Below are 72089 nucleotides of genomic sequence, written 5' to 3' on the forward strand. Positions count from 1 at the left end.
ATTCCAGTCTTCGCACAGCAGACCCCAAGTCCTTCTTAAGCTGTTTAGAATTCATTCTAAATGTAATTCTATTAATTCTGACTCTAATTTCCATCTTTGACGTGTATTTTGGTTAGACAGCTTTGCTCCGTCTGCCTTGCGTATAGGTGCATCCGCAATTTTAAAAACGCAGGAAGAACGGTTGTAATGACATTCGTCTTTGTTGTCAGTGTTTGAAGCATGCTAGATTTAAGTAGCCACACAGAAGTTGCAGATAGGCAAATAAATATATGATTATTACATTGTTTAATTCTGTTATTGTTAATATTGTTTGCCTGCTGTATTTCTTGCACATTTTTATTGCTTGGTAAAGAATAAACTACTATAAAAACTAGTTCATTTCAGTGACATTAGCACTAAATGTTAGGACCAGATGAGCTTTTTTTGCTTTAACATTGGATCTATGTGGTCAACAACACTTTGAAGCTGTTCCTTTTTGTTCATTATTTGAAGTTGGATGGAAAATGTTAATATTAGCCCTTGTGTTCTATACCCAGTTAGTTTCTTGAGTTCATTTCAGCAAATTTGTCCAAAAAACTGAAACTGTACAGATTTGTCCTGATGCCTGCTCTTACTCGGCTTCCTCTGATGAGTTCTTTGAAGCCAGTCTCCGTAGCGTCGGGGGTGTGAGGGATGAAGCATATCTACAGTGATATGAATATTTTACTAAGGTGTTGAGGGGTCAACTCTCGTCAGCCATGACAACCACATAAATCAAAAGGAATATAAAGGCACGAACAATGCTCCCATGGTGCCTTGGATGGTAGCATTGCGTAATTCTGACCATTTTCACTGACGACCCACAAAAAAGATTGCAGATCACATCTTCAGGGATTAGATTTGAACATCTGAGAAAGAAAATGTAGATTTACGACAACCATGCTAAGAAAAATGGGTTATTCTGATTCTGATTCATCCAACCCACGTCTTCTAAATCATTATTTACTGTTTATTTTCTGCCGTAGAACAGGTGGCCTAAAGTGCTACAACTTTTGCATCGACTGTTGCACAGAATCTTGCAAAATACAGCAAAAAATGTGCAATTAATAGCAATAGTTACCCAAACATGTTTGCACGATTTTGTGAAGTTTACTGCCAGAAGTGACGTCTGATTTGGTAAAGACAATAACATGGAAATGTCATAAACTCAGGTGAAAATGATACAAAAATGGTTCGACTTTAAAGGTGCAGTCCGCAATTTTCTGATCCCTCACTCCCCCTCCCTCCCTCATGAACAACACATGCACTGCATAGTTCTAGTGTAAGAATTATAAATCAAACATAATGTAAATCAAGAAGCAGTAATTAACTTTCAAGCAGAAAAGTCACCAATTCCATCTTCCACTCCTCCAGACCATACACTGTAAAAAGACGGCTCTCTAGCTCCAGGAAAGGGGCGGGGCCTGTGAGCAACAGCTGTCAGACAGCCCATCAAACACAATCCTGGCTCTGATTGGTTCTTTTTGCTCGGTCGCGGTGCATTCTTGCAGTCTGCCAAAGGCTGCAGGGGGGCGGGGCTCAAAGAGTCCGTTTTTTTCACACAAACTACTAGTTTGATGTAAAGCTGTCCTTACATAGTGACAAAAAGGCACTTTTATAAGAGTTGCAGACTGCACCGTTAAAGGAGAATTTAATACATTTTGAAATGTAAAATCTGAGCCCATATGAATGTTTCAGGAAAATTTGGTTCTGTTTTTAGGTGTTTTTGGGGCTCGATGATAAGGCACTGAAAGAGTGCCACATCATACTTGTCCTAAATGTACCAGTACTATATAACTACCACAGTGATGTGTATATATATATATATATATATATATATATATATATATATATATATATATATATATATATATACAGTATAAGTAGAGGCTGGATTTGTATCTGTTTAAATCTTCTATTTTGGGTTTGGTCTGCTTGTACTTTTGGGTGAGTTTTGTTCCTCTGGTTAAGTTTGGTGGTCATTTCTGTGAGAATTGATATTTTTCTTTAATTCCATTAGTGAGGTTGCGGGTTCAAGACCTGGTCTGGTTCCTTTTCAGTAAAGCTTTTAAATGCTTTGTTGATCTTCTTTTGATAATTTAATAATGTTTTTTTTTGTTTGCTTGTGTTTAGTTCCTCCCTGTCTCTGTGTTCTTGTGAGGGCCATTGTCCCTTCTTGTGTATTACACACCCTGTCTTGTCAGCGTAGTTAGGGTTCCTCCTGTTTCTACCCAGGTGCTCCTAATCCTCTGATTGCCTACCTTTGCTATTTCAGCATTGATCTTAGTTTGTATGTTGCATCTTGTGGTGTGGATGGTGACGACAAAAAAGGTGGTGTAGAAAAAGTCTTCGGGACAACTGATTTGTAAATAATCTGCAGTTTATTAATACAAACAATGTCCTGAACAAGAGAGCTGCCGCCTGAACGATGCAAACTCTGAACTCGTTCGGGGAAAGCAAAGCATATATATCTTCGGGGTGTGTCTTTAACATTAGCTTATCACCATATAAGGAATCAACTCAGTCCAGGGCACCAACGTAATACACTTCATGTACTTTGTCAAAATTATGTTATGTGCTTATATCTTCATCGTGTTCTTCAGTTTTGAAACTTTGCTCAGAAAAATATAAATATTTCTATAATTAATATTGTCATTAATTAGGCAGTGAGATGCAATCAGTGATATCATTTTTAGACATGGTGCACATCCAAAATGTGCATTTCCCAGTGAGAGTCTGGTCTGCTGCACGGTTTCTCATTAGGAGTCTCTTTTCACTGCAAACAACCCCCACAGTGTATCAAAACCCTATTTTTTATTTCTTTAGCATTGCTTTATCTTATATAACGAGAGATATGATCACAAATCTGGCACATACCCGGACCACCTGAATTCATTCCACCTGTCTGAAAAGCTTTCCAATCTAAATAAAGATTAAAAACAGCAAAGGCAGAATGCAAGATCAACAGTGTTTGTTTACTCTGTGTTCCAATGCGGAAAATTAGATGGCAGAATTTAAAGCATACATATTGAAGCTTCAAAAACAAGGTAACAAAAAAAAAAAACCCAAGTCGTGTTGAAGGGGGAATGACGTGAACCAAGAGCAGCATTATATTTTCCTTTCAACTGCTCAACAGTGGCACAACGAAGCTGTCAAGGCTCGGCTTCAAAGCACCTTCGGTAAACACAGCAAGCCTTTGTGCATACTGTATGCCTCCGACTGAATCTGAAAACGGAGTCTCTTCAGGTTACATTTGTGGAACGCGCCAACAAAATTCACGTTATCGTCTATTGTAAGTTGGAGGTTGATTCACATTGTCTGTGCAAACAACAAAAGGCGAGGGAAAGTTGCAGCATTGACGTTTAAGAAATAATTAAGATGCTTGGAAGAGGACAAAAAGCTTTCAAGGCTAATTACACAAAGGTTTTTTTCACAGGAACTCTGACAAATACTACTTCACACCTCATGCACACACACTGTAGCAAATTGAAATGTACTTATACTGTATTTATACCCTTTCTTTACAGCTTGCATTTCACTCTAGTACCGTACTTAACGCCACAAATATTTGACCTCACTTGAAACTTGCGAGCATATTCTGTTTGTCTTTGTGATTCCCAGTGGTGCGTTTCCTCTCACGCTGCTACCATTTTTTAATCTGCACGTATTTCATCCAAAAGTTGTCATCCACGTCTGATGACAAGTTTGACCCCAAAAACGCTGCCAAAAGGGACATTTCTGGTGTCTCACAGATTGAACGTTACGCCAACATAATGGCAGATGTTGATATCGTGGCTTCCACAGAAACACCCCAATACGCCGACATTTTACTTCTCGCACGGCAACGTCATATCGCAGAGAACGCCATAAACAAAACTGAACAAAATGGCGCAAGTGACTGAAATCATGGTAAGAATGAAGTAAAAACACTTCTTTAAGAAACTTTTCTGCTACTTTCTTTTACGGGATTCCCATAATCCCACAATGCAACGTAGGAAACTTTTCCAAAGTTTAAGTCACATGACCATTTGTCAACAAACCGATCGTTTGTGATGGCGTCAAAGACAATCTTGCGAGCGGCAATTTCAACATTTGACATTTGTTTGAGTAAATTCTCCAGTTTTTCAGAAGACATGCCTTCAAATTTCTTGATCTATAAGGCCGACACTATGTCTTTACTTGAAATGTTAGTTATCGTCTCCAGCACCTTTAATTTGTATGGGTTTCTGTCGAAAGATTTGTGAGTGTACGTACAATTCATTCACAGATGATGTGTTTACACGTAAATATTCACACAAAAAAGAAATACGTACAACTTTAGAACTATTGAGAATCTGTTAGAGTTGTGCATTTTCTCCCTGTCAATTTGACGGGGCTATATTATTATCAAAACTAGGTCACCAGGTCAAATCCACGGTGTCAAGTTAAGATCTGTTAAGTTGTAGTAAAGTTTTAATGAATCAACTTTTAGCCTTTAGACAGTTGTGGCGGTTTTGATGAATGACACAGAGTCCAACTTTAGGGTTGCTGGTCAGATGCAGACACAGGGTTTATTATGCCAAGGTGCTCTCAGGGTTATATATGCTGCTGATAGCGGTAGTCAAAACATAGCTGAGCCTCCTCAAGCAGAGGCCTTTGGTGTGTGCTATCAATGTACAATTCTGAAATCTGAACTTTAAAAGATGGAAATTTTATATAAATGGCAAAGAAAGTATACTGCTGACTACAAAATAAAGCACTTTGTCAGTAGTAATTGACCAGAACAACCATACTGATTGGCAGTAATAACAGTAATTCCTACAAGGATGTCAATGAACACACCTGGCCAACGCTTTTTTGAGTTCAAAACCTATGGAGAGTTGGGGCTAAGTCTCTGGTTTCTTCAAATCACCTGTTATTATCACCATACTGCTACATTGTCCCCATTATGCATCTTTTGTATAGTCTGCTTGAATTGTTCTGGACCATTACAACATAAGCCTTTGTTACTCGTGGTGTAGGACGGTTTACGCAGATACCACACAGGTTGCCAGGGAACAGGACTTACTTTACAAATGCTTAATGTGTTTACAAGTGTGTTTCATGTCAGTCACCCTGTAAAGGGTTGTTTTCAGTCCCTTTAAGGGACTAAGTGTTCTTATAGCAACCTGCAGAGAGACAAAGTGGATTTGCTTCAAATAGGGACTGAGAAGAAACCACGAATGCCTGGATGAATGTTTCTGTGAAACACACACACCTACACACATTGTTCTGCTCTTAAGCTTTGGCCTGAAGATGTTCAGCCACATTTGTATAATCACGCAGTCTTTCTTTAACGAAATACATTAGGATCTTATGCATGTATTTAGCTGCCTAAAAACTCATTTAATCATTACTAACTTGTTAATGCAGCCCCAAAGATTAAACCAATTTGTCGGCACAGTGTGCTTGCAAATTTATAGACGTCCTAATTATTGTAATTTTGAAGTAACTTCTAAATCTTTTCATTTTCCTCTGAAAGGCATATTTTCCCAGCTTTAAAATAATATGAAAATTAATCTACAACGCCAAAAAACTGTACAATAGTGATTTTTTTCTTTCTTTAATTCTCAAAGAGAGTGTCATTCACGTCTAAATGTTAAACTGAAAAGTGTCAAAGCTTTTCCCAAATGTCCAGAGTTTTTCGAACCTTAAAATTGGACAAAAACTTAATGACTAATTATGCATGGAAAAAGTATAAGAAACTATAATAAAAACCATTCTTATGTGAAGACCCACCTCCTATGTTACAACTGGAAGGAAATCAACATGTGACAAGAAGCCTTTGCTTGGATAAATTGTAAGGTCTAATTAAGGTCTTCCAGCAGCAGCTGTTGCTGTAATAATGACATTTTGATAGCGCTAACATTTCAAGGTGCTTTTAAATAATGTAGAATTTTCCTTAATGTGAATCTAATGCTTTCAGCAAAGTGGCGTGTGGGGTTTTCTATCACAGTTGGTGGTTCAATGTCGCCTGGTGGAATTCTGATGGTATTCTTTTTAATTGATGTAAGGAGGTCCAAGCATTCAATAACACAATAAATCATTCATCAATTTCCTCATGTTTTGTGCTGCTCGGAATCCATTTTTTCGTACTGCCTGGATTTTCAAACCGATGTAATTAAATTGAAAGATTTACCCAACCCTAATCCTGAATCGTTACCAGTTCCCCCAGTCTTAACTCTGCCTTATTATTAGCTGTACCACTAACTGGCACATTTTCGGTAACACAAGTTAGTGCAACAGTCAAGGTCTTCGTCTTGACATTATTGTCAAATGAAGCCCCGCCCATATTCAAGGCATTTTTCAAAAATTTCTAGTCTACATGATGCATGTCAATCCAAACCTTGGGGTTTAGCTAGCTTTAGCTTAGTTCAGTTATCATTAAAGTTTGACGAACCCCTGTGAGATTGGGTTGTATTAACCTTCTTTTTTTTAAGGAGACTAATTTACACATTTAATCTGATGTACGGAATCAAACTGACAAAAAACATTTACAATCTTTCCCAAATCAAACAAATGCCAAAGTACCACATTGCAGGCTTGTTCTACCAACAACTACCTAAAATGTCTCTTCTGAGGAGAACTCATTCATAATTAGGATTGTATGTGTTATTGTAAGTGGTGAATTTGATTGAAAAAATATGTCTAATATTAGCAAATGTCCATATTCCAACAACGCCACTGAAAGAACTTTTAGTGGGAAAAATGTATCCCCATTTTCTCGCCACCGATCCTGAACTCTGAGAGAACATTCTGTATCATGTTTGTTTTCCACTGTGTTACAAATGTCTGCTGCTCATTATCGTGAGACCGCTGCGACTCAAAAGTCAACAGTGAGGATAATGATTTCATCCTGAAACTATGTCCACTGTTGGATTTCTTCCAACAGCAGTGCCAAAGTAGCTACCAGACATAGCAATTATATTGTGACCATTTGGCTAAAATATATGCTAAGTTAGCTATGACACATCAACACAAGACTTTGGAAGGGGTGGCTGGGATATAGTGCAGCAGTTCCCATATTTGGTAAAGGTGTATAAAGTAATAGTCTTTAAAGTATCAACCTTTCTCATGTCAGCAATGCAATGTGGAGGTGCAACGTGGCGTCCCTGACTGGTGTCATATATGCGACAAACTGGGAAACAAGCAACAAAGAAATATATAAAAAATGTAGCCATAGGAAGTGTTGACCTTCAACACTTTGGTGACTGCCAGCTTTGGGCAGTTTGACATATTCCATATTTCTTTCATTTCTTCACAATGACTTTAACTGAACTCCAGGGGATGTTCAGTCACTTGTACAGTTCTCCTATTCGTCTTCTGAATTCAACTCTCTTCTTCAACTTTTTATGAAGTTGCTGGGAGTGTTCTTGATTATTTATGACCAAATGGTGCAGGAATACGAAACTTTATACTGAGCTACATTCATTTTAACACTCCCATTTAGTGTTTGATCACTGGGTGTCATGAACTTTGCTGTTATTGCAGCCAACACACTCTTTTAATTAGCATAACAGTACGAGGTATGGAATTTCATCAGCACACCAGGAAGTTTGCTCAGGAGCTTAGTTAAACACATATCTCAGAATCATCAGTTGATTAATCCAACAGTGCTTGCAAACGCTTCAGAAATAGAAAATGTCCCTTCATCTAATCACTTAGCTAGATCAGTAATGTGTTGGAGAACACAATGAAGGTACACTAATAAATATAGGCGATATTATCGGCCAATATTTGCCATTGCCATAAAATGTAATATCGATCAATATGTTGTTCTTCTTTCAAGCAATGTTTTACTGAATATATCTTGTTTATGGTGTCTCAGTGCTATCTAGTGGTGAAGTGGTCAAAAAGAATATTGTTTGGGTTTCCCGCACTAACCTTTCAATATGGTTAATTTGCTGTCAAAACCGGAAGTCCCAAAACATTTTCCCTGACACGTCTGACCTACTAGAAATGGTTTAACCTCCATTCTGTGTGCTTAAATCGTTATCTGTATGTGTTTTCAGCTGATATGACATGCTTCGGTCATTTTCTACAATAATATAGTCTTTTGTTCCCTGTTTCGCGCATATTGAACTAGCGCACAGGCTAACCGCTAAGCTAATTTGCTAGCTGTAATTTTTGTTGCACAATATTGTAAGGTTATTTTATTCCACATTGTAACAGTTTCACAGTAAACATCATCAAAGATGGGTTTTTTTTCTGTCACTTTTGTATATTTTTTGTTTTTTCTGTAAATTTTGTTGATTTGTGTGAGTAATTTCTGTTGTCGGTTTTATTTTTATTCATATAGTGTGTTTTTGGAGTAAGTTTGTGTATTTTTTGTTGTGCTTTTTGTGTATGTATCTGTAATTTTAAATGTTTTTTGGAGTCTTTGAGTATGTTTTTCATGCCCCCGCACTGCCAGTTGCATATGTTCTGGTATAGTATATCCAGAATAGAACTGGTTCTATTAATGCATTGTCAAGTATCTCTTATTTCTTTTATCATACAGTGTTACACATCATTTTCAACAAAATTGGTTTTAAATGTAACCTTCATTGAAAAAGGTAAAAATTTCAACAGTAATAATAAAGTTCTTCGAGTGCAAAGAAACACTCGGAGAAAAGGATTGCCTTCTGTGCCTCATTTCTAACACCTAGGATTCTTTGCGTGAATACAGGGCAAGACTTCTGCAGCACTGTTACCATGGTAATACTTACACATTGTACAAATTGATAAAATCAATAACATTATCACCTAATGAATTAGATCTACTATCACATTGTCACTTATTGGCAATGGGAAAGAGCAGAACGTGCAGAACGTGCAGAACGTGCTCTCAGGTTAATTTGTTTTATTCACAGTTTTCTATGATTCTGTTGCAGCATTGAAAGGACATCATACTTTTTAATCATCTTCTCATGGGGAACATTATGTTAACAGAAATCATTGTAATATATGTATGTATATAATGGAGCCACAGTTAGCTGCGCTGCTAACTGCTACTTGCTAGCTGCCATTGAATCTTAGCCCTCGTACTGTATGTAAAGTGATAGAAGTAGGAAAAGATCCATAGATGCTTGGATTGATTCAAGTCCTAAAGTGGCAAGTGACGTTTCTGCACCTGTGGGTGATTGGTGATCTGATTAGCAGGCGATGGCTAATACACGCTCGCGGTTGGGTACTGATACCAAAGCATACTGTTTTTGCGAGATAGACTCATATGATGCACACAAGCCATTTTTTTGTGAAAACAATGTTAAAAGAAATCAGAGGGAAATATTTTTTATTATGGAAATACTTTAGCTACAGTTTCCCATTTAGTCATTTTTAGTGTGACTGCAACAACTCAGCTTTTCCAGATTTAACTAGTCTGTCATGAACTTTGGGGAAAACGGAAGGAAGGAATTTTGATTGAATTAGGTATAATTTCCATTATGTGCAACACTCTTCTCGTAATCAGCGTTTGTGATTAATGTTTTCATCTATGAAGCGAAGACACTTATAAAACACTTCACACAAATGGCTTACACCTCTCCCTCTCGTCTTCTGACTCAAAAAGTGTTCGGATGCTCCAAATTATATTTACCCCAACCTCCATTCCCATCCACCTCCTCTTTATTCTTTTCCAATATTTTCGTTGGGTTGAGTTTCATCCAAATCCCGACTAGATTAGAACAAAATCACCTCTCTTCACACTTGCATCAAACAACCCGAGATTCTTCAAAAGCACCTTAGAAACAGACGGGAGTTTTATGTAACAATGAAGAAAAACCTCATACAGCGCCGTACTTCAATATAAATGAGAAAAATACAGGCAGCAAACTTTTTTCACTGTTAATGGTTTTGGTTATTTCGAGAAATAAGTGCACACAGGGGCTATTTGACCAATTACTGTTTGATCAAAGTCAAAGCAAAGGTCGGTGTGCCGACATCCAGGTGCAAAGTCATGTCGATTGACCTTCTGGAAGTGAGCAAATTGGTTTAAAGCTTTTAAGCTGGTTCCCCCTGGTGCCTTTAACGCCGTGTGTCAAAATGAGTATGTTCGTTTAAACAAAAGGGGCTGTCACTATCTGAAGCAAGAATCGTGTAATTGGCGGGGAAAAGATGTTGCGGATGTTTCTACCGCACTTATAGCCATAAAAACTATTCATTTAGATTATTTAAATTTCCACTTTATGCTAAAGGAGGAGGAGCTCAGTTGTATCACATATGCTCTCAGTGCAGTTTGAACCGTGGCCTTTCTGACGATTGCTTAGCAACAGAAGACATAATTAGAAAATTTGTTGTTGGTGTCTTGACGTTGATGTAAAAACAACAACAGAAATGTGTTTGCAGAGCAATTTCAGTGAAATTAAGCCATTTTCTGATGTTTACACACTGTCTATAATCTAGTTCAACCTTAACACCAATACGACAAGTGGAGCTGGATGATTGCACTACCTAGCTTAGAGATTTTTTCCACAATGGAGGCCACAAAAATGTGTCATATCCGTGGACTACAATATCAACATTCATGTCAGCGTTTAGAATGATGACCAATCTGAGCATTAATACAAGAAAGAACAATCTAGCTGGTAGAAAATAAATGATGTTCTTTGCACCGTCGATAGTTTCTCTTTGGTTGAACAAAAGGCGTCCGTCTTTCACCAAGAGCTCAAGGACACAGGTTTTCACCAGGTGCTCTGCTTTACTCTATTCCTCGAGGTGAACCGTATTGATCTTAGCGGCTGAATTAGCATTTCATATCACCTTTCCTCATTTAAAATGGTGATTGCGGATATCTCACCCAGGACAAATGGCCGTCAAGGTAATTTCTGCTGAGGGCGATACCGATCAGCCACAGAGAGTTAACGAGCTTATCATCACAATGTAAATAGCTGCGTGTGCGAGAGTGTGGGTGTTGATTGCTCTAGGACCTCCTCCCCCCCTTGGCGTGGAAGTGTCATCGCCAGTAATGAGGATAAACTAGAGGAGAATTACAAATGACTGTATCATCCACGAATGTGTTGGTGTGGTTTCTGAAGAATGATCAACCTTGGCTGTGTGGTGCACCATAAGAGGAAGTGTTTTCTCCTCTGGGCTCATAATAACTCAGCGTGCACTCAATGGTTCCTGTCAACGAACCCATCTACAAAAAAAATATAACACTCCATAAAGGTTCATGATAGGTAAGAACGTCTCAATAAAAGTCTTTGGGAAGGGTCTACCTATTAAATACACATATTAACCTGCTAAATGTTGTTGGAAATCAGGCAATCACATGCCTGTAAATATAGGTATTAATGTCGACATGGGGAAGTGGTGCCTTAAGTGGCTCATCTTGAGTATTTTAGAAAAAACTGCGAACCGACAGGGATTTGTACCAACAACCAATGCAAGGGTTTTCCATTTAATATGCTAATATTTTTAATTACTTTTTAATCAACTTTCATGCATTTTTTGTCTTTTACCAAAGGAAATTCATGAAGCCCTATGTATAACTTCCCAAAAGATGACTTCTTTTAACATTTGTCATGCTTCTTCAAACTCAAGTCATCTCAAAATCATACTTGACCTGCATTTATATATTCCATGTTGCCATTTTTATTTTTATTTTAGGGAGGTGTTGTAGCCAGAAATGTGCTACATTGGTGTTATGTTTTAGCAGATTAATGGGACCCATTTTGGGTTTGAAAAGTCATTTTTGATCAAAATCCGCTGTTATTTGCTCTCTTTTATTCACTCTGCTGTGTTTTTTCTCAGCTCAACCCAAAGTAACTGCTTCACTGAAAACATGAAGATAATTGATTATTTTATTTTATTTTATCAATCAATAACAATGTGCCTATAGCTGATAGTAAAGTGCAAATTTTGTATTGAAAGGACACATGTATAATGCGGTGTGAATGTTGTCAATTTGCCTGATTTCACACTCGTATACAGTATATAACTGCACACACCTGGTTATTTCTCACCAAAAATCTATTTTACAAAGCACACAAAGACTTGAATTGAATAAAAATAAAAAAGTTATTTACCTGCCTCAGTGTGTTTTTTTTTCAAGTGAAACAAAGTTTAAAAAACCCCCGAAGGCAGGGAAACATCCAACTTTCCTACACTTTAACACAGAGCACCCATGCTCCCAGGGTGTAATAATCCCAGTGCTGCTCTTGAGTGTGATAATTAACCCATATTTATAAGAACATTTGCAGTTGTCTGTCACTCCATTGTAAACAAAGCTGTGGTCATTGGTGTATCAGAGAAGACCGCGCTAATGAGCAAAGCCTGAGTTTGGTGTAGAACACTAAAAGCCTGACTGCAGCAGCACTCCAGAGGGAGTGTGTAAAGCTAAGTATGTTTTTGTCTGTGATTTTTACCATCCCACTATTTATATCTACAGACACATCATTTGAGTCAGACAGCAAAGTGTCGCCCCGGGCTAGCTTCATAGCAATCTCTTGCTACTTCTTCCAGACTGTCATTTTTTTGTTGTTGATTTGTGGGATCATCAGTCCTATCCTCGTTTCCCCTGCCGCTGCAAAAGAAGGGAGTCAACATTTTACACCATCAACGGGAAGTTGCACTTTTCCACAAACGTATAGCACCTCTTCGGCCACTGCGAACAATTCCCTAAACTCCTCAATTTGGCATTAAGCACGCTCAACAGGACTCAAAGTCCTCAGTTCACTCCCACACTCACCAAATAGACGCAAAATCCATTGGCTCATTACACTGTCATGGTTACGATGTGCTTTTTCCCCTGGCTTCACTTTGAAGATAACAAGACAAACTCGGCTACCGTGGAGCTTCCAATTATTTGGAAAAAGGTGGCGTTGTAGCTTTGTCAGTAATTTGCAGTCTTGGTGACAAACAGTCATGGGTGACGGTGTTGGAGTTGGAACTTATTGAAACCGGTATTCTCTATTTAACCTGTGTGAAGCCACCACCAATACATCGACAATACCGTATTCATATTTTCATTGAGAGATATGTTAAGAGGTTCTTGAAGTTAACTTCAAGACTTTCTAGTTAGTAGTTTTCTTCTGGATCTTGTAAGACTTGCACATCTAGAACTGTCCAGAAATATGAACACAAGCAACAGATAAAGTGAAAGACGTTAGGAGCAAAGACGAGCTTGAGAAAATAATAGATATTCTAAAACCAACGTAGGGATTGAATTTTTGTGACCATAATACTAGGGTTTCAATAACCCTTAATAAAAAGGGTTGAAACACTAGTGTTTTTACCAATGACAGGCCAAGGTATTGAGACTGTGGGTTCCATTAAACATTCATTAAAAATGTTCTGACAACCTTCAAAGGTTTTACACATAAAAGCATCAAAACATTATATCAAGCACTATCGAGCCCTAATATTTTTCCACATAGTGGCTTCTAAAGAAGAAGAACTAAAATACTACATGAGTAGTACTCCAGATTTGGAATTTCAACATCAGCCAAGACCAGTATTGATCTGCTTTTCTTCAACTTCATTTATGTGACAATAAGGAAACGTCCTTGGAACTGTTCCTGATTAATTCATGTTGTAATTTGACGTAAAACATTTACTGTTAACTCACTGATTGTTCAGGGCCTTTTGTGTTAAACACCTGCAAAAACATCAGTCCATCTTATTTCGTCAGAAATAAAAAAAAAGATGTAAATGAGTATGTCAGGTTTAAGTATCTTCCAAACTAATTAAACGTAAACACTGAAATGAACATAGGTGATTTTTAGGCTGACCTAAAGGATTTCTGACAAGAAATAAGGTGGACCTCGGAACACTTACTTTAGGCCTCATTCATTTGGCATTTTCAGTTCACATCTGTTCATAAAATGTTGTTTATGAATATGGTTTTGTAACAGTCATCAGGTGTTGGCATTCTCATATCAGCTTCAGCAGATGCAAGCCCCAGATTTAAGGTCTGAAAACATTTCCATCAAAAATAGTCAGATATCAATGATCTTGGAATTCAAAAGTTGATTGGCCATGTAACAGAAAAAAATAAAAAAATAATCCTGCTTCAATAAGTTTATTGGTCAACTTATCCATCACAGGCCGATTTGACTGCAACCCTCATTTATGACTTTAGGTCAGCCTAAAAATCACCTATGTTCATTTCAGTGTTTACATTTAATTAGTTTGGAATACTCATTTACATCTTTTTTTTTATTTGTTAGCATTTGGTCTAAAAATCATTCTTCTAAATATGGGTTAGTTTTATAATGTCTATGTTTGGGACAAGGGACTGATAACCTACAACAATGTCAACATTTAAAAACATTTAAGTCAGATTCAAATATTATTATTTTTTTTTACTGAAATGTTCATTTAATTTATTTTAACTACATCTCCCAGAATTCTTTGCGTTCTTGTTGCTCAATTTAAAGCTCATTTTTCCTCGAAAAAAACCAAAATGTTTACGTTCTTACGTTACATTCTTCGTGGAAAATGTATTTTCTACACACGTTTTTAAAAAAAAAAAAAAAAATACAGATGTTTTATTCATGTATTTATTTGAACTAGTTGTGTTTAATTGTGTGTTTTGAATTTGTCCTCGCGGCTTCCGTCGAAGCGGAAGCGGAATCACCTACTCATCCTGAAACATGTCTGTAACAGACAGCAGCTACCGACCTGTGAGCTATGTCATTTTTGACATGGACGGACTGTTATTAGGTATGGTTCTGCACATAATATTTTATACTGTGTAATTATTTGTGTTGTTTTTTTTGACTCTCCGGAAGTTTCTCCAAACGAACTCCGTTGCAAAATGTCAGGATTTTCGTTTTCTTTTTAAATTAACAGTAATTTAAACGTGTCTACTGATAAAACAAAGCATGGATTAAAGAAACTAGCATACACGGATGAATTCAGCACCAACATTGGAATTCAGACCGTTTGACAATCTTTAAACATGACTAATTTTAATCACAGTAAGCCTGACGTTTACCTGTAATGTAAACAGCAAACTGCGCGAACAATTTAGGATTTAAATGTAAATATTTGCAGTGGATTTGAAAAGCTAAACCATAAGCAGAACAATAGGGTTTATATTTTTTATATATTTGATGTCGGTCTGTGTTTTAAATTGTCAAAATAAACCCGATTATTCCTAAAAACTTACCTTTTTTCAACGAAGTCCGGTGTGAAGAGAATTGTATAGACTTTACAGCAATAAAAGTCCTTGATATTCATATTTTTGTGATGAAATGATTTTTCTTAAAATGTATTTATTTATTTTTAACTTTTGATATGTTCATGTTGTGATGCTTTTTCTTTGCTTTGTTGATGAACACGTTTCAATTTGTGGTCATCGAGGATTATCCAATACTTAAAAGCAATTAACACAAATTCTGCATCTTATTCCAGACACAGAGCGACTTTACACCGTGTCTTTCCAAGAGGTGTGCGATCGCTTTGGAAAGCGATACACTTGGGATGTGAAGTCCTCCGTGATGGGGAAGAAGGCTTTGGATGCTGCGCAGATTATTCGGGATTACCTGGATCTTCCCATGACGGCTGAGGAACTGCTCAATGAAACCAGACAAATACAGGAGCGGATCTTCCCCTCTGCAAACCTAATGCCAGGTTAGCCCTTTTTATTCACTCCACGCCAACCCTCAAAGCTATTTAGCATAATCTATCTCCAGCTGTTAAGTATTAGATGTCAGAATCAACCCATCTCTTGGCCTGTATTTGTCCTAATCCCGGAGGAATGTTTCACCCTCAGGTGTGGAGAAGCTAATTCAGCATTTGCAAAAACACAACATCCCAATTGCAGTAGCAACCAGCTCAGCCGGGGCGACGTTTGAGCTGAAGACGATGCGACACAAAGAGTTCTTCGCGCGGTTCGACCACATCGTTCTGGGAGACGATCCGGAGGTGAAAGAGAGCAAACCTCAGCCGGATTCCTTCCTGGTGTGTGCGAGCAGATTTGTCCCCCCGGCATCACCACAGAAGGTACGAAATGTAGCTAAACTCTTTTACGAACCCTTTTTAAAAATGTGAAATATATGTACAGAGCTGACGATTAAACGATAGGAAGAAAACTAGCAAAAACTAGTGTTTATTTAGCAATTTGTCAGTAACTTCTTGTACGTAATGCAGTTTATGTAATTTTCCGAATTGCGTTTCATACTTTATCTATTACCATTTTGTTTAACTTTAGCTGCTAGCTAATAGCTAGTTCAAAGAATTAGCTTTTTTTCTTGTTGATAGCCATAGGACTTGTTTTGGTACCGAGCATTACGCTATTAACGAGAGAATTCCGCTGCCAATAACAACTCTCTATGTAAACATCCTTTACTTGTTCCTAAATGTTGTTCGATTTTGTGTGTTTTTTCCTCTGTAAATTGTATATAAATCCATAACAGTGTTACTGGCACCTGACCCTTACATTGCAGAAGTAATTGTTTTTTCACCCACTCAAATTGATACTATTTATATCAAAATAAATAAATGTTAATTGCTCATCTGAGTAGAATAATTGAAATATGAATATTTAGTTTGTTGATGAAAGAAATGCTGTATCTTTAGAAATGTTAGCTTTAGCTAAATGCTCTTTAATAACATAATGCTAGTTTAACATCTAACTAGCATTAGTCTACCTGCTGATAGCAGCGCTGCCACAATCTTCCTTCTTATAATTTATTGTATTATATATTATACAGTCTATGATATAACTTGTTTATATTGCCTTGCTTTTGTTTTGGAAGGAAATAGGTTTGTTTTCTTGTTCCTAAAGCATCCGTCTGAACAACACGAACAAAATAAGACCATTCAGTTTGTTAATATAGATCAAACGTCACCAACATGCTGCCCGTGGGCACCAGGTAGCCCGCATGGACCATGTGAGGGGCCCTCAGGAGTTCTAGTCACCAATGAGCTCCACGTAAAATCTAATTTACTATCCAGGATTCAAACTCACAAAGGTCAATACAGAGGGCAGATGTAGTTACTATTTAGTAGTGTTAAATACTTCTGCATGTGATAAAGTGTTAGTATTAAATTAACCATCTTTAAATGTTTATCTGATAAATATTTTTAATTTAAGTGTTGCAGATCTGGTGTATGGGTTGTGGTATGTCATATATGAGATATATTTTTAAAAAAACAAGGTGCATTTTTGTAAAATGTGACATATTTGTTACATTTTACAGTAATTTTATGCGATACAATTAGTTAAAAGTCGTTTCTTTGTAGCTAGGAAAATAGGACGATGATATTTTTCCAAATTTAACACTGGAAAAGACCCATTGCTCCCAACCTGTAAATACAATATTGGAAGTACAATTTTATTGTGTTAATAAAGTTGTACACTAGGGATACACCGAAAAGAAAATTCTTGGCCGAAACCGAAAATGAGAAAACCAAGGTCGAAACACCGTAAGAAATTATCATGCTAATTATTAGTAAAAAATAAATATGTTCTCTCATCAAAACACAAAATGCATTACGTGGTTGATGAAAGGCGGCTTCTCTGCTTTATCACAGTAGTTTAATCCTGACAGTCTTTCACTCCAAACGCATTCTCAACATCCGTCGCACTGTGGATCATTTCTTGTGCGCGCAGCTTATTCCCACACTCAGGTGATGATCTTTCCAACGCGGATCAAGTACAGTCACGATGAAGCCCACAGATTTTTGTAGCTGATTCTGAAGCTGAATTTATACTTCTTAAAGCTGGTACCCGGAGTTTCTGAGAAACGTCTCGATGCCCGCCTTAAACAGCCTCACTTCCTCCCGCTGCTGCCTCTCCCAATCTACCAGAAGCCACGCCTCTACTTCTCTGCAAGCGCATCGCGGAACATAACAAGTTTGCATCGGGTCGCATTGATAAAGGTCTATGGTCAGGTAAGAGCCGTAAGTGCTGTTGTGACACGCAGCCATGTTTCCGTGCACAGTTCCGCATTCACTTTGATTGACAGACTCAAAAACAGGAAGTCAAAGCGTATTGGCTGGGCGCACTCTGCGATCGTTTCCATTTGTATAGGGGTCGATAGGACGAAGGAGGGACTTATATACATTAATGTATATGATTGACCCCCACTGGTAGACCGTAGTAAAAGACTAGTTTGGTATTTTTTTGCATTTCAAAAGAATCATAATATACAACGATTTCTCAGAAACTCCAGATATCAGCTTTAAGCATAGTTCGCATTCTTTGGAGGCGCGCGTCAGCAGTGGAAGCAGAGTACTGCACGGAGCTACAGAAATCACGCTGAGTGAAATTTTCATTGTTTTTGCTCCGTCGTCTGCTTTGAAGTAGCTTTAAGGCTCAGATGTCATCACAACATTCTGTTTTATCTGTTTTGTTTTGGTGAAAAAAATGTTTCATGGCTCAAAAGCTCATTTTTGGTTTTTGGCCGAAAATTGCCGGTGCATTGCTATTGTATACATTATTTTTAACCAACGACAACCCATTTCTGAGGCAAAGTTCCTTTTTATTTATTTTTTAAATTATTTTTAATTGCACACAATTACATACAGATCTGTTATTGTGAACCCACTAGTTAAGGTGTATTTTTTGGTGTCTGAGTGAAGTCAGCACTACGTCAAACAGCACGCTGCGTCCTATTCGGCTGCCTCTTTGTTACCGAGTGCTTTTTCATTTGCAGCTAATGTGCTCCATTTGCAGTAATGTGGGCTGTCCGTGATGACACACACACGCACACACATACACACACACACACACTCGCTCTCCTTCTCTAGCACTTTGATCAGAAGACATGAGCTGTTAGGGTTAATGGCTTTTTTTTTTTTTAACATATATTCTCAGAGTGTGGATGCTCCTTGCAGCTTTGAGCCAGTGTAAAAACAGCTGCCAAGTATCCAAAGAACAGAGCGATGGCTGACCTAATTTCAACTAAAACACTTGCACTTATCAGAAAAATGGCAGCGCTATGCTAATTCCGGAATATCTGCAGTTGATAATTAATCAGTAGGCGGGTTGTTAACAGAACACGAAATCAGATGTCATGCTCTGGTTTGTTAGAATGTTTACCCTTTGCTCGAAAGGTGGCTTCAGTTCAGCTCAAATGTTTTTATAGTCATGGAAACATTCCTGAGAATACAAGACAGAAAGAGCTCATAACACTCCACTTTGCATTACAACAAAATTGACACTTTTAGACTGTTTGCGAGCACAAGGTTAGCCTGTTCAAGTGCTTTCACTGACATGTTAGACTTTTTGAGGGTACAGTGAGAAGTTTTTGCTAAATGGTTTTCTTTGCACTTAAGGTTAAAAGGTATTCTTACCGCCTTACTATCACTACATATGAACAAAAATGACCTCATTTCAACAAATCAATTCACATCATTAATGAAACCTTTTCCACTTTGATTACTTGAGCAGAGTGGTAACCACAGCAACACTGGTTACCTGGGGAAAGTGATTGGATGAATGAGTCTTAGATTTTCACTTTTAAAATGTCCCCAATTGTGTTTCAGGGTATTTCTCCTTTCTGGCTGCAGTTTTCCCTTTTGTTTCCATTTTACTGGCTATTAAACTTCCCAATCTCATTCCAAACTTATCCCTTAATCTGGTGAATTAAATAAACTATTATTGTTATTGTGTGTTAAAAGCTTTTGCTGAAACCACACCAGGTTACTTAGCGCAAAATTTTGCGCATGATTCAACGTTTTTCCCTTTTTCGATACTTGTAAGACATTAGGCCAAAAATATGGTGTAAACACATGATATATATCGGTGAAGTATAATCAATATCAATGATTATAGCATTATTATATTTTCTGTTTCAGGATGTGAATTCTGTTGATGGAACTACACAAAACACATTTGATTCTGTAAACAAGATTAGTACAGGTACCCTTTAAAGATCATTCAGTATAAAATATCAAAAGTAAGGTTTAGGTTACCAGATGTTTTTCTAGTTAAGCCTAAAGCTACATAAAAAAGCAATTTCACATCTCAACACTTCTTGCATGAAGAACCTTATGCTTTACAATACTTTTTATATTGTGAATGCCGATTGAATGCTACGTAACTGTAAGGTTGTTAATGGATTGTTAATAGATTGTTTATCTGTTAAGCAAATTATAGCCATTAAACTGCCATAAGCACCAATTAAAGTGCAGTTGGTTATCTATTAATGCTGGAACTACTTCTTCTGTGGTATTAAAAACTGATCTACCCTTTCGTTGACCTAACAACATTGTTGTTGTGTCTGAACTGTCACTGATCAAAGACATTGAGTCGCTAGCTGAGCTCCAACACAGATGCTCAAACGCTCAGCCTGTTAAAGGGCTGACTTCATTCTTTGACTGCCAAATCTTCAGACTTCTGAAGAGACACAAGCTGCTTATGTCTAGATCTTAACTCCTTCGAAGTGCACGTCATTCCCTCCTCATTTTGTGTCGCTTTCTGTTAATAAAGCACTGCAGACGCTGAGAATGTGTCGGGGGTTTTAGTGTGGGAATTTCAAGTTTGGCAGGCCACCAGGCCTAAAGTGATGTCATCGCTCAACATTTCTACATTTGTAAACACTGCCACAGTTGGAAAGAGAGGGGTTACTATTGGAAAACAGTTGGTTATTGTCATAGCATCAACAATTTGACAATATTGTGCATTTTTTGGAAAAGACAAAGATTTTGACTGGACCTCCCCCAGTACAATGGCCAAATGTTCAAACTAAACTAATTGCGCGTTCCCACTGGGAAAAAGTACCTCCTCTGTGGTACCTGGTGCTGCTTTTTTTTTTAGTACCTCCTCTGTTAAGGTTTCAAAAACAGCTGCCCTGGCCTGAAAATGTGATGTAGGAACAAAGCAGACACTGATTGGTTCAGAGAATCCTCACAGCATAGAGTCATCAACTTAAGCACAGAGAGGAAGTATTTGGCCACTATTGATTTTTGTTGGCGATTTGGTGAGGCAGCAAAAAAGTGCGATCCGTGGAGTCTTGGCAGTTTCACGTGTCAGGTTGGTGCTCAATGGAAACGCTACGGGTCCCGAAAGCGAGGATTGCGGAGCCGTGTAGAGCCGATACCGCCAATGGAATAAGATCTCCATATCTGTTATATATCTGATAATACAGCTCTGATCCAACAAGGGGCATCCCATGACTGCTGTTTATACACCGTTGCAACGGTAACCTAATCTTACTCCAGCCTCTATTACAAAAAACACTATGAATTGATAAACTTGGTTCCCTCCAAGTTTAGGTACCCTCCATGAAGTGTCAAATGTGGTTGAACCAAAGTAGTGCTTTGAATTTCTAGACGTGGTTTAACGGCACAAACACACACGTAAAAGAATATCAGTCGACCTAAATGAACTCGTTGGGTTTGGTTGGCATTTATGGTTCCAGTTTGTACCAAACGGTTTTGTAGAAAACTGTTTTTTATACAAATTCCAAGTTGTTTGTTGGATACATTGTTTATAGGTGTTCTGACATTTTCTAAATAAATACATTTTATGATTATGATCTATTAATGCAATCAGTATAGAACTTTATAGTAAGGCCAGCAATTAGAAGGAAGATTTTTTATCTATAATGTTTGCAGTCAATGATATACTCTTTTCCCCCAATGAAGATGTTTTTTTTCTCTTTCATGCCAACCTTGAGCAATCCCTCTATATTTATTGGATTGATAAAACTTGTATTGCCTCAAAACATATAATTCGTCATGTTTCTTTTTTGTGCTTTCAAAGGTGTAACAAATTGGACCCAATATAGCACCTAACAGCTGTGTGGCTTCTGTATAATCCCAGATTAGCGCACATGCTCGGTATTCAACTGAATACCTTCAGTTTATTTCAGGGGAAATGCCAAATGCAAACCGCTTGATGAAGACGTAAAGCCAATTGCACAAACATGAAAGCCTGTTTATGTTAAAGAATACATTTCTACCCTATACTTGTCTAAGTAACTTATATAATATTTTTTTTCCCGTTGCAATTATCACGCAGTACAATAATTGAAGTCACTTTTGTGATTTACACATGGAAGTGAGTTTCTGAGCCACTGAAGCTCTGTCAAAACACTTTTTTGAGGGAGATTAAAAACAATGAAACCACCAATAGCCATAGAATTATGACCACAGCAAGGTTAAGTTGTTTATATTTTATTTATTGAAAATCTAAAAGCAGTGTACATACAGTAGGTTACAGCAATGCCATCCATGTAGCCTATATAATGCAGTGAACAATGGTTTTGAACCTCAGACTTAAAAGATAATATAATAGTTTATGATCAAAATATTCTTATTAAACTGATAGTGAGCATAGAACGTCATGATGTTAATCTTATCCTTGAAATATAAATGGTGCAAACTAGACTGTTGTTAATTTTGTTGTATAATAATTTTTTTTTAATCTATACTTTCTCCCCAGAATAAAACTTGACGAAGTCCAAATGCAAATGAAAGCATGATGAACAAAATGGAGGGGCATTCTTCTCAAGAATAAAACTAATCAGAACAAATTTCATCCAAACTAATTTTGAAGTAGGTGGAAGTTGGTATGAATGGGGCTTGATCTGATGGTAAATCAGCTGATCTAAAGTAATTGCAACTCTAACTGTATTCTTCCCATGTAATAAAGGGGTGGGAAATCGCCGGTAAATTTCCATGGGAGATCGGAATTTTGGGAATATTAAATATAAACTTTTCATGGGAGTTATTTATTGGAAATAATCAGAAAATGGGAGTAAGAAATGTGTAGCAAGTCTTTGGAAGATGTGAACACAGACCTATTAAATATGACGCAAAATTGCACGCTTTAAAGTATCATGAGATGCAGGATTTGAGCAGACCATTTTGACATACTGTATGAAACATAAAAAAACAAAAACCAGACAAAGGTAAACTCTGAAACAGAATTTGTTTGAGTAATTGAAATAAAAACCGGAAGCCCTCGGGAAGTTATGACACGCGGCAAGTATTATCGGTAGAAGTTACTACAGTATTTGATCAACTATAATCATTTAGATTTTAGTTAAAACTACACTAAATCAAAGTCTACTTTGTAGACAAATTTAATCTGCAACACTAAACTTATTACAAACTCTGAGTAAATAGGACTAAAGCTAAACTAGGTTGTTGTCGGTAAGATTTTAACCAAGAAAAAAGAAATGGAAAATGGACTTGATTTATACAATGCTTTATTTTCGATTGAAGTAGTTTTGAAGGTCTTTACGATATCAGCCACATTCACCCATTCACACACACCGATGCTGCCAGATGCCATGCAGGGCGCTAATCTATCATTGGGGGAAATTTAGTGTCTTGTCCAAGGATACTTCCCAAAGATACTGCCCCCAACCTCTTGGCGAAGAGATGGAAATCACTTTTTTATCCACCCTTGTTGAAAACTAATTTTCCATTGTCGTGAAGCAGCTGTCAGACTAGTTTTGTCCGTCTTGGCTACATGCTCAAAAAAAAGTTTGTCCAATGTAGATTAGAAGTCGTCATTTTACCAACAGTCTAAATATTGTAATGATCAACACATGGCGCATTCTTGTAATCTGTAAAATACCTCACACTGTAGCCTTGGAACGAAACAGGAGAGCTACGGTTTTGGAGACCCTACTTGTGTTGCCATCACATGTCAAATTGGCACAAATCCTTGCGCTTGCCCATTTTTCTTGCATCCAAGAAATGAAATTTATTGTCATGAAATTAATTTCACCTTATTGTGGTTTGAATGTCATGTCTAATTAATCTCTGCATAGTGCAGTGTTTTCCTAGGTAATTGAAAAAGCATTTTAATGAGCTTTAGAATATTTCACTCCATTTGGCCTATTATCCAGTCTACTGTATTTGTTGCTGTTGTGAGTAGTCATGCACAGCGATTCAGTTGGCAGCATCCTCCTAATTCAGAAATCCTATTTAAATAAATTCATAAACAAATTCTAAAGTGCTAAACATTGGCAGCTAAAGTAAAGTCATGAGAAATTACAAGAGATAAATACCATCTCTTGTACAAATGACGACAAAAGTGAAGGAATAACTGTGTTTTCCTTGTACAGCACTAAACATGTAGAGACTCATTCCTAAGGGAGGTTTTAGTCATCCCGTGGATATGTTTCCAGATGGTTTCTCCTTTTAAAGGTGTTGTTTTTAAAGCAGCTAACCGGTCTTTCTGTGGCCTGATGCACCTGAGTTTGTTAAATCTGGAGCCATGCGTGGCAAGAGCTGGTATTTTTCTTGATGAGATATGAAACTGCAGCACAGAGGGGGAATCGAAGAGTGTTCAGCGGAATAACGAATGATGATGCGTCACTCCTCTGCTCCTAATCCTTGATGGCGGAGAAGGAGGAAAGAGAGGAGGAGGGGAAGGGGTGAGCGCCAGAGACCCAGACAGAGGCAAAGCAAATGCAGGCAGTGGGAGAAGCAGATGCAGCTGGATGGCAGTAATAACACACTTAGTCGTTGCGTCCTCACATAAACTCCCCGGGAAAAGGGTGACGCGTCGAAAGCTCCAATTTATTTCTATGAATGTCAGAACCCCGACTGAAAGGACAGTTCTAATTAGTCACAAACTTGTTTTTTACCTGAATAAAACTGCATTTACAGAGGGAATGCAAGTGAGAATGCTGTATGCTGAAATGGTCACACAAAGACAAACAAAAAAATAGTGTTTTGAATGGAAATGTAATAAAGTAAAGTAAAATCTAATAGATTTTAAAGCTTAAGGACTTTTTTAACCTCTGTGTCACTAGGGGGAGGGGGGGTGACATCATGCTTACTTACCCAGAACTGTACAACTCTGAAATATTTAAATATAATTAAATACATGCCTTGGAAAAAAAATAATCACTGATCAGCATTACAATTGTAAATCCCAATTATGGTGAAAAACCTTTACATTTTATGGATTTTTTGTATGTTTTTAACCTTGCTTGTGACTTGGGGTACACCCAAAGGTGCCTCTTAATAAAATGTTTTATTTTATATTACATTTAAAGAAAATAACCCTAACCCTGACACCATTAAGAGATTTAACTTTTTTTTTTTTTTTTTTTTTCAAATGTATGTTTTTAAAAAGACATTTAAATGTTGCATGGTTTTAGTAAAGCCTGTGTGCCATAAAGTACAATATTTCGGTGCAGATGCTGCCTCAGGTTTGTTGCGTTTTGCTAGTATTGTCATTGTTCCACTTAATTTACGTATTTTACATTTTTGTTGTAGTGTTGCATTTGTTGCCGTCTTGGCCTGTGTCTTTAAACACTGGTGCATTATGGGAAGTGGAGGTATGTGTTCTTGTGCTCAGTGCTTGTTCTTTGACTGCCATGATTAGAGCCTTTTTGTCGTCTGTTAGTCCATCCTTTTCCAGTCACTGATTGGTCTTCTTGATGCTAGCTATCTGAATGTGGTGTGCTCCATGTGGGGGCTTGTCTGTCCACACCTGACATTATCTTCAATAATCAATAAAGGGATTCCAGAACTGAGAATTACTCTGAAAGTTGTGTACAAGTGGAAAATAAATGAGTCCCTTCAGTTAATATGCTTCAGTTACCTCAAAATCCCTAATGTTCACTAGAAAGCACAAAAATAAATTCCTACCCAAAGTAAAAAGCCACAGACCAAGTTGACCTACAGTGATAGAGAAAAGCTGCTCTGCTCTCCATTCCTCAGAGAGCATGGACATTTTTTACAATGTGAAGTAACACTGCGGATAAGACGGGAGATTTTACCAAAGGTGCTTGAATAAGATTAATGAAACATGAAAGTGAGGCAGATCATGCTCACGCTGCTAGGGAGGGAGCCGGGCACGATGCACTAGATCTCACCTGGTCATTAATCATACAAGACACTACACCTGGGGAAGGTCTTTTATTCCTCATATTCAAATCCGTTACATTTGTAACATGAACTTTTCTGCACGAGTACTAAATCGACCTATTAGTACTCAGATAAAAGGTAAAATACTCACTTCAGATTTAGAATACAGTGTCAGCTTTCAACACACATCACAAGAAAAGAGAACTTTGTTCTTTTTCTCAAGGTGGAAAGAACAACAACAAAGTTCCTTTTGGCCATCATGGTGCATACCCATGAGAGCTGTAGTTGTTGGACTATAACAGAAGAGAGTTTTTCCTGCCAGTAGAGAAAAGAATGCCTTTTGTGGTTTAAAAACATTTGTTGTCCACAGGTTCAATAAGCAAAGCTTCAATTTTGTCAAAAGAAAAAGAAGAAAAAAAAAAACAGCGTTTAGCAGCCCAGTGAGAAACTAGTCACAGGCGTAACAATTAAAGCCCAAAACTTACCACGAGAAAAGGGGAGACAGACAAGATATCTCAAGATGTCCAACAGTTGTTTTGACAGATTTCTTAACAGACAAGCTAACTCAATACAGCTACCACCTGCCGTATATTAACATGTAAGGGTTAATATTCTGCCTATGAACATTTTTATTATTTCTGGCAAAAATGTTGTCTCTTTTTGTTGCCTTTAAAGATGTCAGGGACTCTCCTCGGCAGCCTTGTATAACAGTTTGTTCTGTTGCCATGATGTCAGCATGTGTCCTTGGAGGTTGCTTTCACTTTAGCAGTGGCATAAATAGAATTATTTGAATTCCACTTTAGGACTTTAGTAAATTGAAGACACGCACATAACTCAAGTCTGTCTATGGTGAATTGGAATCTATGAAACTCTCCTAAATCCTCGGCTTCTGAATTTCATCAGAAAGTTTTTGTATCTTTAAGGTCATTTATTGTGCGCTTGTCCAAAGTTCAGTGGGAAACCTGCGTATTTCCATTGATTTATGGAACCTCCTGGATGTCGGCACATGATGTGAAAAGTGGACCGACAGACTAGCTCAAAGGCTCAATGGCAAACCATGGACTCATTTTAACCGCTTATTACTGATGATGTACAGGTGAGCAGAAGAGCGCATGCACTGGCCAGCTCTGTATTACGGCCCCAACCAAGTGCATTCAGCACACACCGGCGAGTACTAGTGCGCAAATCACACACCCGTGTCCAATCAACAGCTGGATTCTACAAACAAATTGGGGCTAAAAAATATGGATGGGCGAAAATCGACACATACCCCCCTCACTAAAATGGCCATATCTCACAGAAGGTTTTCCTTGCCGCCATGATGAATTCATGTTGGGTGTGGGATACATATGTATGTGTATATACGTATATATGCATATGTGTGTATCCATAAAATGAAGAGTCCGTCCTTAAGACTGCTCTACTGTAAAGTGCCTTGAGATACCATTGGTTATGATTTGGCGCTATACAAATAAAGATTGATTGATTGATTGATTGATCTCAGTAACTATTTATCTAATCAAACTAAAAATGTGCAGTGTGCCAAATGAATAATTAAGGAACAATATTTAAAAATGTCAGAATTTTGATAAAGTGTGTGGGACTTTTGTTGAAATGACATGGAATGACCCAAATACTAAGTTTTTTCCCGCTATGACTGCAGTAGTTATTGCATTAACAATTTTTTGGACCACCTGCTTAAACTTGGATGGTTTGACACGACACACCTGATGAAGTTTGATCACAAGGTGTTTTATCAGAAGATTTTGACAAAGTCAAGTTGAACAAAAACCTTCATAAAAAACTGCTTTAGCAAACAAAAAGCAAGCTTTTATAAACCAAAATTGGTATGGATGCTCGTGTTATTTCATGCGGGCCTGCACAGCAGTGCAAATGAATTCTGCAATAGAAACACTTGATACACAAACCGCTGTTGACTTTGTGAAAACTGCATCAGTTGTATCCAAAGCACGATCCGGCAGCCCAATTGTGAGCACACCATCCGCAGATCAATATATCAAGCACTGTTCCCCAAGGTAGAAAAGCAAGTTCACCACAAATATTGACTTCAGTAAATGAAGAATGCAAAGCCTAAATCTGTAAAAAGTCAAAAAGATGCTGCTTTGGAGGTTTTCTCAGAGGACGCGCAGCACGTCTGATCCACTTTACGTAGGGCAAACAGGGACGAACACTCGGGACGAACCAAAGCAGCGTCACGTTGCAGCGGATTTACTGATGAAATTGTGCCAGGTATTAAAAGCAGTGACAGAAGAAAAATAAACAGGTGGATGATTTCACAGCATATCAAACAGGGATGTATTAAAATAAGGCTCACACTTGCATCTGTACAAAACAAAGACATCCATTGCTTCTTCTGGAAGATTGACAAACTGGGTGACATTTGAGATTAAGGTACTGTGATTATAGCTACTGGAACAATATGTTTTCTATTATTTCTCATAGGTGGTGGCTTATTGATTGGTTAAACAAAGCTAGATGGTGTTGACTGCTCTGCAGAGGCTGTGAAGAATGGTTCGCTTCCAGATGAAGTTTTTCTAGTGGAAGTTTTTCACCTGGGGGTTGCATAGCGCATGAGTCGAGGCGCAGGAGTGGAAGTGGCAATCTTTCAAACTAAAATGGGGTGAAAATAAAATGCAGATATCTTTTTAAAATCTTTGGTGTCTTTGCAGTGGTTGGGAACCACTGGGTTAGAAAAGCAATACTATCCTGTATGGACTAGAGGACAGAGCGTCCTGGATGGGTGGGATTAGAAAACAGGAAAGGGAATTTAGTTTGGTGGGCAGTACCCATAGTTTGAAAAACAGTTTTTGTTTTAATTTGAATTCGAAATATAAGAATTATGTTTTCGTTAGCATTAGAACAAGGACTGTAGAGCCTCTGATTTTGTGATTTCTGTCCATTTTTCTTCTCCACCTACGTGTTTTGGAAGAACATCACACATTTTCAAAGTGCAAAATCTTACACTAAGAAATGTAGCTTGATCTCGCAAAATTTAGGTGTACTGTTTTGACTGTTGAAGCATTAAAAAAGAAAAAGACCTAATTTATACCAGTATTTACACAAGATAAAGGAAAGCAGATACAACAGACATGGGCATGCTCTGAAATGGAAAAAGAGGATCTAGCCAGAAAAGGCACTACTTCTCTCGAGTGAAGTCAGTTCCACATGCACATTTTAAATAAATAAAAGTCCATATATTCTACATTGCCTGTGAGCTAATTGAAGCTGTTCATGATCAAAGTGAATATTTTAAGTATGTTGAGGATTGGTGGTTCAAAATTTTGTACGAGGTTATTTAAACACTAAGCTGTTGGTGTCCTGGTTTGTATTCAGAGGGTGTAAAGTCCAAAGAAATCTGATCATCGGGTCCCTTTGTGGCTACATTTCTACCTTTCCAAATGCATCTTTGTTTAGTCTCTAGGTACAATCTTTCACCGAGTTGTCTCATCCTTCTCAGGCAGGAGTTACTGAGATAAATAAATGATCAAAAGCAGAAAAGGAGAGAGTGTGCGAGAACACCACAGCCAGGTTCTTTAGTTAAACCTTCAAGCTGTAATCCGTCAATGGGCTGCTTTGCTTTTCTTTGACCCACTGTGGTTTCCTCTTTGTCAGATTTACTGCTTTTGACTGGAAACTGGAAATTCTGCATCGCCCTGCTCAGACACTCTCTTGCCAGCTCCCCAGATGATTCTTTTTGTGTTCTCTCCTATCACCTTCGCGCTCTGTAACGCTTACAACGTGAGTCACAATTGTGCTGTGATGACAGAAGAATCGCAACAGCACAGACTGCGTTTGCCAAATGTCACATTCTCACCCAAACATCATTTTGAAGTGACATATCAAGAGTAGCTGCCACTGGGTGACAGGTAACACTAATAATGCTGGGATCATGTAATTAAATACCACAGTGGAAAGAGACTTGTAAGGAATGAAGCTACAGCTATTTTAGCTTAAGCATAGAAGTGTATTGTCACATCACACAGAGGTGGTAAGATAACTTCGATTTTCCTTTTCAAAATTCCCACAAATCCATTTCGGGGTATATCCATTTTCCTTTTTTTAATCCCCCATTTTATCGACGTTCCAGTTTGTTGTAAATACTGACAAATTAAACTCTACTAGTATTTCATCCCCTACAGATGCCAGTGTCAACTCAAAAATACTGCCAGTGACATTTATGGGGTTTTACAGATTTAAAAACAAAACAATGGCGGATGTTGATATTTTGGCTTTCCATTGAAAAACCCGAATACAGCTGAAATCTGATTGACGTCATATCACAAGGAACACGATAAAGAAACCAGAACGAAAATGGTGAATCAGTGTCCCCCTAAGAAATTAAGATAAGAATGAAGTCAAAACACTCATCAAAGAAATTCCTCTTTGACGCCATCTTCTACGGAATCCAAGTTTCGGAAACCGTTCCGATGTTCAAGTCACATGACCATTTGTCAACAAACTGATAATTTCTGATAGTCAATAACAATCTGATGAGCGTCAATTGAGTAAATTTTCCAGTTCTCTGGAAAAATACGGTACATTGGATTCCTGCCAGATCTTGTGAGAGTTTGTTGCGCAAGATTTTTAGTTATGTATGACAAGTGCTTTTGTTTATCTTTTCCAAACACTTACATTCATTTAACCAATTAACCATATTCATTCATTGAACTACTGTATAATGGGAAGATATGATTTTTCTCCCAAAACATGTAGGAGAGGTTACTATCGGTGTCATTAAGCCATTATTCTTTCCAAAATCACAGAAATCACGGAAATCGGAGGCACGACATTCCATTTAAAGAAGAAAAATGTTAAAATTAAAACTAAGAGGTAGGCTAAACATACTTTTTGTGACATAGCTTGAGACATGCACATTTGTGTACAATTGTATATTAAGGCGTAACCCCACTGTTGACCAGAAACACCCTAAGCTAGCACATACGCAAAACGTATGGATTACTGATTGTGAACACTCCCCTTTTATTAAATACGTTTGGTCAATAATTCATAATTTACATGCACATTGGCTTGTCTAGGAGCAATCAAGCAATCTAAATAATTGCTTTAGAGATTTAGTAAGGACACGTTGGCTGCATTAGTATACCGTCGATGAAGGCTCAGATTAGGGTAAATGTTTGGATTTGTAGGAAATTATCAAAGTGGGAATCTTTTAAAGGCCTTTCCCTAAAATTGATTATTCAGTACATGTTTTCCTTCTTCAAATAGACAAGAAGTCATGGGAGAACGCCTGGAGGCTGACTGATAGTCAAGGTGGGAAAATGTTTTGCCGAATCAACGTAGCACAACGGCAAAAAGAACAAGTTGAAGCGTAAATAGATTCAGCATTCATTGTGAAATGGTGGCAGAGTAAATGGGACTATGGCAGACTGTGCTTTTTCTTTACCACTACTGAATATAACACATTTACTCACGTTGACTACATTCTGCACACTTCATTAGCTCGCAGTTCCATCTTGTGTGTCATTAGGGTTGCAGCGGCAGGTGCTCTATACTCTTGTAAATTATTGCTGTTGGGTTCGGCAAGGAATGCCAGGAGTATCACTTTAAGGACACCATACAATAGGGAATATTAAATAGAAAGTGTTTTGCAATTGTGTGTACTAAGATATTGTTGATGAATATGAAAATATTGATATTCTTTTTGGTTTACTGCTATGAGGTGCAGTAGGAGGGTGTTTTTACTTTGTGTGTTTTTTTTATGTATGTGCATACTACCAGAGATGGCAAGTAACTCACTACCAATACTTTTTTCTTGTACTGAAGTAGGTTTTTCATGTATCTGTACTTGACTTCAGTATTTATTGTTCTGAAGTTATTGTTTGTCCTCACATTTTGATTACTTTTTAGAAAATCTTTGGTAGCAGAAAAGGGATGACATTGCCAGGTTGGGTTTAGAGTGTCTAAAGGAGGCAACGTGAGTGACATTTTTAGTTTTTTGGGGGGAGAATTAGTGTTCAATGAGGCTTTATGCAATTGTGTAGTCTGCATATAGCCAGAAACGGCTGTAACTGCTTTGTTAAATTGAAAAGTAATTTACCAGGACAGAAAAGACAGAAGTTCTTCTCTGTCTCGTAGACCTAACAAATAGTTAGTTCATCACTCTGTTTAAAGTGCGTGAGATGCTAAATGATAGTCGTGTTTTGATAGCTTTATATGCACATGCTAAATCCCTGAGGGTAAAGGACATGCAGGCGAGCATCTGTGTGAATATGTTTACTTGTTTCGAGGATTAATACTGAAACATAGATAATCATTTCGCGATATTAGATTAGCTGTCTTTGTTGTACATACAATATGACTCCCAACTAACTCTAAACAATTTAGTTTGGACGATAACTGTGACAGTGATAATAGAATCAAATGGTGAATTCTCTATAGTTGTAAACACTGTGTTACAGTGTAATGCCTGTAAGAGCAATAAAAGGAATAGTTTACAATAAGGCTCAACACATTGGTGAGGGATTAACACTGAGGTGGGCAACTGTTATCACAGCGGTGGACACACATTTTTAAGATTCATGCCAACAATTGAGTTGTGTATTTTGTGAATTTGAAGTATTTTTTGTTCCCATTTACTCTTTTCTCTTTTTTTGTGTTTTTTCAAATTGTCTTGTGTGTGTTTTTTTTAAAACACTGTAAATTAGAGCAGCTAGACTTCCAAAGCCAAGCGTGAGTAGAGCAGAGGAGGAAAACAACAATCGCTGAATCATATTTTTCTCACTTTCAAACAGCAGTTAGTTTCTACAGAAGGCACCAACATTAAAGGAGGCTGGCTACGTTAATATGTTACAGTTGTTTTTTTTTAATCTTTCTGCTGTGGTTTGCTGCATTGTGGTTTTGTTTAGAGCAACTTACACATTAGTTTTTAGTTTTTTTTTTGACACGTACTGTAAGGGTCAGGGTTCATTTTGACAAAATGAGGTTTAATGAGAACAGGCAAAGAAACTCCAAATACTAAGAACTGTATCCAAACTAAAAACTTAAAATGAATATAAAATAATGAACGAATCATTGCAGTGGTCATTACAGGATGAAGAATCCCAATAGTTTCCTTCATCTGGAATATTTGTCACTACCTATTGGAAAATCATCATGCATTTTCTTGCAAATATTTTCTTAAGATGCTACAAAATTATTGAGGAAAATGAGCTGAAAAGTTGAACTACAATGATTAGCAGGAATATTAAAAAAAAAAGTGAGTTTTTAAAATCAGACTCTTCAACCAACAAATAAAAGCTCATGATCAACAGATCAATTAATTAGAAAATAATAATTGGAGGCTAAGTTCTCTCTTGCCTGTGGTTTTATGATTAGGCCTATAAAACTTTCACTTTTAATGAAGCTACCTCATCTCTATTGTGTTTATTGATATTTTTCACTTTTACCTTTTCCTTTTAAGAACAAAGTGATTGTGAAAAGTTGAGTCGTCTTAGTGTAGACTGTATGTTTTAGTGGATTGGAGACTCGTGACAGGGGAGAGAAATAAAGCTTTCTGCAGAGTTCAGATTATAAAGTCTGTATTGGCTTCCAGAGCTTTAGATATACGGATAAGGATGCTGCAACATCACAGGAACCATATTTTAGGACTTGCCATAACTCCTCATACTTTTAGTGTATTTCATCTCTAGCAAACCATCAATGGTTTACAGGGATCCACATACTGAAGAATATACGCTGTATTCTCTCTGTGGAGATCAAGGCACTCGTATATTCTTCTTTCCACTTTAAGGCTCATAAGGCGACATAGTGAAAACCAGAGATGAGCATCAGCAGTGAAAATGATCCTGAACGTCTTCAAAAGTTTCCAATGAGATTTTCCGAACCGCCCACCTAGGCTCTCTGTGGCTTCTTAACTTAATACTAAAATATTCAAATAGGAAGCTCTCGGACTAAACTCTGACAAAATCTCATGGGTGGTTGAATAATTTAAAGTGCAGCGATGGCCGAGTTGATTGAAACCACTTTTTGTCCACTCTTTGGCAGGATTCCTCGTATCAGGTCTAACATGCTGCTTGTTCAGTTTGATGGTGTCTGAGTACCCTTGCATGTGTTAGGTGCGCTGCTTCCTTCTTTTTTAAGACCCTTATTTAAACTTATATAAACCTTCCCCCAACACTGAATGAAGTGTTCTAATAAGATGAAATTGCATGAGATAACTTCCAATCAAAATGCATTAAGTTGTAAAGTTGTGTTGTGCAGCACGAAAGGAGTGCTGATGCCCATACAAAAAGTTAGTCTATCATTTTTAGTGTTTCTCGTGAGATCGTGTTGTTTATTGCGGTGTTTCCAAGGCTAGAGTTGTACCAGAACTCTCAAATCTCAATCTGGGAACAGGACGAACGCAGTCCCATATTCCCACATTTAAGGAATTCGTAAGAGTGAGAACATCCAGAATGCAATGGCTGCGAATCGGCCTGGGTGTACAGCCTTCTTGATTGAGGTAAGTATAGTTCTTTAGAGACACGGAGGAGACATGAAGACAGGTTGTGCAACTTCATCCTTAAGCTGCTCCCCAGTGGATGTGTGGTGTAACATCCATGTTTTTAAAAATTGTTTCTTGGATTGTAAATCTGATCAAATTCTACTAGATTAATAATTTGATGGTCCTAATTTCCAACGTAGATTTACAGCGTTTTCCTCTTGGTGTACAGTGGACTTATGTCCTGTTTGATGTTTTCCCAGCCGGTCTTTACCAGGTGACAAAGGCCTCTGAATCAACCTTGAACCCGACAGCCTTCAGGCATGTCCTTGGCACTCGCCGACGTCCGGCCCTCAGAAGCATCCACCTATCATCAACTCTGGCTGGACTTTGATTCTTCACAGGAGAAAAGATGAAATGTTACACATCGTTCGGTCTACCTGCCCCGGGCTGCGGGATCATTTAGAAGATGCAATGGGCAATCTGTCACTGTCGCTTATTCACTTGCCAGTGCGCGCGTGCGACACACGCTCACTACACACTTGCGTAGTCTCTTCGACTCGTATATCTTCAGATTGTCTTTATATGTGTATTCAAACTGTATGTCAGCAGAGCATCGCCTAATTATAGTTTCCATCATGTCCAGGCCTGCTATATGTAATAACAGGCTGTTTTATTGCTACTGCACCCTTTAGATTGTATGTCTTCTTTCATAGCTCTGTTGGGGGCAAAAACAATAACGTATGTGAGCAATGCACATGATCTTCATTCCCACAGTGTGCAAATAAATCAGAACCGACTCAGAAGGCACTGAAATACAATCTAAAAATGCCTCTTCCTGCCAGGGAACTAATGCCTTATGGCATTTGCATTGACTACACAGAAACCTGGTATGATTGGAAAATGCTCAGCAGTAGCTTTGGGAAGCTGCCAGTGCAAAGGATGTGTTCGGTGGTCACGGAAAGAAATGGAAAAAAAGTGTTGGGAACACCATGACAGCACTGTCACTTGGGAAAAAAGTGATTATTTCAATAAATGATTTTAGGATGGAAATTGGTCTAAATTACACTGACTTCATATATATCTTTTTAAACATTATGTAATGAAAATGTATACTTGAGAAGTAGTGTTTTATAGCGATACATAACTAATCCCATTAATGCTCTAAAACTCACTTTTTAGCTGAATAATACATTTGGTGTCAGAAATATATTAAACACATTCAATATCCTTTTATATGTGGGCATTGCCATTTGAAAGATTTCAGCCAGTCAGCGTTCACATATTATGATATACACATATAAAGAAATAGCATTTCAATTCATGTTTTAGCCGTTAGTTATGCGTCATACAGTTGCTTTGACGTTATGACGTTATTCCTAAAGGTTAATTCAAAATCAATGTAAACGACGTGATGTCTACCGATGCGAAACACGCAATTCCACCGACTCACTCCAGCGATCTGAGTTGCTAAAAGTGGAAATTTTTTAACTTTTCAAGCGACTTTGAGTGATGTTGTGTAGCGACATTTAATTGGTAATGAGTTTCACGTCACTGGAGAAACATGGAGAAAAGGGTCATCGTTGTGGGCCGCAATAAAAGAGAGCAAGCATGGGTGAAAGTGTGCCAAGTTATGTGAAAGTTTAAATTAAGCCGGAAACAGGCTTTGAAATTTGTTGGGATAGATGAAGCGAGCCAAAGGCACGACTGTTTAAGCAACTCGTCCCGGATGATTTAAGCAACTGTAGTCGTTGAAGTTGCTTTTGGTGTTAATGCACCTTTAGAATATCAGGAACATTACAAGGGAAGGGTTTTGCCGTTGCTCTTATTAGTGAAGGAGAATTGAGACTTAGAAAATGGCGGCAGGCGCAGCATTTGGATGCCAGTATTAGACATCTCACCACAGATTCCCATTTCAAGGTTTCTTCCTTGTTCAGCTGAAAGTCTACACTACAACCATTTAATGCCTTTAACCTCATCAAACCAGTTGGCGTTACATGAATGGTTTGTTTAATATGTTGACCTCCACAGCGGTGCATTTAAAGTCCTTATTATTGCACATGTGGGTTCTAAATTGCTGCACAAACCTGGCCTAATCCAATATCTTGGTTCAACTTTTTCCGTGAGATAGTTTGGTTTGGACATACAATATTAGGTTTTTAAACTTGTTCATCCATCCATCCATCCATCCATCTTCTCCCGCTTAGCCGTTTCCGGGTCGCGGGGGCAGCATCCTCAGTAGGGAGGCCCAGACTTCCCTCTCACCGGCCACTTCCTCCAGCTCTTCCGGGGTGACCCCGAGACGTTCCCAGGCCAGTCGAGAGACATAGTCTCTCCAGCGTGTCCTGGGTCTTCCCCGGGGCCTCCTTCCGGAGGGACGTGCCCTGAACGCCTCACTAGGGAGGCGTTCACTAGGGAGGCCTCACTAGGGAGGCGTTCAGGGGGCATCCTAATTAGGTGCCCGAGCCACCTCATCTGGCTCTTCTCGATGCATAGGAGCAGCGACTCTACTTTGAGCCCCTCCCGAATGACTGAGCTTCTCACCCTATCTCTAAGGGAGAGCCCAGCCACCCTACGGAGGAAACTCATTTCGGCTGCTTGTACCCGTGATCTTGTTCTTTCGGTCATGACCCAAAGTTCATGACCATAGGTGAGGGTTGGAACGTAGACCGACCTGTAAATCGAGAGCTTCGCTTTTTGGCTCAGCTCCCTTTTTACAATGACGGACCGGTGCAGACTCCGCATCACTGCAGACGCCGCACCAATCCGCCTGTCGATCTCTCGCTCCATCCTTCCCTCACTCGTGAACAAGACCCCGAGGTACTTGAACTCCTCCACCTGGGGCAGAACCTCATCTCCAACCCGGAGAAGGCACTCCACCTTTTTCCGGTCGAGAACCATGGAATTTAAACTTGTTCAAACATCTATATCACATACATAACTGAGTCTACTAAGCCGTGCTTGTCGGCTATGTCATCTCCATGGGAAATCTTTTTTTCACTTTCCAAGTTCGTCTAAGTATAAGTGTAGCACCCTCACTGCCACTAGCCGCTCTCTCCGTGGCCAAATGGCACCTGGAGCCTCTGCAAATCACTGCATGCAGACTCCTTGTGTCGTCACCTTGCCACAGAACACTCCTCTAATAGTCTCCGCTGTGTGTGCCTTTCAGGAAAGCAATTGTGTTTGAGACAATAGCACAGACGTCTATATGAATTAACACACAGATCTTAGCTCAGCCCGCCCTGGCCTTCTGTCTGGTCAGGTTCAGCTGCGTTGATGCAGTAATGCTGCCTGCAGGTTGTGTTGACTCGGATTAATCTTGCATGTGTGTGGGTGTAGGCCTGGGGACAGGTAGTAAATCTTCCGTGGCACCTTTTAAAGTCGGTGAGAACAGTGGATGCTTCTTCCTCTCTCAGCTCCACTCACAAGGAAAGTAAGGACACCAGCCGGGAACATTGGGGACTAACTTTCAAGGCTTTTCAAAGTGTGTACAGTTAGTTGCATTTGCTCGCGTCATACCTGCGTTCATCACTGGTGATACCCTCACCTGATCGCATAATTGATTACCAACGTCAGTTTTCAACAGCATGTAGCAACCATGTAGTAAAGAGAGATTAAGGCATTTTTCAACCTGTTAAACTTTATTTACAGTATGCTTTTTGTACAAACATTGTTGCGCTATATAAATTAAGTACATTTTTATCCTTTATTGGTACCACCTTAGCATTTAGTGTCTCTTGATCCAAAGATTACTTCTTTACAAACCAAAATGCCTCATCTAAGTAGTCAAGGAAAAGCTATTTCTTCAAGGTAGGAACTTCATTTTATGTGTATTTGAATCACTCTAGAGGGGAAAATTAACTATACATGAAAACTGAAGGACTCCTAGGTCTAGATGGGAATAAGCAAGCAGACTATGAAGCAAATTGAAGAAATGGACTTTGGTTTCCTTCTAGATGGAGGTCTTAGAATAAAATTCGACTTGTTTCCTTCCTTGTGCCGTAGAACTGACGGACGGATAGTAAAAGTGGAAAAAGACCAGAGAATGCTGTAAAACAACCCACATACAGACGAGAAGCAGGCTTGTACAGGCTTGTACAAACTTCCTGAAGTAACAATTAAACATGTTTAGGCAAGGCAAATATATTAGAGGTTCTGATTTTCCATTTTCATATTGTACCAAAATATGTTCATGAGTGTTTAGTCTGAAATGGGGGCCACAAAAATGTTGTTGTTTGATCCAAGGGTTATAGTATCAAGATTCATCTAAGAATAAAGAATAATCTGAGCATTAATACATAAAAGAATAAAGGCTAGTTTTGTGTGTTTTTCAGTTTTTTTTTTTTTTGTGTTATTAGTAATTTTTGTATAATTTTCTAACGTATGTGTGTTTTTTGTTTTGTTTTTTGAATAGATTTCATAATTTTTTTTATGTTATTTTGTGTTTTTGGAGTCAATTTGTGTTTTTCTCCTGTATAATGTATAATTTTTGGAGCTATTTTGTATATTTTTGTTGTTTTTTAGTCATTTTTGTGCATTTCTGTTTTGTTTGTTTTTGTAGCACTTTTATGTATTTATTGAAGTCTTTTTTTTTCAGTATTTTTGTTTTTCAATTTATTTGTTTAACTTGGGGCCTGCACAAAATGACACCTGGTATAGCACATTTCATACACAACGCACCGCAATGTGTGTTTTGACCAGCAGTAAATATGCGTCCTTGACATGCTTCTACAGTATTTTGAAAACTTTGCATCTTGTCATGAAGAGAAACTGGCAAAACAAAGACAACGCTGTAGCATTACTTTCTTGCTTTTCGATGGTATTGCTTTAGGACGGGTGGTTCAACATTGCAGTCAAATCTAGCTGAGGCTAATCTTTCTGAAATAATCATTTTAAATCCATCATTTTCCTCATTTCCAGAGTTTCCATCTGTAATTCACTCTCTTCGTCAGTGCATTGTATATCTGTAGCCGTTTCTATTCATTTCAATGAAGTGCATTGAAAGCAGATTAAAAGGTCATTTTCTTTGCTCATTGGGTAATTACCAGTTTTAATTGCTCCCAATCTAAAGAATTAGCTTCAGCTCGCTGTCATTGTTCCACATCCTCCTGATTCAGGGTTTATAACATCACAGAAGTCAATTAGGTTTTAAAGGAACCTCGAGGAGGCCCTTTTGTTCTACCTGGGTATTAGAGTTTAGAGGAACAAAGGTTCTTAAGGCTCTCTCTCAGACTTGGCTTTTTGGTGGTTTCTGTGGAGCTTGGCACTCATTGCACGACTCCTTCCTTTATTCACACTGAAGTGCTTTTCCAGCCTTGTTTTAAGTCGCTAATGAATCCAGGTTCTGTCATTGTTGATACTCTGAAAATAAAAAAAAAAGCTTTCCAAATCTAGGTTAAAAGAGAGTTTGCTACGTATATTTATGATAATTAGAGAGAAAGCCTCAGTGCTTAATTTACAGAATTAGTGTTAGCATCTGAAGATGAATTATACACTGGCTCTTTTCTGAGCCTCGGATTTTCTCATCAGTTGTGCAGTAATAAATTTAGTTGCTTTTGCTTATGTCAGCTCACTGTAACTTCACCCACCCTTTATGTGAACTTAAACAGAGCAGATTTAATGTGTTGGAGTATGTATTAGCATCCTGAGGCACTCCAAAAGTCAACAATGTCTTTGTGGCTTTTAAAAGCCTCCCCGAAAAAAACCACAAAAGCCTCTCAATGCTGTCATTGTGTGATTGTTTAACTTTTAGAAGTGGTTTATACAATGGAAACTTATTAATGAATCGTTAAATAGCTAACACCCAAGAGTTGAAACTTTTACAAAACAGCTAGCTAGCCATTTAGTTGCTAGCCCTGTTTGCCAATAGGCAAGTTCTGTGTCAACTACTACCCGCTTAATAAAGCTAGCTAACCCCCACCTTGTTTGATTATATTCAGCTAGCTAGCCACCTACGTGTTTGCTCATTTTACAGACATGCTAATTGATGCTAGGCGGAAAAAAAATCTTAATGAACTGCTACACTGTCCTTACTGGTTTTACAATAATAAAATAACCTTTTTTGTAAACTACTGCCCGCTAACAAAACTAGTTTACCTCCACTTTAAAATACTGAAATGAATGGTCAATGTTTTCAACTAAAAAAGGTTAAAACAAAGACTGGTGATTAATCAACGTCCAACTCTGTTTCCTGTCAAATATATATATATATATATATATATATATATATATATATACACACACACACACACACACATGTCATTGGCATTGAGTATTCGATGGCTAGGTACCAAAGTACTAATCTGTAATTTTTAATTGCTGTGATGTCAATCTGAAGCGTGTTGGTTTGGTGTTGTTAATCTCTATATTTACAAAAAAAGCCTTATATTTCTAATCACCTAAACCAAAGTAATTTATTGGACCGAAAGAGCTAATACGTTTAGTAAAGTTGTAATTCACCTGGCTAAGCTAGCAAGCACACCTTAAAGCTGGTATTCGGAGTTTCTGAGAGCATCTCGATGTCCCGCCCTAAACAGCCTCACTTCCTCCCGCTGCCTCACCCAATCTACCAGAAGCCACGCCTCTACTTTTCTGCGCGCGCATTGTGGAACATAACAAGGTCGCATTGGTTTGATATAGGTTTATGGGTCACGTAAGAGCCAAAATCATATTTACCTGTTTGCTGTTGTGACGCGTGGCCTTGTTTCCGTGCACAGTTCCACAAGTCGAAGCCTATTGGCTGGGCGAACTCGGCGATCGTTTCCATTTGTATAGGGGTCTATAGGATGAAGGAGGGACTTATATACATTTATGTATATGAATGACCACCGGCTGTAGATCATAGTAAAACACTAGTTAGATATTTTTTCACATTTCAAAAGAATCATACATAAACATAGATTTCTAAGAAACTCTGGATATCTGCTTTAAAGTAAGAACGATGTGCTCATTTTTTCCTTATTTCTACTTCTGTTCATGTTATTGAGGCCTGCGCAGGTGTTCTGCAGCCATAGTTAGCTTACAGGATAACATCACTTTTAGGGATGTCCCGATACAACCTTTTCACATCCGATATATACCGATATTGCAGCCTTGCGCATCAGCAGATACCGATATTGAGCCGATACAATATCAGCGCGAATCATACATACTTTTATGTATTTTGTATTGTGGAATGTTAGAAAAGGCTTGATCAAGTGATGCTACTCAAACAGAGAACAATAGTCAGCAACAGTGGGTTACTTTGTTGGAGTGTGAACCACAGTGACCTATGGATAGAAGTGCTGGTGCGGAAAATTTTATCGGAGAGCTTATATCGGTGATTTTAGATGCAGTCCGCTAAAATTCGATATTCGTTTTCTGGCTGATATCGGACCGATATCCAATATCGATATCGGATCGGGACACCTCTAATCACTTTCTTTCCCATCTTGGTTCAGTGCTTGGTTTTCGAAGACGCACCCAATGGCGTAAAGGCGGCGCTGGCTGCTGGGATGCAAGTGGTGATGATCCCTGATGACAACCTGGACCTCAGCCTGACTCAAGAAGCCACGCTGCGACTCCGAAGCATGGAGGAATTTGAGCCGTCACTGTTTGGTTTGCCTTCGTATGACTGAACCCAAACACGTGGAATAATAAAAGTTGTTTTTTGACTTCGTTTAATTGCTACCTTAAAATGCCAAAAAGCAACAAACGTACGTGTCGCATATCTTCTCCGGCTGTAAGCTCTTACAAGTGAGTTAAATTTACTTTATAAATCATTGAAACAATCAATGGGGATAATGTTTATAAAACAGTGGGACAATGGCACAATTGGCTAAAACTTGGATGAACTGGTAGTGTTATGGTTGAACTTAGTGGTGGAGTTTATTCTGTAAAGTTGTTGCGTCATTTAGTTCCAGGTACATCTGGCAAAAATAATTGTTTTGGAGTTTTCCTTGAACCTTAATCAGAAAAGCGTCCTTGGTTGTGCTAGAAGCGATAGTCTGGAAAAATTGCAAGAGATGTTTTAAGAGCATCCTTGTATGTTTAGAAGTTTGTCATTAATTACACAGCTTTATTTGTCACGATCAATGAACAACTTAAAGGATTGGTGGATGTGTCATTTGTACAACAATCTTGAGTATAAAGATGTTTGTATTTGCACAAAGTTCTCTGTTTTGACAATAAGCTTACCTTTTGTCCTACTAATCTGGCCATGAGGCAGCTATCATTTCTCTTTTCATACCTTTTGAGATCTCCCTTTGTTCCTTTGTCAAGGTGGGATGACAATGAAAAAGAGTGCTTTGATTGATCAAACACATAAGGGAAGCTCGGAGAGCTGCCATGGTTGAAATCCTTGCAAAACACTGAGAAAAACGATGCTCCCACTGGGAATATTTGCCTGAAAGTAATCATACAGTATCTCATCCAACTGGTCTCATGATGGGACTTGTGCAAAAAATACATTGAGAAAGCCAGGAGAGCTTTTTGATGGAAAACAAAGTAGAAACAATTATGTGGTTTGTCGGATTTTGATCGAATGGAAGAATTCTTCACAATTTGTTTTATTAGCACATTACGCTAAAACACACCAGTAAAGAAGATGATGTCCTGAAGTGGATGTTCTATAAATAAATTGACACAAGCTATCTTCTTAGGCTCTTTTTTTACACACAAAACAATCTACAATCTAACAAAATAATTTAACATAACCTCTTAATTGGGTGTTACTTGAATAACGACCACCAACACCATGCTGTGGTTTATTTACTCATTTAATGTCAAAAGATAAAGTTCTTTCATTCTCAACTCTTTGCTGCTTTAAAAATGTTGTAAAGCATTTAAGTAAAGGTTTAGTGGAGTGAAGCATGTACTCTAGTTTTCTTTGAGATGGTATAACTGTTATAACACACACACGCACGCACGCACACACAGTAGATCGGTGCCAGTTTGTTGCGAGAAAACCCAAGCCCTGTGTTTCTCATTCAGTAAATCCCGTAAGACGATTAAAATGGGAAATAAGTAATCTAATTTCTCATTGACGTTTTCCTGTTCAAACCCTTGCTCTAGTTTTACATTACTCATCTCTTGCCCTGGATTGGGATTTTAACCCCAAATTTACTTCAAATGTGCAACTATTTTCAGCTGTCTTGACGCATTAAAATACTTGCATCATATCGAAGTAGATTGCTGTTTTAATGTTTTTGGTAACTTTTCATCTTTCCAATTGTCCTTCTCTATAATCCTGGTCTCAAACCATTTCAGCTCTCATTAATCTTGGGAGCTAAAAGTCACGAAAGGAAGATAACGCCCCAAAATGTTTCTCAGCCCTATACTTGGAGCTGCTACCTGATGGTTTGTTTTGTCTATTTTCTGTTATAGATATCATCCAGATTTTTACACAGCTTGATAAGACAATGTTTGGATGACCTCATTTTGAATATCAAACCCTTTTGGGGATTTTTATCTGCATCTGTTACACGAAGGAGCAAAAACATTTTGTCCAGGTACAGATACCGGTGAACTCCTTCAAAGATCAGAATCCATTCATTAAAGTAAAAGCTTCTTGTGAAACAAAATTTCTCCAAACGTTCAATGCTTGGCAAGAGCCGTGTGTGTTTTGAGCTTCTTTTTGTTCATAGTCTTAAATTGATTTTCCTTTTTTTTTTTTTTTAGAGAAGAGTCAAAGAAAATAAATTCTTTGATATGCAAGGTGGCACAATTTTTATAAAACTTTCTTTGAACAAGCGAAAACATATCTCAACTTCACGTACAGTATCTCCAAAGAACAGGCTACGGCTTAAGTTGCCATGAAACATGGAACAAAGAGGAATGACACGAGTCCTTGTGCTTGAAAGCATTTTTATTTTTGAAGACGCTGCCTGTTGAATGTGCAACCTTGAATGTTAACATCTTGGCTTTCTTTCCATCTCACTAGCTAAGAACCATAGTTTTAATAATCCAAGATTTATTTGAAAGTGGCTTCAATGCAAAAAAAAAAAAAAAAAAAAAAAAACTTACATCTTCGATACTTTCTATGTGGAGTTTTCATGTACTTCCTGTGCTTACGTGAATATTCACCAGGTACTCACCGGGTTTTCTTCCACCATCCAAAACCATATTAAATGGTAGGTTTCTTGAAGTCTATTGATTGCTCTTAAAAGTGATTGTATGTGTTTTTTTGTCTCTTTGTGTTTAGACCGTTGCTCTGTCCAGGGTGTACGCCGGGCTAGCGCCTGTTGTGAGCTAGAAATGGGCAGCAGGGATAAGAATCCTATGTAAACACTGGAATCAACAACTTGATGGATGTTCCTTATGGATTGTATTTTATGGCATGAAATCATGTAGAAAGTACTTGTGCTTTTTTAATTGGTAATACAATAAACACATTTTATGTTGTAGACAACTAGTACAATGGTATCCCCAGAGCTAAGCTAACAGTGAAACAATGGCTAAGGTACATGTTTTGTGCCACAGTTTGCATGTCACTGTAGCCAAAAAGGTGATATGCATAGAGGCAATAGTGATCCAACACAAAGAGGAAAATGTACAGTTAGTAAAAAGAAGTAATTAATTTTTTACACAGGCTTTGGTTGGAAGGAAAGTGAAGACAAAAGACGTAACTTGGCATCGGAATCTCATTTCTGCCCATGTCACGCTCTCCTCGCCGCCTTCCGACTTACTTCTTTATCGCTCTGTGATAATCTTCTCTTTTGAGGCTTACATCACGTGCCTTACAGAATGTATGTGAACAACTGTATCCACAAAAGCTCTTACCTGTTCCCTCGGAGCGCAGCGAACCAACAGCTTTACAGAGACATAAGCGCCGTTACAGCGGCAATAAAGGGAAATGAAATATACATGTGTTTAAAAGAAGCAGATGATGCACTAAAGAGGTCATCTGGGTTCAATAAAACATGTCTGAGGTGGCAGGGTGAACACTTTAGGAGAGCTCACATTGGTAAGATACACACACCAGCGTTGCTTTGAGACGATACAACTGGAAGCAATCTCTACGCGCGCCAGACTACACCATCTTTTTTTTTTTTTTTTAATGGCTTTCCGTTTCCCACTATGCCTGTTTATCCCCAAGCTTTTATTTGATCTAGTTTTTATAGCTTTACGACAACCAACATTATGTGATAGACCAGATGATCTCTATGTAGCACCTGTTTGTAGCTAGGATATACTGGCGTACAAAAAGTCTAGCGCGATAATAGCCAGCCTTTTTAAGCTACGGTACATATTTTACCTGGCCCAAAAAGTATATTTACTGAAATACAATGAAAATGTAGTCTCAGTTTTGTTTGTGTGGAATCTGGGCCTGTTTAGTTAAACACAAAACTCTTCCTCAAGAGCCCCTAGTCTCTTTTTTTTTTTGTATTTGTCTTTATGGCAGTCGTGCTTGAAAATCCTACCTCGCATGGACAGGATGTGGAGAAACAGAGCAGAACTGAAAAAGCTTTGTTTGCCAGAATAAGGAACTCTGGGCAGCAGTCAACTAAAAACTCTCCAAAGGTAGATCAGCAAAGCTCGTTTTAGGCTATGGTTTTGTTCCAGTTGAGTCATTCTTCCTGCTCCTCATGCTCATGTTCTTTCCAACTGCAGTTGAGCTGCATGGGTTCCAAACCCAGTCAAGGCAATCCGTGGAAAGTGATTGGAAATAGCATAACAACTTATTCGAGAAGAAATCCCTTTATTTTATCAGTACTTTGTGAGCCATGGTTTCTTTTCGGTCTTGCATTTGTGTGTTTAGGTTATTTCGGTGGGACAAGGGGCTGCCACTCGACATCTGTGTGGAACAATAACATTTTATATTGCGGTCCCATTTCCTGACTCGGTGATGCAAACATGCAACTTTTTCTAGGTTTAATCTTTGTAAAGTTTATCACGCCCACAACATCTTCCAGTACAGCAGCTCGGTCCGCCGTCGACGCCATTGCAACGTGTAGAAAGCAATGCATCGCAGTGACATCTGGATGTTGTTTTTTCACTCCGTTTACAAATCCTTTGATGTGCCCGAGCATGGCAGTGTTTAATTTCTGCTGAAAGAGATACTTATTTAGAGTTCAGATTGCAAAGATGTTCGTTAAGTCAGTCATTTTTAACCACAGGGTTGTGAGAGTCCTTCGGGTGTGCTGTTGGAAATTGTTTAATTTAACTTAAGGTAAAAATATGTTTTTTATTATATGATTAATCTATTTCCAAATGTAGTTCTTCACCAATCTACAGTGCCAATAGATGGTTAGGTATTGGCCTCCGAAAACGGATAGAAATGACAAAAGGAATTTCCTGAAACAGAAATTAAAACATGACATTACACGTTTTAGGTTCTGATTTCATGCATTTACTCACAATTTTTCCAAGTAAGCTTGTTGTTGAATGAAAAAATGCCCAACCTTGCGCAAAATTTTGTAATCTTGTATTAAAAAATGTCACCTCAAGGAAAAAAAATTTCTACAAGGACTAAAACCTCACTTGCATGTTTTTGGACAATATCCTACATTTTCAAGAATTTTTTTTTTTTGCTTAATGTCCAGCAAGTGTAGTTAACAGATGGGCCAGTCGTATCTCCCACAAACGTATGAGATTACCTATTTAATCTTGCGGAAGTTAAATAGTCAGTAATGTTAAATATACACTGTATAGTAACAATTAAATGTTTCTTTAAAAGTAAAGTTTTAGCATCAGGAACTGGAGAAATCCAGAATACTTAATTATTACTTTGATGTTCCAAATCTTGTATTTTCCTCACTTTGTAGAGCACGCTCATCTCTTTCATATATTACAGTATATAGAATATGAACTTTATTTGAACTTCCCAGCATTGCTTTACCTGACCTGGACTGACGCAGCACGTACAGCGCACTGGGACCACTTCTGATCTTTTATGGCTGTAGTGAAGCTGCTGTTGATGGCATTAGGAACCACTGAAAAGACCTCGGCCGCGTTCTATAGTTTCCACTGAGTGCCACTTAAATGCTGCAGGAACATATCAGTTACTGTTCCCCACAAAGAAAGAAAAGTGAATGGATTATCAGTCTAGAATCATCAGGATTGCTCGAGACACATTAATTGTTGTTTGCCCATCTGCGTACCTGAGAAGAGAAGCTTATTAGCTAACAAGCGAAACCTGCAAAAACGCTAATTAGTTCTTACTCTGGTATCACTCAAATTGGTAAGGTAAAATGTGAAGGTTTTTATTTTTTACAAGGTTGTTAAGGCAGTACATTCTTATTTGTTGGCTTTAAAGGGCCCATGTTACGCTAAATTGACTTTTCTGTGCTTCAAACATTATAAAGTGCTATTAGGGCTTCATACACATGCCATTGATTCAATCGTTAGTTAGAGGGTGATTTGCTCCTTTCTTACTGCAGGGCGAGCCAAAACACCTCGCTCCAATTTGATGACGCGGCACTGAGCTGGAGAAGTTGCGCCTCCAGGAAGCTCTCTGCCATGATTGACATGTAAACAGACAAGCCCACGAAGGTGAGAGGAGGTCAAGTCAAGAGGTAGGCACCTGGAATTTTCAGTGGTTTCCCATCCACCTACTAACCAGGCCCAGACCTGCTTAGCTTCAGAGATCTAATGGGATCGGGCAATGACGGGCTGGTATGGCCCAGTGAAGAACTGGACTCTAAATTCCCCATGTAACTTAGTTGAGTTGTTTTTTTTCATTATCATGCCGTCTTTCATACATTTTACTATTGCTAACTTGTCGTCCAGTTCTTGTCTGATTTTGCCAATTTTTTAAAGATTTATCAAAGTCTGTTTGACCTCATAATTTTTAAGTAAATTTTTACATATGTCGAGGTATTCTTTTATTTTTAAAACTAGTCACGTTCGCGCTTACATCTCTTTTACTTGATTGCACTTGATTAGACTCTACAAATGACACAACAAACCCCGTCATTCTCAAGGCCAATGCCTTTGAAGGCAATGTCACAAGATGTCCTCGGCAGCCAATCGGAAGAGTCTGTTTTGTTTTGTTCTCTTCCCATGGCAACACAATTAATTCTGTAAGACCAAAAATGATACGTTTGCCTCATTTTCATACTTGAACCATTTGTACAGGGTTTACCCTAATTCATTTTACACATGTAAACCTCTACTTTAACTTAAGTACAAAGATAGAAATCAAAGCTTCATTTTATTACCAAAATAAAGGTTCAGAAATGAAGCCAAGTAGCTTTTTTTGGCCCTCATCTCAAGAGTGCTAGCTTGGATAAAGTCTCCTGCTGCAAAGACATAAGTTTCAACCAGTTTTCCACTAATTAAAGCTTAGGCTATTGGCTGTACATGTATATGTCTTACATTTTAAGACTTCAAAAGATATGTTTTCAATCTAATCTATTTTGTGATAAAACATTAATGTTTAATGCTTCTGTTTTACAGAAAAAAGGCTCCACATTCCCTTTAAATTATTTCTCTATCAAACTATCTACCCTAGGCAGTGGTGCACTGGTAACATCTTTACAACATTTGTCATTTACAGGTTGGGACTTCAGGGAAAGATGGATGATAGCTTTACTACTTGTAAAAAAAAGTTTCATTGCAAGGTGAGCAGCCAAAATGTTCTCAATAAAAATGTGAGGGACTTTAAGTGGATCCTATCAATTGTGTGAAGATGCACTTGCTAAAACCCTCACACAAGGTGTTTTCTCTCCCTAAAAGTTTGTATTCTACTCTGGGGCTGTATTTGCTCAAATGGCATGTTATCATGTTCCCTGTGGTTTGAATAAAAATAAGGTTGAAAACTCCAATTGTATAACTAAAGGTTGCATGGTAAAACAAGAGTAGTGCACGCCAAAATGCTTTGAGGGCTTGTGTATTTACCACACTTTTCGATGGCCATTGTTCATAAACGTGGTAGTTGGAAGCTGGAAAAGTGCAACTTAACTTTCCCTTGAAGCGATACTAAACCCAAGCGTGAATGCACTTTAGATGATTGGTCCAACACTGAATAATAAAACTGTCACTAATTTGCGTCAGAAATGTCATTTTATTCTTCAAATACACGTAATATCTCTTTAAATGCCCCCATTTAAAGAGATATTATTTTGGAGAATTTAAGCCAATTAGAATTTATATATTCTCTTGACGTTAGAATTACTTTTTTTTATTTTCCATTCCCATAGGAAGTCTATAGTGGAATAGCCTTTAGTAAGGTGTTACTTGGACGTTTAACTGTTATTTCTAAGAAGATCAGGAACATTACGGTGTACGGGTTTTGATGTTGCACTTACCTGCACAAGAAAAAAAGCAACTAGACAAATTTAGCAACTTTTCTTCTCATGCTCAGTTACTCTTCCCTGCAACCAACCACACCTCTCTACCAAACTTCCTACTGGTTGACATATGGGACGTGTTCTACCTTGAAAATACACGGCGTCATCTAGCCATTCCTAGTGAATTTTGGGACTGACTAATGTGACTTTTTCGAAAACCTGTTATTTTTGTTATTTTGTTTATTTTGCAGTTTCTTCAAATGTTCTCCTGTTCGCTTGTTGAGGTGATTGGATTTTAAGTTTTACTTCAAGTCCAATCACCTTAACTAAGCTACGAAAACTCTTAAGTGTACTTATTCAAGCAGAAACTTTTTTACAAACGTGAGCTCCTCCTACCTAACCAAAAGGAAGCCATTGTTCTTCAAGCCCAAGCTATGAAGCAGCCTGAATTGAGCATAGTTAAAGCCCCCCTTGGGATGGTAATAGGCAGTGAGGGATCCTTCCTGTCCAAGCATTTAAATTGTTGTATCAAGACTCTGCTGAGTAGCCAGGAAAAACCCCTTAGAGATCCGTCTGCTAGTTTCAAAGTCTGAACAGGTCTGCGCTCTAGGCCTTTTTGGGTCGATTCACTATTTGTCTTCCCAGCAATCAGCAACTGAGATGTCAATAGGACTCAAGCCATGGCAAAAAATAAAGCATTAAATGAATCCCGTTGGTAGCCCCTTGACTTCAATGTTTATTCTAACTTTGAGTGCAGCGGTGGTGGTGGTTTGAAAGGCTTTTGTATTTCAAGGGTTTTCTTTATTCGTTCGTAAGCGTAGCCTGAAGACGCCCTTTTCTCCAGCTCTCCTGGACTGACTAGACCCATAAAGAAGATGGATGTATACATGGAAGACAAGGACGCACAGTGTGCTGTCGAGTGCCATTTGCAAACGGGAAGTCAACTAACTTAAATATCATAACAAATGATCAACAATTGCAAACAATCCATAAGTTCCTATAATGGCAGGAAGAAGGAGTTTATTTTTTGTTATTGCTTTAGCTTTCCTCAATGTCTACTTATTGGCTTATTTAAGTCCTTCATGATTACCGAAAACGGACATCACAGAATTTTTGAATTGGAAATACAGACTATATGAATATAGAATATAGTTTATCTACATTTTTTAGAAAAATATTAGGAATTTCACCATATTTTTCACATTAAACGGTTGGTTATATGCATACATTTTTTGTAGAAGATATTATCAAATGGACTTGTCAATTATTGCATTAAATCTCATGCTATGAAATCTTATGATAATTACGTGGTTGCGTTCAATGTGAGATTTAATCTGCTGGAAACAAAAATTTCTTATCAGATAAAGACATTGCATAGGCCTCTTGGGTCAATAAATCAAAGATCATTTGCTAAAAAAAAAAAATGATAAAAATGCCACTCGAAAGTTAGTTTTTTCCCACGTTGTCAGAATGGTTTTTCGTATTGTGTTGTGGGATGTGGAGTCACGTAGATGGATGCATGGAAGTACGTTTACTTAATTCCTTTCCTGATTTATTGTGCTTGGCCACAACAACTCTGCCAAAGTTACTACCTAACACAAATAAGTTGTTTTCATGGACTGAAAGTCATGGCAAAACAGTGCCGGCTTTGGGGCTTACACAAAACAATTCAAGTCCGACCGGTGTTGAACATCTCGCAGAGTCACGGGGGATAGCAGGAAAACTAGAACAAAAACGGTGTCAAGCCAAACTCTTTCTGTTCTCCTTTCCTGGCAAAGAAACTTTGCAACATTTAACCTCATGAATCCCGATTAAGCATTTTGGCTTCATTTTTGGGTGTTTTGTATGTCAGTAAGTCCAAATGGTTCAGTTATTGGGAATCCTAGATCTTCTTGATGGTTAGAGAGACAAATCAATTGGTCTAAAAGTGCAAGAAAGTTTCAACAATTGGATAATATTGCCTGCGCAAAAAGAGGCACTGGTCCCTCATTCTTTTGATGATGGAAACTAGAGGAAAGGAACTGAACGGCACATTTTCTTTTCCATTTTTCAGAACTCAGCTTGGTCTCAATAGGCTTATAATGCGGTCGACTTTTTTTGTCTGTGATTTTCATTTGTACACACTTTACCTTGTCTTTGGTTGGAAAATTCCAAATAAGATGTTTTTTTTCCCCAAAGGTTTCATCATAGTAATAGGAAATAACCTTCCTATTACTGTATAAACTTTAATAGTAAGAAAGCGACAACAACAAAACATATCTGTGGTATTCATTAGACATGAAAAAACCTTTTCGGTGATTTAAAACCGACTGCTAACAAAAAAAGACAGAAATCCTCATATTTTAATTCACCTATTCCTCACACCTCTATTTAATGGTGGCTCTGTGTACAAATATTTCAGTACAACAGGATAAACTCATTTGCATTTGTTTGTGGCGATCTGTGCTTGGAAACGAGGGCTGTCTGTGCATCTGGTCCTCCTGGGGTCATTAACGGAGAAAGCAAAGATGAAGCAGAATGATGAGGTATGTGCACCTGCTGCTAATTAACCCATGATAGGTCTCCGTGTGTGTGTGTTAGCGGGCGGAGAACAAACCAAGTCACAGCTCGACAGTCGCTGAAACCACGCTGCTGGCAGCGGAAGGCTCTGGCCTAAAAAACATTTTATAGATAATTAAAAGAGTGCGAGAGGAGAGAATTACTACTCGGAGCACACATTCTGGATTATAAAAGCTTTGTGTTATAGAGCTTTTGCACGTTTTAGCTGTCAAGGTCACTGTGAAACTGGGAAAACTGTAAAATTTTGAATATTATTTTAAATCTCAAATAATTCAAACAGAATGAAGATGAAAAATTTAGCTATTGACACTTGTGATAGTGAGGAAAAGGGAGTTTTCAAATAAAATAGTCCTTGGTGCTTTGTTTGGTTCTGTGAGTAACTCAGATAAACTTACCTGAATGTTATCAGCTGCTCAAATCAGAAAAATAGGCATTGACCATGGAATTATTGTATCACTAGCTTGAGCCCAAAGTCCCGATGTCTACGGATGAATTTTTTTAATCTTCCAGTTCATCTTAAGGAGAAATTGTGCATTTTAAAATCCACTGCAAAACAGCATTTTTAGGGTTTCCATACTTGTGTCATGGGCTAGAGCGATGGAACCAGCGTTGCCAGGTTGGTCAGGTTTCCTCCCAATTGGGCTTCTTATGAACATGTTAGACTGGAGAAATAGCATTGTGTGTTTTGATAAAAAATTTGATTGTCACAACATTTGGCGGGATTTTAGAAAATATTCCAAATTAAATATAAAGAGTTTCTTCAACATTTTAATAAGCTTTTGTTTCCTTGGACTTAAATAATGTGTTAATTTGTTTTAAAATGGAGGGAATCTGCTAAACGGGGTTAAGAGTTTAACCCAGCTGCCCTAAGGTGTACTAGCCACTGGCAAACCTCGGCTGCATTTGATGTGGAGTTAGCGTACAAGCTAACTGGGTATTAATATTTGGAATTTCCTGAAAGGTTGTCTTTATTTTCACTTTGAGGGCATGTTTGTGTGCTTATTTCATAGCAAACACACACAATACACCCTTAGAAATGTCCATTAGAAAGATGCCAGCTAACGTAGCACAAACCCATCATGGCTGAAGGAGTAGAATTGTGTTTTGGCGGAGAACTGTTAGCAGCAGTGAGCGTTTGCAAACGTCCAGGGAGAGCATGATTCAGCGCTGTGCCGGTGACATGGATGACACATCGACTCAGTGGCACGAGCAGCCGCGCTGTAATTATGAATCTCTGAAATGATGAAGCACGCTGTCTACTGCTGCTTTGAAGTGACGGCATTGATTATTGGCAGAGGGAAGGAGGAAGCAACAAGCCATGCTGGTTGAAAGGGCCCGACAATGGATAATGACTACTAGCGCTCTTATTGTTTGGTCTATACACTCCCCCAACCACTGCTTTCCTGTGGGTTTATTACAAAAATGAATGTTAGCCAATATAAGTGTTTAGTGATATTTAGTGCAAATGTTACATTTATTTCAGTGATTCCTTTCAAAAGGGGAAATTCAAAAATCTTGATGGTTATTAGAGGTAGGCGTTACTCCTATCAATCCGATACCAAGTAAATACTGGGCCAGTATCTCCGATACAAATCCGATACTTGGAGTAAAGAGTGGTGAGGCCCAGAATCAACACTGTTTGAGGTCTAGTGTAAAGTTTTCACGTTTGGGAAGTCGTATCCTCCACTGGTGGTGTTGGTCTACTTGGTTTTAAAAAGTCTAAAGTCAATGAAAGTGTCTATTATAGGACATTTTACAGCATGCCACGCCCTCCTCTGTTGAAGGTCTGTACGGAGACGCTGCTAAAAACACCTGCTTTAATGACCAGAATGTTGCTGCCCTTGATTGGCCAGTGAACTTGCCTGATTTAAACCTCATAGATAGTCTATGTCCTTGAGACCCAGGCATACAAACCTAAAATAACTGTGTGGCACTGTGTGGTGGCATGTTAACCAAGGGATGATGATGTATTGACTATAGCAACCAATTAATATACTGTATATTGATATACTTTAGCAGAGGCTGCTAATATCTCATACTTGGACTAGCATTTTAATATTTCTAGAGGTAAAACTACAGCAGAATATAATAGGATACAATAAGGAGTCGCATCCCCCTAACCACTTATATACTGTATAGTGTATTGATAAGAAGATTGAGATGGGAGATGAAATATTGCAAATGAGCTTCAATAGCACCTGAGTGTCCACAGCTGCATTGATACAGTGATAACAATTATGGATTGCGTTTTCAACACGGACTTTAGACATATATGTTTGCCAACACAATAATTGTCATATTTCTTTTAGTGAGTACTTTTTAATGAGTTTACCAAAGTGACAGAATATATGTAAATTACATGTTTAAAATGGAAGCAAAATTGCCTGTTTCCATCAACATATTTAGCAATACTGTGTTTTTTTCTATTTTGTTTATTTTATTAGTTATTCAATTGAATTTGCAACCTCAGAAATAGATTTAAAACAATGACGGCAGGTTTCAGAGCCTGGCTAAACAAAGAATTGCAGCAGTGAAGCGGCAGTGGATGGACAGCCAATTACGAATCTCCTGAGGAAGGAAGCGACTTGGATATCTTAGTGAGAGGTAACATTTTTTTGCCTGGAAATGAAGCAAAGGTTTCTGAGATTTTTCCTGCAGAGAAGCCTCTATCCCATCATGACTGTATCTTCTGGGAGTTGAGCAGCAAACCGAGCATCTCCGGACTGCGGTGTAATGAAACATCAGAGGGATTGTGAATAGTAAAAAGAAAATCACTATGTCCTCCCCTTTCCTTATTGTTAATTAGACAGGACATACGCTCTTCCAAGCTCCTTTGCTCCCTGGCCATTTGGTGGGGAATTCGGCTTGAGAGAAGACAAGATTCTTCAAGGGCATTGTAGCCTGCAGACATTATTGACCCGTTTGTAAATGCATTGTTCTCAAAGCACGCTCTGAAGCATGAGCTGCTGCAGTTGGGCTTAATAGCACCAATAAAGTGTTGGTAATGAAATTTTCTCATTTTTACTGTATTTCAGCCCAAACTACTGAATCTCTTGCAACATAAGCATGGAGGCACTCTCTATGAGTAATCTTAGATCTATATGTCAATATTTCCAGGGTGTTCCTTATTTCTCATGTGAACTTCAAAGTAGTGGGAAAGATAATCTTGTCTAAGCCTCCCATGGTGGATAACAGGAGAAACAACTTGGTCTCCTATAGCCAAACAAACCTTTGTAAGATGTGCTAGACAAACAATCCTCATCGATATAAATTCCATCCTATACCTTCCAGGATTTTCAGGATTTGCTGGAAATAACGATGTCCTAAAACAAAGTATTTCTTTAAGAAATCCTTTAGCAGGAGATCCAACACCAGATAAGGCAGAAAGTCATAATTTTATGACTCAACTGGTTCAATCTTGCAAATTTTCTAACCCTATTTAGTTGTATTGAGATGTGTTCCTTTTGGTTTTCATACATAACCGGGGTGGTTGTTGCTATAGGCATTGTGGGCAGCTGGGCGGCGGAAGAGGGTGGGGGTTGGGAATTGGCTCTGATTGATCCCAGGCAAGGGAAAACAAACTGTTTCCAAATAAATGGCAGTTCCTACTCAGTGTTGCCAACTTAGTGGCTCATCAGATGCTCGTAGTGACTTTATTTCCAAAAACTTATTAGCGGAAAATTTAGAAACATATTCCAGCGTTCGGTTACTCACTGTGCGTCCAGTGCACATTAAGTAACCACCATCTGAGCCATCTGTTTCCTACCTTTATCTACAGCATTTCACAGCCTAAGGCATATCTCTGTATGAGGTCCTCTATTTCCGTGATCCTATACCATTTGGTACTTGGCCATGAAGGGAAAAAGTATTTCTTTTTTTTATCATTTTCATGAGACTATCTGATAATTTATTTTCTAAAGATTGCCACTTCCACTTGTCTGCATGTAAATCTGTATGCTTGACTTAGTCTGAGGTATTTTTTCATGCATCAATAATTCGGCAGTTAAACCATCGCTAAAATGCTTGCCAACATAGATCCCTCAACATCTTCTTTCAAAAAGAAAAAGGAACCAAGATGAGACACCAGAAGGTTCTCAGAGTGGCAGCAAAAATAAATCTGCTTTTAAAAGAAAATATGTCTAAATACCCCGAAACGATGGTTAATAAAGCGTTGAAGCAAACATTTAAAAAAAATCTGCAGCTGAAGAAGAAGCAATGTTTCACTTTCTGCTACCACCGTAGCAAGGATTGACGAAATAACATAGGACATCAAGGCTCAGCTGCTGGAAAGGATTGACAAGTCATCGTGTTATGCAATTCAAGTGGACGAAACTACCAGTAATGACAACAGCGCAATATTGGTCATTGTGTGATTTATTAACTTGGACTTATGTGTTCTAATTTTTGTATTTAGTTTAAAACTTGAAACACTCATTATTAAAAATAAGTTGACAAATATGTTGAACTGCATCCATTCGCATGTTTCTATCATTTTGACCCAAAATATTCAAAACTAGGCCTTTGGAGGTACTTTTTTAAACTACAGTTAGTGTCAGATATCTGTTGTCTCTGACAAAGTGTCAACATGTGACCATTATCCATAGCACAGCAATGGGAGCAGCACTTTCCCTTGTCAGGTAATAGATCATTAGTTATGATCATGGAAAAGTTAACAACCAGTTTAATAAAGGTATACTGCAAATACGCTTATCCTAAACATGGGAAATAAAAAATATCATGGAAGGGCATTTAAAAAAAGAAAAAAAAAGCCACATGTTTGGAAAAATCACCAAAAAAAAACTAGACCTTTAAAATAATAAGCTGTGCTGATGCTTACTGTGAGCAGTGATACTCACATAGTTTCTGCTTTATTTCCTCCCAAGGCTAACAGAAAAAAGACGATCACCCACACATTCCCATTCATGGCCAATTAGGAGTCACTTATTACTTTAGCACCTGGAGAAAATCCAAGCAAGTACAAGAAAAAAAAGCTAAATTCAGATAGGATAAGCTCCTTGCTCAAGTGAGACAAAATCCAAATTTATACACTTTTCAAGCCACTTTAAGAAGATTCTCCAGTCTCTGGAGAACCTCTGTGCTTTCTGATAAGCAGAACCAACATGGGAGAACACTCCAACTCTGTGAACACAAGAGTGACAAAATCTAGATTAGCAGTAACCTTACCTTCTGTTACTTCTGACATTGGTTTTTAGTTTTCCAATACCGAGCAGCAGTTCATTCTACTGGGGTGGCCAAGGTGTGTTACCCCTGGCCACACTTCTGGCCATGCCACTAATGGGGCGTCGATTTTCCTTGATAACAGAAAACGGACGGGGAAAAAAGGAATTCCCTTCCTTAAATGGCAGTTATTTTTTCACATTTTTTTTTAGACCATATCAATCGGAAAATTGCAATATGACGCTAATTATATGCATGTATTGGGATTTACAAACAGTTTTTCATCGTAAATATGTAGGCAAAGTGATGGAAAAGTCAATTCTCAAATAATAAGACACGTCCTGAATTGGAAATATTTAAATGACGCAGACTAAACCGTCGCCGACATATTTTGGGACAATATGGTGCTTTTACATGCAGTCTTTTTTTTTTTTTTTTTTTAACAAAAAGACCTGTGGCCTACTGTGTAGCAACTTAGCAAATGAAAAGATGTTGAGTCTTGCTTGATTTCAGTATGTGCATTTGGCACCAATACATGGGAGAAATATAAAATTACCAGTAATAGCAATAGGTAAGAAATTAGAAATTCAACATGATTTCAGGAAGTTTTAAAGCCAGCAATGATATAGGGTTAGGGAATGTAAACGGGAGGGAATTTCCTTCATAGGCTATATGAAATTAGATTTTTGGAAAATGGGAAAAATATTTAATTTATTTGGATTAAAACTGCTTTGCACTTAAATTTGGCTTTTATTTTAAGGGTGCTATTAAATTGTTTCATCGAGTAAGTCTTTTCTAAGATGTGAAGAGCATCTTCAAACTTGACCCCCTTGAGTTATGCGATTGTCAAGAATACGCTAAATTAAAAATGATTATACGCACTGTTTAAACGTGCTGAGTTAGAAGAAAAAACATGCTAATATAATGTCTGCATGCATTAGTTTCCACAAGAGAATGGCCTTGCACATGTTTGAATATTTGCATTTCAGGGAAAGTCAGCTGGCCAAGCTCAATTTTGATCCCGGGGCCCTCTAGTGATTTAAGCTAACCTTGCTACTGTGTTAATATTCAGCACAAGCTCGACACTTTTCCCATAATGCAACCCAAAAGATTGCAGGTTTTCTTGGTTATTAATTTATTTGTGTTACTCTGACTTGTGGCTTCATTGCAAAACTCATTCGAACAGTTAAAGTTTAATTATTTAGTGGAAGTCGAGGCGGCGAGTTTGACATTAGGCCTTTAGGAGTTAGTTAGCTCTTTAGTGCAGAGCTATTGATTGCAAGTTTACTTACTGTACTTCCCTCACCGACCTCTACTGTAGGCTGAGCCGCCATGTTTCCATGAACCTAATTAGAATGGATCTAATATCTTTTTATATGCGCCCACAGCTCAGCTGTAGTGTGCCGCAGCCTCCTCTCCCCCTCACCGGACCTTTTATTTACGCCGGTAGGCCTGCTGCATTTTGATAAGCGCTACTGTCTAGGAGAATTAATGTAATGCCAACTAAAGGCGAGGGGTTTCAATTAAGGGAGCAAGACAAGTTTAAAGTGGATTAAATCAAAAGCAAAAAAAAATGTTGAGGCACCTCATTCCAACAATCCTCTCATAGTAGTGAAGCTCCAGGCTCAGTGATTAGCTGTGTACACACCTCTGTTAGCTTGATGAGCTGTCGGCGCATATGCCACCCTGTTAGTTTGTGCCCTAGCTTCTTCTTTCAGTGAAATGTTTCCAAGTCACATTAAATGGGGAAAAACCCAACTCTATACCTCGCAGGAGATAGTTATTGAACTTTAAGGCTGGCAGAGAGGACGTTTATGTTGCTCCTGATTAATGCAGCTAGCCTTTAGCGGTGGAATCTAAATCACCTCCAGCTAATTATTTGGACACCTGTAAGGAGAGGAAGGGGTCGTGTTAGGCAGCCGACAGATGACCAAATATAGTCAACACAACACGAGGAACAGGATAATTTACTCATTACATGAGCTGAGAAGTTTTTTAATGGCTTTGCCGTACTTTCTGGGCGTCTGTGATGCTATCTTACATAAGTAGATAAAGGAAAACTCTCTCCCTAAACTACATTTGATTGAAAGATGTTCACAAATTAAGCACCTTGCATTTATTCTAAAGGCATTGCTGACAACAAAGAGTACAGGTTTATGATGAAATACAATGGCAATCCTAAAGTTTAGATTCTGGTTTGTTATCCAACTTAAAGGGATACACAACCTAAATGACAGAGAGCTCAACTGAAAGACTATTATCTGTAACCTTTACTAGTCGCAATGAGTGTTGATATAGAAGCTACATATGCAACAAAAAAAAAAACACTTTAAATGCACGCTTGTAGAGGTCGACATGTTCGACAAACTGTGACGTAGTGATTACTCAAGGAAGTGAGACATTCAAGCCCAACTGGTTTGATGATGTTAAAGGCATCTGATGGGTCCCGTGGTAACGTAGACATACCCATTTATACATTTATGATAACAGATATCTCAAATGTTATTCTGCATTTCGAGGCGAAACTGTTTCCTCATTTGCTACACGTCAAATGTCATTTTTACTAGACAGAATGAAAGTGAAACGTATTCTGAACCTCATGTTGCCTCACTTAAATATACCTATTTCTTTTAATCATTACGTTTGACAATGTAAAACAATGTTGGCGATAGCTTGAACACTAATGCTGTCTAGTCAAAAGAAAATTGGAGATACCTGTAATAATGTTATGCATAGAAAATTGATGTAACTGTTGCCTAGTTAAGCTACTTAACACTATAGTTGTCTTTAAGTAAGGGGTTCTTCAACTGAAATTTTGACTCAGTAAAATGATTTTCAGCTAACTTTATCTTTAATTCTGCATATTAAAATTAATATTTGAGATCTATAATGATATACCCCATAGACATGAATGGGAAAAGGGCTTTTGTTTCACCTAGTCAGAATAATATTTTGGATGGAATTTAATTTTAGATATCTCTAACCAAAATCCACGATAGCTATTGTTGAACTTTCCATAGTGTTCCAGATAATCCAGTTTGTACAGTAAAGACAAAGAGCAGAATCATCCATGCACACCATTTCTTCATTGTTGAAAACAAGAAAAAATGTTTATTTTCCACTAATTTCTGTTTGAAATAAAAGCAATAACTTGTTTCCTATTAAGATATTCAGTTGTTTTTTTGTTTTTTTACAACATACTTAAAGTGCTTCTAAAAAACTCGTCAACATTAATTAGAATTTTTTTCAAAATATGATACTGTACCAACTGAAGGTGTTGACTTTTTCTTGTTAAACATGTTCGTAGCTAGTGCTGAACTTAACTGAACACCCACGACAAACCTATACATGTTAATCCACCATTGGAAGCATCTTCAATCTATCTCTATCTCATTTATTCTATCCTATTTAAAGTTGCCTGTTCAAATGATTCATTGGAGGAATTATTTCTTCACTTTTGCCAAGTTAGGGCAATTACTTGGACACACGCTGATGTGTGATTTGACTGCCTCTAAAGTGACTTGCACTGTCAGTCAGTATAATCAGAATTGAGCCACCACCTCTGTTTTTACCTGCAGTCAGCGTATCAATATGTTATGAATGAAACATGTCCGATACACGTGTTTAAAAGTGTTGACGAGGTCCATGCATACATTCGTATGAGCACATTCTTAGAGCCTCCTCCTCCTTCAACATGACGACCTTCTTAAACCATGACTAGGAAGTTAACCAAAACCTTCTTTACATTAAGACAGACAGGCAATCATTTATACATCTAAGTAATTTCGCCCTGGGATCAATAAAGTGTTTCTGATTCTGACATCTATCATGGTTTTCCAATACCTCCTCAGGTCAGCGCGGCTCAGCCTAGTTGATTTTTCCCGTTTTCACTGCAAAGTGTCTTGACTCTAATGTCGTTTGACATTCTATTTGTTATAGTCGTTGTTTACTGTTGCCATGGTGATTAGGAATTATCTTTGTGATGCCGTCCTTCTTGAGGTTTCATTGTGGGCTCTACTAATCAGTAGTACTGGGAAATTGTATGAATTTAATGGATTTTGGCTAATCTGAGTCAATTGAATTCCCTAGGTAATTGAATATATAGAATATATAACTATGTACATATATAATATTATTTTTACATTTTTTCAATTTCTAGTTTTACCCATTCATACCCATGTAAAAAGCCTGGACCATTTGGATCCTTGCTGTTTCTTTGGGAGTCCCGGGTCTCTAACTTGAACTTTTGAGTCCTTGCTGTTCTTAAGTGTCCATGACCTTGGTCTCGTATTTGACTATTGAGTCCTTGCTGTACTGTTTGAGTCCTTGCTTTTTCCTGGCAGTACAACTGAAAAGCTTGAGTCCCCTGTGATTTCGGTGAGTAACTTTTGCATCTGGGGCATCTGCTACTTGGGATCTACACCCAGATCATTTGAGTCCTGACTGTTTGCTATGGTTAATGCCGTTTCTGTGACTCAGTCAGTGAATTAACTGCTGTGCTTATGGTGAGTTCTGCTGACTTTACATCATTTGTGTACTTGGCAGCAGCCTTTTAGAGGACTCAGAGGATCTGGGTTAATAGAAACAATGGATATCTGAGTCCGGATTCAGCACAAAGATTCAGTTCTTCAACCTGGATTGTTCATTAACTGACGAGCTCTACAGAACAGTAGTACCTATTTGGGGTTGTGATGCCTTGAGTTCAGTCTAGCAGAGATTTGCCTGAAATGGGCCAGTTAGTTCCTTCCAGAATTCTGTCTATTTTGGTATCAAATACATAGAGACTCATTTAAACTTAAAAGTCATAACTCTTCTTGACTTTCAGAAAAGAAAAACAAGCGATAGGAAGTGCCGACATTTCTCGTTAGATGTAATGGCTCTCTATTACCCTTGGAAATGGGCAAAATCTAAATAGCGCAATAAAAACTTGTGATAGAAACACCTGAATTTTGAAATAAGACTCAAATATTGCTAAATCGTTTTGACGCTTTCATGAGGAGGTATTTCAGGTGTTTCAATATTGAAGTGCGTTGTAAAAAGCAAAATGGAAACACTTTTTCCGCAAATACACGTTACAGAACACGACGAATCACGTGGTATGTGTAAACAGAGGAGGAGACCAGTACAGTTTCTTAGCATTATACTTTAAAATTATTAGTACAACAAAGGAATACGGAATGTTATAAGGGGGTTTTGAGCGCTCGTCTTTCTGCAGCAAAATCTCGCAGGATGAGATTTCATGAGCTTGGAATTCTACACAACTACCCAATACCTCTTACTTTTACCTAATTACCTCCTATACCTAATCACGTCATGTCTTTAGTTTTTTTCTTTTCTTCTCTGTGACCCTTTTATCTTCAACAATTTTGTCAAATTTCTCATACCCATAATTCTCTATACCATTTTCTTGCTTTTTTATTCATCCTGACCACCATCTGGCTTAAATGCATCCAACCATTCCCTTCATACCTGTTGTCCATATTGTCAATAATTGATTGGTTTTGAGCCTGTCTTCACCGTCTTTGCTCTCCTCAGCTTTCACCTACCCACTTCACTGTTCTCTATGTTCAACCCAGTGTTAACAAAGCAGTCTTTCATAGCTTATTTACAAACTCAAGAGCATTGTAATAGCAAACCTTTAGATACACTGAAAACATAACATTTCAAAGGCATCTGACATGGCCTCCAAAACAGACTAGCGTGTAGGCTACATTGTAATGTCTTGTATGAATTAATCAATGTGAAACTCTTGCCTTCTCTTCTTTTCAGGTTTATTTACTTAAAAGGACTTGTAGAATGAAAAACATGGTGCACATTATTAGCCTAATATCAAGGGAGATAACTGTAGAACAGGGGTCACCAAAATGGTGCCCACGGGGACCAGGTAGCTCACATGGACCATGTGATGCGCCCCCAGGCCTGTTCTAACAGGATAAGGTCACCAATGAGCTCCGTCTAAAATTTACCTTTGAAGTAGCTTGCAGGTTTAGAAATGTTGGGGACCCCTGCTGTGGACCCCAGCGTTTCACAGTTGGTGGGTTGGATATTTGTACCTCAATTGGTTTGGTGTAGGTCTTGTATAGGGAATGTTATGGGTTCACATCTAGTCACTGGACGACGTGTCATACAACTGACTGATTCAGGTTTCTCTAGAAAGGAAATTGACTGGGGGATGAACAAGACGCTGGCACTCCTGGCAATTTTTGGCACAATAATATTATACATACATACGTACATAATATTTTTTTGGTGGCTGTCTCTTACATCATGGAACTTGTGTGGGTCGTAAGGAGGATTTCAAAATCCAGTTGAAAAGCTGATATCAATGGGGCAAGTATTGTAATAAAAAGTTCCAGGACATTTTGGTGGTAAAGCAGCTATGTAGGCGATGGTTGGTAGGCTTTCAGTGTTTATTAAGTACTTTTTGTTGATATAGCATAGATATGTATCATAATCTTAAATAATGCAGGTTTCAAAAGTTGAAGCTAGTTTTCATGTTCAGGAGGCATTAGCGTCGAACACAAACATTTGTTTGACAAAAAAGTGGTCCATGGCCACCCCACACTCTCTCTATGGCGTCCTTGGCCAATAACAATGAGTGCTCAGGATGTTACTGTAAAAAGTTTAATTTCATGTTGTAATTTCGAGCTGTGGAAGTTAATGGTTAACACAAAGGAAACATTGGATTGGTGTTTTTAAAAATATGTTTTGACAAATAATTTGACTTGGGTTCTTTGTCATTGCTCGACTTGTATGAGAGTTTCAATTTAGTGAAGCAAAGCGTGTAAGTGAGCGTGCAGAGTGTAGAGAGGTGGGGTGGGGGGCATGAGTTTGGGGAGTTGCTAACCAGCCTTCTGTAAGCTACACTGTAACGGTGAGAGGGCTCACTGATCTGAAGCCATTTTTGGAAACTCCACTTTCAAAAAGCATGTTCCTGCTTATGTCGTTTCACTACAGTTAATGTTTCCTCACCAGAGTGGTTTGTGACTTTTGCCTTGAACAGAGAGCTTGTTATGCACATTCTCTCCCAGCTTTGGCTCTTCCCACAGATCTGAACATAAAAGGTGTTCTTTGCATAACGGCTTAACCACACTATATTTCCTAGTGCAGGGTTATGTTTAAGAACACAATATTCAGGTAATAGATTTAAAAAATAAATAAAAATACGGTTGCATGACTTTTTTTTCTCCATTCGGAATGAATTATTCGGAATTAAAGTGTTCTGCTTCATGTTTACATGGAAAAAATAATTCAGAATTGAGTTTTACATGGAAAACCACTTTATTCGGCTTTATTTAATTCCGCACAAAGTGGTTTTGGTGTTTAGTTACTCTTTAAGTTTAAAAAAAAATTTGTGTTTTTTTTCGTCAACTGCATTTGTTGATGACTTCCCTCTTGGTTACATCGATAGCCGTACTAAGGTCAAGGATGCAAGGGATGCGACACCCGCACTTTCATAAAAACAAAAATTCATCCCCCTCTCTTTTTACAGAGGGATTAATTGTTGAAAACGTATTGGTTCAGTTAAATTGATTGAATGTTGATCAAGCCAATCACAGCCAGCCATTTGACGAAGCTGTCGTTCCGAGAAGGTGACCAAAATTGAGGTGGCAAAAAATGGTCCAAAAAATGTGGCACGAAAAAAAGTGAAAAGTGACTGAAATGGACCAAAAGCAGTCAAGAGTGGCAAAAAAAAATGTACCAAAAAAAGGAAATGGGTGGTTCGTTATGGTAAAAGGTGAAAAAAAGGACCAAAATGTGGAACAAAAAGAGGCAAAATATAGGTACAAAGGAAACAAGTGTTATTTATTGGGCAAAAGGTTGCTTTTTTGGATCTAAAGTGGCAAAAAAAAATGGTAAAAGAATTGGCAAAAATTGGATACAAGTGGCAAAAATTAGGAAAGAGGAAGCTAAAATCTGACAAAACAAAAAAGTGTAAACATTTTTGTAAAAGGGGCAAAAAAGGTTTTCCTCTTTTAAGGTTTTCTGGGGGAATAATATTTAAGACATAAAGAAATAACAGCATCATCATGGTTTTAGTTTTTATTTAATAAACTAAATTGGGAGTTGATACCCTTAGAACACCCTCACTTTTAAAATCACTGCTTTCACCCCTGGCCGTATTACAGAAATGTGCTTAGATAAAATGTTCGTAGTATAAAATAAAGGTAACACTGGAAAAGAAGAAAACAAATATGAATCTGTCCTTATTTTTACCAATTAAATAAACTGTGCTTTTGTTCTCAGCCACTTAACTAAAGGCAAAAATTGCCTATGAAAAGGACAATAAGTGGAATCTCGGTGGAGACCATCCTATTTAAACAAGAGTTTTGCACTCATGTGGGAGAGGAGAGCGGATGCACAAACACAATGACTTTTAGGAGGTGAATTGATACATTGTTAAAACTAAGCTCTGATGCTGTGACAATAGCAGTCATTGACATAGTGGTTGGTGTGTGATTTTATGTATGGCAGGATTATCAAATGTTTGAATTTGGATGGTGAGTTGTCAAGTGTAAAAGTAAAACCCTATAAAAACAAATGTCCCCTAGGGTGCCATGGAGGGTGAGAAACAGAGTACTGGCTCTTTAAATACCCAGGAGCACTGACACAGGTGCTCCCTAATTAGCAATTAGGCCACGCCCCCATCACCTGCAGGAGAAGGAGAAACGTGCAGACCTGTCAAAAAAAAGACATTCTGTGAGAAAATCAATGTTCTGTGGATAAAAAGAACAACAACAGGTGAAGTCAGGAAAAGATGGACAATTAGAAGAAAGGAGAAACAGTTCCTCAGAAAGTTTTTAATTATTATTGCTTCTTTCATTTCAGAAATATCGACTCAGCAGGAAATATCTGTTCTCTCCATCACCTTTGGTTCTGTCTTATATGTCTCCACCTCCAACAGTGACTGCAGCCAACTGTAAGTAAAGCTGTTAACAGCTCTCAAACACACACACACACACACAGTTTGGACAAAAAGAGACTACTTTAAATATTTAAAGTTAAGACATTTTTTCAATACCAATCAAGGTGGTCTCAGCAAGGTTACATATACACAACTGGAAAAAATAGTTTGTAAATAATGCTTTGAGGAATGCTATTATTCCAGATTTTTATAATTTGCTGCTATATATCAGACAAAGAAATGAATCCTTTGGAACACAGATCTATCTGCCAATATCAGTGAATAGGACATGCAGCAAAGTCCATACAATGTCAATTAATAGTCGCCTAAGGATATTACAATACAAATGGCTTGTGTGTGTGCGTGTGTGTGCGTGTGTGTGTGTATTCACATTCCAGTAAAATTGAATAAGTACAATAGAAACGTATGTATAATATGTGACTTAAAAGGTATTTTAATACATTATATGTGGGAAAGTAGTCGAAATAAAAACTTTTTGGGTAGAAGTAAGAGAACATATTACGTTGGATTCCAAATGATTCATAATGGCTCTTTATCCGTATACACATAAATTTAGTCAAGCAGACATTTTATTGATTTTAGTTCACTGATAGCAAAGAGATGTATTGCTTTAAATTAGAAACATACTAACGGACCTAGTGCCTCCTAATGGTTAAAACAAATGTGCATCCATAAGTCAAAGCAGTATATATTCAAAGAGATTTGGTGGCTCTTGATTGACTTTATTAAGAACATGGATGTTTCTGACGTCTTAACTAATTTTTGAATCTCTTGCAGTTATGTACAATATGTAGATATGTCTACCTCCTAAATTCTAAGAGAAGCTATGATTTTGAAAGGCCCTGTGTGTCTTTTTCTTTTCTTTTTTGCGGGGTTATCTAAATTTTGTTATTTCATTTTCCTTTTATGTTTCTTTTCTATATGCGTTGCGTGTTCTGGCAAAAACTCCCAGGTTACATATTCATTAGAGATGCAATACGCAAAATACATTACTGGCTTTATTTTTGCCTGATAGACTGATGCCATCCTCGGTAAAACCTGTTAGTAGAGCAACCATAACATTTGTTTGCATATCCTGTCATGTTTTTACATACCTGTGTACGTCTTGACATGGCTTTTCCATTAGCGATGTGTATACTACGCATTTATCTTCTATACCTTCTTATTATGATCATAGACCATGACAATTACATGACAGCACATTGTTCCTCAAACTGTAAACATACCCTTAACCCACAGTCAGAAGTCAATCAAAAGGAAGAAGTTGAATTCCTCTCTGTTTGCCAGTCCTTTGGGTCACAACTTCTGATTACTTGAAGCGATGCTTAATCGCTCCAATTAAATAGACTGCGCTGCAATGCCGTTTCAGATAATTTCTAAATTATTTATGAAGATTCTTTCTGCCCAATGTGACAGGAGCCATTAGAGACAATTCCCTTTACTGCATCAATTAACCTTACATGGTTTTAGCATTAGCTTCCCGAGAGTCACACTATTCATCAAAAACACAACCTTGAGCTGATTGCTTCAATGAACAAAAAAAAAAAAAAAAAAAATCTCTTCAGTTCAAGTCAAGGGCTATTTCAGTGTTTTTTTCCCCGCTTCGGGATAACTGAAACAGATCCCAGCTTGTTTTGAATACTGCTAAAAGTGGAAGTCATTTGGAGGACTTAGAGATTCTCATTAATGAAGTATATACAGTTGATTTCGTAAAAAATGCATGTCGTGGCCAAAGATGCAACGCACTGTCAGATGTATCTGTGAGGAAATCAGAGTAATTCCCTGCAATGATCACTCAACATTTGTAACACAGTTGTTCGAAGGTTGAAATATCGCACTACGGAGGAAGTGGCCCCCTGCCCGAGTCAAAGTTCAATGAAAAGTTCAAATCACAGGGAAGTACTTGGTCGTTTAGGAACTAAAACCCACAAAATATTTCATTTTTTTTTCTTCTTACAACCCATGAGTATCATCATTTTGATTTTGTTCTGCACTTTTTTTTTTATTGGTCACTTACCAAGAAAAGTTGAATTTTTCTAGAAAAATCCACAGTTGAGTCACTTATGGCTTTAAGGCTTAGGTTATGTTGCGTTCAGAGCTTAATTTGGGTCGGATCCTGCTGGACTCAGCACCTCATTTGCTTTTAGGTGTTTTGATTACATTTTTAAGTATTATATTTGGACAGCTCTGTCTTTTATTGAGTTGAAATCACTGTTAATTTCACAAAATTGCTGCTGCATCTAGAGGGCTGATTACTTTTTCTCTGGCCGTATGTTTACATCACTTATCATAGACAGCACTGCTTTATGGTTTAAATGATCAACCTATGGAGTTAGTAAAGGATGAGTTCACTCAGAATGTTGGCTTATTCAAGAAGTTAACCACTTTCATTTTGCTCCGGTAAGTTGAGGAAGTGTACAGCCCTCCCGCTGCAGTCGTCCCACTGTAGTGAGAGGGAGGGGCTGCCGGGGGAGTTGTCGCTTGGAAAGTAAAACATTTTCAACCATCAAATCACGCAAGTCGCATTGCTTGACGTCGCGTTGCTTGACGTCGCGTTGCTTGACGTCGCGTTGCTTGACGCGTCATTTACATTGATTTTGAATGTCATCTAGTCGCTTCAGTCGCGTGTGTGAACGCACCTTTATGGGGTGTTAAAAGTTTGCAGACATTTTTTGTCTTCTGAAAGTTCGGTGACCTTTGTGATCAGTGGCTAAATTAGCTGTGATTTTGCGCTGTCCGTGGTGCTGAAACATGGCAGATTTTTACAGCCGTCACTCAGAGTGAGAGACGGATGCGCTCTGTAACGGGCTTAATTAAGGCTGATTCATCATTCCTTTATTAAACATTTCGGATAATTGGTTGTTTGTGTTCATGTGATATTGTTGGCCAATTTAATTAGCTAAAGGCGCTTTTAAAAGATGTATTACGTGACATTTTTCTCTCTCTCTTACCGCCAGAACAACACGCGGCCTATGTTCTGACACCTGATGATTTACAAATGAAGCACTAGTTGCATTCAAAAAATTTTTAGATTAATGTGCCTATGTCTGCACTTCCAGTTATATATTAGACATAAGCAATAAGTTACATATAGTTCTTTCAACTACAATTTATAACAGAATTATTCCGGTTTCTCTGTCATTTTCACTTTCTCATGTGGGCCATATCGGATAATCTGACTGGCTGGATTTGGCCCTCGGTCCTTGAGTTTGACACATGTGCTAGATGGACTAAAAAAAATCCATTAATGTCAGTCCAGTGTAGAAGTCGCTTCTTAATTTTTTAAAATAATAAGAAAACTATTTGCTCTGCTTGTTTCCATTCCCAGTTTTTATTGCGCTATTTAGATTTTTCCAAGGCATTGTGGCATTCAAACGCTGCGCTGACGGTCACATTTTTTATTTCCTTGTAAATGTAAAATTGAAAACCTACCATTGTATTGTTCCTCTTGGAAATAATGTCCAATGTGCCAAATTGTTGGATTTAAATGCAATTTCACCATGATATTATGAGAACATATGTAAATGCTGATTGACTGAATTCTCCAAAATAGTGATGTCAAGTGATATTAAGAGTCATTCATACCAAACTTTTGCCTTCAAAGGCATTTCTTACATGAATTAGTGACAGTGTTATTATTCAGCTTTAGAGTGATCATCTAAAATGCATTCAAGGGATGAGTTGTTTATGGCTTTAATAAAAAGTGACTAATGGACAACTAGCCAATAGCTGACACTGTTTCTGTTTTGTTGTCAGGATGTGAATGTCAGACAATTTACGTGTGGTGGTTTCAGATTATTTTTTGGTGTAATTTAGTTTTTGGATTTCCAATATTGTTGCATATCTGAGTGAAAGTGGAGTTGAGTCTAGGTTCTCACCGCCGCAGGTAGCAAACGCTCACTGTGATGAACTTGTGTCTGTCAGCAGCTGTTAAAAGGCCACAGCACAAGTCAGAGCTGAGTTTGTCTTCATTTGCATGTCATGTTGCCCCCTGGAATTGTTTTGATTCATCAACTCATTTTCCTTGATTTGGTTTCATTATATTCACGAGCTAATGGAAGATTTGCAAATGTGTCGTGACGTGATTACCACTCGGTGTGGAGTTGCTTGACTACTCACGCACAGCAGCCACATGCAGCACAGTGCAAACGTTAAAGACACGCAGGACGGGCTCGTGTAGCTGCAGGTTTATTTTTCCTCTCAATGGTACAGGAAGCATCCCTGGAAAGGCTTTGATACAAAAGGCTAAGATGGTGACCTTCTTAGACCGGAATGAAATGCACTTTCTATCAAGTAGTCATGGAGACCAACCATTTCTAACAATGTGACAAATACTATGAAAGGCAAATTCATTTGGAGACTATGTTGCACTTGTTTCTTCAAATGACTCCATTCCGAGTTCTGAATGCACATGTGTGTAGTTTTAATATTGGTACTGATGGCCTTCACAGAAACAACACAGTGCTAGGACCAATTCAATTACCATCTTACTTACATTGATAGATAACTACATTTTACAAGCAATGCTGTTTGTTACCAGTTCTTGATTTTTTTTACAAAATCAAGAACTGATAACAACCAACCAAAATAAATAAATTCACTTTCAAGGCAAGAGTAAATGAAAGGTTTAGGGCTCGCCCCAGATTGTGTGTTATGAATTACAATATCCTAATGCAGTAGTTTATTGTAAGTTCCACATATTTCAATCATTCAATTAAAAGAGCAACTAAGCTCCAAACCACTTTTCTTCTGTTGAAAACAAATGTAATTGGGTATGAAGTAATATTGTTGATGGACTAAATTATCAAGAGTTAATTTGGCTATAGGTTGAAACTGGGCTATTACAATTGAATTTTGGTTTATGATGTTTTGTGGCTTCAAATGTCAAAAATCCCCACTGTTGGCCCCGCCCCTTTTATAAAAACTAGCATCTGTCGACTGTAATCTGTGGTGAGTAGGTTGGATTGAGAGAATTATGAATAGAGGTATAGTGATTATTGAGTTGCTAGTTAGCGTAGCATAGATTGTTCTGGGTGACTGGGTGGGTCTTAACTGCTCCAGGAGCCCCGCCCATAATCAAGGAATTTTTGTTCATGCCAACATTATTAACCTCTCACCACCCAATCCGATCGTCCCACCATTGCTAGTCAAGGGCCTGTTGTAGTGTAATCCTAATTCATTGACTGTGTGTCAACAATGTAAGAAACCAGTCATCCCAGTAGAGATTGACTCTGGTATTTATCGTCATCATCCTGTGTTTCCCAACAGGACCCCCCCGCAACATCCAAGTAGCACAATCGAGGTCGAATTCACTTCCCTGTCATTTTCCCGACTGACTAAACGTCAAATCAATTTCAGGGTCACAATTTTCTGCGGGTAGTCGTTTGGTACTAATTGGCCCCACGGCTGAGTTCTGTCAATCACAGAGGAGGTCGAGTGGGTTGTGGGGGAGAAGAGGGGTGGGAGACGATGAGATCAATGACACCAGCTGTTGTAACATCACAGCAAAAAACTGCTTATGGTGGGATGTCAGCTATTTGCGCACAGATTGGGTCTCGTCAGTGGAGCTGTGGAGGGCTTTAGATGCTGAAGGAAAGGGCATCATGTGTTCAAATGTCACGATCTTGGGCGTGGGACAGCAAGAGATTCATGTTTCAACTGATGAGACAATGCTAATGTCCCCGATTTCAATGCTAAATATGCTAATTAACGATAGTTTTATTTGTGCCACAAATCTCTGCATTCAACAAAAACAATTAATACACTGCTCTACGGGTTGAAACCCAGCTAATATCATTGTTGCTACTGGCTAATAATTGTTGCTATTGGCTAAGAATGGTACTTTGTGACATTTTGGCCCCACCCTTCCTATAAAAACTAGCACCTGTGGAGTCTGCAATCTATAATAACTAGGTTGAATTGAGAGAATTGCAAATCAAGAGGTCTAGTGAGTATTGAGTAGGTAGTTAGCCAAGCAAAGATTGTTTTTTACAGATTTTATAGTATA

The 72089-nt window shown here is 38.1% G+C and overlaps 2 protein-coding genes across 2 annotated transcripts in view; both read left to right on the forward strand.

Annotated features, from left to right (window-relative positions):
• Positions 1–14565: 14565 nt before the first annotated feature.
• On the forward strand, positions 14566–42841 carry pudp (pseudouridine 5'-phosphatase). Its single transcript, XM_028465635.1, has 4 exons — positions 14566–14682; positions 15376–15594; positions 15737–15966; positions 41650–42841. Exons 1-4 carry the CDS (start codon positions 14613–14615, stop codon positions 41824–41826), a joined length of 696 nt encoding a protein of 231 aa, XP_028321436.1. The 5' UTR covers positions 14566–14612; the 3' UTR covers positions 41827–42841.
• A 22062-nt stretch (positions 42842–64903) lies between these two features.
• The window catches only part of nlgn4xa (neuroligin 4 X-linked a), a 105832-nt gene continuing 98646 nt past the window's right edge, over positions 64904–72089 (forward strand). Inside the window, exon 1 of the mRNA XM_028472427.1 lies at positions 64904–66076. The gene's annotated coding sequence lies outside the window, so the exon portion shown is untranslated. The remainder of the gene's footprint in view (positions 66077–72089) is intronic.

The sequence above is a fragment of the Gouania willdenowi genome, chromosome 2 (assembly GCF_900634775.1).
Source record: "Gouania willdenowi chromosome 2, fGouWil2.1, whole genome shotgun sequence".
In the NCBI taxonomy this organism is placed as follows: Eukaryota; Metazoa; Chordata; class Actinopteri; order Blenniiformes; family Gobiesocidae; genus Gouania; species Gouania willdenowi.

Bases quoted from the DNA above. Each gene is read 5' to 3' on its own strand.
- pudp (XM_028465635.1), top strand. From the start codon at position 14,613: ATGTCTGTAACAGACAGCAGCTACCGACCTGTGAGCTATGTCATTTTT. The intron at 14,683-15,375 runs GTATGGTTCTGC...ATCTTATTCCAG, and splicing joins CATGGACGGACTGTTATTAG to ACACAGAGCGACTTTACACC. The intron at 15,967-41,649 runs GTACGAAATGTA...ATCTTGGTTCAG, and splicing joins CCCCGGCATCACCACAGAAG to TGCTTGGTTTTCGAAGACGC.